The sequence below is a fragment of the Podarcis raffonei genome, chromosome 2, assembly GCF_027172205.1.
Source record: "Podarcis raffonei isolate rPodRaf1 chromosome 2, rPodRaf1.pri, whole genome shotgun sequence".
Classification (NCBI taxonomy): Eukaryota; Metazoa; Chordata; class Lepidosauria; order Squamata; family Lacertidae; genus Podarcis; species Podarcis raffonei.
The window spans coordinates 40,852,621-40,924,709 of NC_070603.1; the positions used below are offsets into that span (position 1 = coordinate 40,852,621).

At 45.0% G+C, this 72,089-nt stretch overlaps 2 protein-coding genes across 3 annotated transcripts in view; both read right to left on the reverse strand.

The window, feature by feature from the left end:
* Positions 1-13,922: 13,922 nt before the first annotated feature.
* On the reverse strand, positions 13,923-44,954 carry PMP22 (peripheral myelin protein 22). 2 transcript variants are annotated; one of them, XM_053376136.1, is made up of 5 exons: positions 44,733-44,954; positions 41,226-41,326; positions 39,847-39,946; positions 21,703-21,843; positions 13,923-15,660 (listed from the first exon to the last, which is right to left on the reverse strand). In XM_053376136.1, exons 2-5 carry the CDS (start codon positions 41,301-41,303, stop codon positions 15,494-15,496), a joined length of 486 nt encoding a protein of 161 aa, XP_053232111.1. In that variant the 5' UTR covers positions 41,304-41,326; positions 44,733-44,954; the 3' UTR covers positions 13,923-15,493. The 2 variants fall into 2 exon arrangements, with proteins under 2 accessions (XP_053232111.1, XP_053232109.1); XM_053376134.1 differs by lacking the exon at positions 44,733-44,954 and adding an exon at positions 43,118-43,256.
* Positions 44,955-71,536: 26,582 nt separating this feature from the next.
* Positions 71,537-72,089, reverse strand: part of TEKT3 (tektin 3) — a 17,942-nt gene continuing 17,389 nt past the window's right edge. Inside the window, exon 8 of the mRNA XM_053376137.1 lies at positions 71,537-71,918. Within this exon, the coding sequence (XP_053232112.1) occupies positions 71,702-71,918 (217 nt within the window). The 3' untranslated portion in view covers positions 71,537-71,701. The remainder of the gene's footprint in view (positions 71,919-72,089) is intronic.

A 72,089-nucleotide genomic window follows, 5' to 3' on the forward strand; every position in this document is an offset into this window, starting at 1 on the left:
CCCAGCAGAGAATGTGGCCCTTGGGTTGGAAAGGGCTCCCCACTGCTGTCTTAGGAGCCGTTGTATCGTGAGTCAAATCATTGATCCATGTAGCTCATGTAACTGTCAACACTGACTCGCCAGCTCCAAGCAGGTGTCTTTCCCAACACTTTTGGCTTGGAATATCCATCAAAACTGATACCCTTGCAGGGTATTGTTTCCAATAAAGAACAAAAGAAGTTCACCCCCCCCCGAAATGCCTCTTTTGAGATTTCTGATGAAAAATGGGGATATGCATGCAAACAGAGAGCGATAAACTTAATTAGCGTGAACCTCAAAGGAGATGTTTATAAAATAATATATAGCAGGTATTATAGTCCAGATAAATGAAAGTGTATGGAACGGTATCAGATATTTGCTGCAGATGTAGGAAGGTTAGTTAAAGGTACTTTCCTCCCCCCCCCCCATATATGATGGGATGGTTGCTTAATTAAGTATTCTGTGGGGGTGGATTGAAGAAACAACTGGCTGTCAACCACAGCTGAACCCGGTAACAATGTTTTGGGATATCTAAAACTTCAAGGACAGAGTAACGTCTTTTGATTAGTCACATAACAGTGATGCATATTGATTGCATGGGAAATGGATAGGATACCTTCAATAAAGCAACGGAAGAAGAAAATCTGGGACATGATGTGAAACAAAAAACTATGGGTGGATGCTGTGTTACTGAGTCCTGGTCCTTCCTTGCAGGAGACAGTCTGCTAATTCGTAAGCAGCAGGCTGTACACCTTTTATCCCAGGGCTGCGGCTGCTGCACCATTTGCTCCAAACATTATGCATTTCTCTATGACATTGCAAAAGATTCTGGGGTGCACCTTCTAGATCATGTACTTCTTCATTGGTACCATGGGCGTGGCCAGGATTTTTGTCAAGGGAGGCAGGCTTTTGTTAGGGGGGGGGAGCAGAACATCAGATTTGTATTGATTTTGATTGATTGGGGGGCAGCTGCCCCCCTGCCCTCCCTTGGCTACGCCCATGATTGGCACCCCTAAGCAGTATCGTTGCTCTTCCCCACCACCCCACCCCAAAAGACTGCTTTAGTTTTTTGTTCACCTGGACCAGACTTGGATAAGTTTCTCTGGATTCTCTGCAGTACAAATATTTTAAAAACAATGTCAATGGACATCCCTTTGCAATTTTGAGAATCAAGACAGGCGTCTGAATTAGGGTGATCGATTACACTCCTAGAAAAGCAACCCCAATTCAACTCTTTTCATCACCTAGAATAGATTCTGCTGAAAGCAGCTGAGATATTTCTGATTTTTTAAAAAAATGGTTTCCTAAACACAACAGTTTTTGATGGGAGAGTTAAAGAAGCAAACAGCACACCACTAGCAGCAACTGGGGATGTTGTGTTTTGGGGTGGTCCAAAATCCTATTAAGCTCCCTGAGTTTGTCCTCCCTCCCTTTCTCTTTTAACACTGTTTCTAAAGATGAAAAGTGTTCTTTGATGGATGAAGCTGTGAAAATGAGTGAATTTCAAACAGAGGCCATTGGAGGGTTGGGAGGTGGGGAGTGGCAGGCAGGGCCTATATGCAACCGAGTTTTCTTCAGATATTATATACCCATGGGATGCTGTAATTAAGCCATCTTTAGGGGCAGGGATTGTCTCCTTTCTTCCACCTGGCCTCCACTCAGCCACTTCTCTGAAATACTGGAATCAGGTCTTTATAGATAAGGTGGGGGGAATGGAAAAGGGAAAGGGCAAAGGCAGTTATAGATAGCAAGTGACATTGATGGATGCAAAATGGGAAGCAGAGATCAAAACCAAGAGGGCTGTATGACCTCCTGCTGGTGGGATGCAACAGCTAATGCAGTGTGGCCTGAGCTCCCTCCCTCCCTCCCTAAGCGATGGCATCCAATCAAATCTCTCTTCATCAACACTGCAAGCAGAGCTTGTATGGATACCCTGAGCTCCAGCACTTTGGGCTAGACTCAGGGTAGGACACACAACCCCTTTCTTTCCCCCACAGTGCATATAGGATATGTGCTGCTCAAAATTTGTTCCCCCCATTATTATAGCAAGAATGGCTTCTTCCAAGTCCCCTGCTATAATAAATATTAGTGCAGGTCACACAGCACCATGGCCAACCACCTACTAACTAACTTTGCTATCAGCATGTATCGGGCATCTGGGCTGGGATTGATGGGTTTCATCTTGCCATCAGCTTTGAAGTGCTGCAATTCCCATGCAGATCAGTGACCAAGAAAATTGTAGGAGCATGAGCACTAAAGGCAGAAGAGTTAAGGAAATCTGGGTGGGAAAATCCTGACTTGCTGATGACTGTTTTTCTGGCAGCAAGCCACATGATACATGGCTTTTATAACCCAACATTACTACAGGGGAACCTTGGTTCTCAAATGCCTTGGCTCCTGAACAAATTGGCTCCCGAACGCCGCAAACCTGGAAGTAAGTGTTCTGGTTTGCAAACGTTTTTCGGAAGCCAAACGTCCGACACAGCTTCTGCTTGAGTGCAGGAGGCTCCTGCAGCCAATTGGAAGCTGCGCCTTGGTTTTTGAATGGTTTCAGGAGTTAAAGCGACTCCCAGAATGGATTAGGTTCGAGAACCAAGGTGCCACTGTATTGTCTTTTTCACCTGCTGTCATTGCTCCCAGTTTCCGTTCTCCTATTAATTGCTTTTATTGTTTTGCTTTCCTGTGTTTGATGAACGGTGTAAGCCACCTTGCTTGATTCTTATCAGACAGTGAGGGGTAGACACTATATGAATTCATGCATACATACACATATAACCATTGCTTTCAAAGCAATTTCAGTGCCATCATTCCCACTCCACCTCCCAAACACTGGAAATTGTAGTTTGATATCATGCAGAAAATCAAAACCAGATTTAGAGGCCAGTGATTCAATGAGTTTGCTGGCTTGTTTCTTGTACTTGTTAGACCCCCCCCTTCCTTTCTCCTACTGGTGCTCAGGGTAGCTAGCAGAAGGGCATCTTCACTGGCAGCATTGACCTGCCTGACCAGTGTTACCTTAACAGTCATGGTTTTATTTAAATGTGAGAAAAATGTGTGCAACAGCAGTGCTGCTTCAACAAACTGTGTGCACATGAGTGTTTGTGATCAGGTCTACGTGTGTGCAGATTTATTGTTTTATATGACAGGAGTAAACCATGGCATGCAAATCATGTATCAGTGTTGTGAAATTGGTTTCAAATGGTACTTGAAAAAGAAAGCTGAAACAAAATGGCAGAGGGTGCAAAAGATACTCCTCATATGGGACACCAAATAGTCTAAGGCTGGACCCACTGAGAATTATTTTGCACATCCTGATCCCAACTGCCAGAACTACAGTTCACATGATTATCTAATGAGAGGGAATGATGGTGAAGTCTTAAGGCTACTGTGTAGATTTTACTTTAGGCATCCTCTAGGAAGAGGATGCTAGCCAGTCAGGGCCTGGGGAAAAACACCATTAAAGGTATTAAGGAAAGATGTAAAAGCTCTGCTGTTTGGGGGAGCACATTAACAGGCACCTACCTCTGGTGCCCTGGGGTGTGATATTGCAAAACAAGGGTGCTTGGGGAACTTTTTATGAAAACTGAATGCATTCAGCCATTCCATTCCCCCATTTCCCTTTAATTGTCTTTCCTTTATTGATCCTTCATGTAGCTGTTTATTTTTATTATTATTATTATTATTTTGAGAAGCCACTTAGATCAAGCCATTGGCCAGAGAAGCAAAATGTTTTCTTACCGAAGGAACACTATGCTTCCTGCATCGTGGTTGATTTTCAGTGGCAATAAACCCTATTGGTGAAAGTGCCACCATAAAATTTTATGCCACATGAAACAACAAGGGTGAGAAAAACATCCTGCTAAAAGATAGCGATAAAAGCGTGTGTTGTTGTAAGCTCATTTTATTTGCCTAATAAAAACTTGAGTAAGCTTTAACCAACGGAGTCAAGAAAATGCACTGAGTGGGATGCAAGGTGCCGGTGTGGAAAGTGGGGCACTTCGTCTCTCCTGATTTTGTTTGGCTGATTAATTACGTGTGGCTAACAAACTTCGTTGCTTTGCTAATTGAATGCAATAAATCTTGTGCAGTGACTCCTTGGCAGCATAAGCTGTGGCAAGGTGTATGCAGAGGACTTTGGATGGTGTGCAGAGCAGCCATTGCTGGAGGTGTTTGTCAGGAGTAATGGGGAAATGGCGGCAAGGGCTCCTGAGTCTCAGGCAAGTCAAGCTGAATGTGATCAAGGGTCTGGAAATCAAGCCTTATGTGAAATGGTTGGATGAAGTAGGGTTTGTTTAGCCTGGGGAAGATAAGATTGAGAGGTCATATGATCACCATCTTTAAATATCCCAAAGGATGTCATGATCAGGTAGAAGATGGATCAAGCTTGTTTTCTGCTGCTCCGGGGGGTAGGACTCAAACCAATGGCTTCCAGGTACAAGAAAAGGAGATCCTGGCTAAACATTAGGATGAATGTTCTGGTGATAAAAGCTGTTTGTCACTGGAATGGACTACCTCAAAAGGTGGTGGACTCTGCTCTGAAAACAGAGACAATGTATGTACTTTTGTAACCCTAGAAAATCTTTAATGAAAGCAATTTTTAAAAACCAGAGGTTGGATAGCTATCTTTCAGGGATTCAGCTGTGATTCCTGCATTGCGGGACATTGGACAAGATTACCCTTGGGGACCGTTCCAACTCTACAGTTCTGTGATCTTATGAAGAACCTTGTCCAAGGAACTGAAAAATGTCCATAGGACTGGGATAGGGTGCAAGGGGCGAACTCATGAACATTGTTATTTATTTATTGTTTTATGGATTCGTTCTGACTCCGAAAAACAATAAAAGACTTCCTACCAAAGATTTAACAGTGTGTGTATAGTATTGATAATGAAAACAAGAAATGATTTTCGTCTTCAGTTTGAGGACCTATCTTTCACAGGAGTGTCAGGTTTGGGAAGTGGGCTGCCAGTTTTCTGCACTAAGCCTCCCTCTTCCTCTGCCCCACCAAGATATCAGGAAAAAACTATCCAAGGAAGGAGGACTTTCAATGGAATGAGGCCGTCTGAGTGTAAGACAGGTGGGATCCTAGAGTTGAGAGGAAGAAAAATGGAAAGGTGACTGCGCAGATGACAAATTATACTATGCCTAGAAATCAAGGTGCCTTGGCATGTTTGTCAGTGGTTCTCTATGTCAGATTTGGGAAGCGGCTATAATCAAATTCAGCTTGCACAAAAGCTTTCTTGTAATGGTCCTCCACAATGGACAATGCTTGATCTGCTCACCCAACTTCCTTCTTTGTTCTCAATTGCATGGAGAGCCTCTTTATGTACCGGTACATCTGAGCAATAGGCACACACCTCACTTCTCTGTGCACTGTGAGAGGTCCCAGGAGATGTCCCTGTGTTGGTGTGTGATGTCCCCCCCCCCCAAGCACCCTCTCAAGCTGGTGCCTCTGATCCCTGGAATCTCCAGGTAAGGCTGGAAACAGCTGCTGTCTGGAATTCTAGAAGGCCACTGCCAGTCAAGGTAGCCAATGATGAACTGGATGAACCAATCATTTGATTCACTACAAGGCAGCTTCCTCTGTTCCTATCCAATGAAATGATGGGCAACAGAAAGGAGGTGGGGCCACACAAGAAAACCAACAAGAATAACCCAAGGGGAATGCTGGAGCTTCAGTGTACTGCTGAAAAGTTGTCCATATAACTCACCTGATACATTTTGGAAATACTGTGGTGTACACCAGTTGTCAGAGAGACAGACTCAGACCAGAGTTCATATCCCTCTTCAGCCATGAAACTCATTGGGTAACCTTGGACCTGTCACTGTATCTCCTCCTAACTTACCTCACAACGTATGAGGATAAAAGGGTCTATGTGATAGACAGAGTTGTGTAACCCGTCCTGAACTTCCTGAAAGAAGACAGGGATACAAAGGCAATAAATTATACAGCTGATGTTCAGCCACCTTCCTCGGGGACAGTGCAAATGAATAACGTATATGAAATAGGCATTAAAATGAAAGCAACATCTTAAAGCAAATCAATGAATGTCCAACTTCAAAAGGAAGATAAATACAAATGTGGTGTGTCGTGTCATATATGTATATTTCACATGTGTTGTTCATTTATACTGTCCCATAGGAAGACGGTTACTGAACGCTTTGGACAATTAACATGCAACAATAAATTACTGCTTTTGAGCACAAGTTTGAGGTTTCACTTCTCCTCATGTGCTTTTTTGTTTTCTAGCACCACACAGTCTTTTCTTACCCAAGGTGGATGTTGGGGAGGAGGTGGCAAATCGGACTGCATAAAAGGAAGTTAAACAGGTTACCTACCACTGGAATACTGTTGCACAAAATGGGTTCTGAGAGATCTTCAAACACATAAGGTACAAGCAATTGTGAGTTTTGATTTTAAAATGCTATTTTATGTAAATGGGTTTACATATCTAATGATATTCATTACCAAGACTTCTAAGGCAACTCATGGGACTTGTGGCGCCTTAAAGACTAAGAAATCAGAAAGTGGACTCTCCTTCCTTGGAGGTTTTTAAACAGATGTTGGATGGCCAGATGGTCTGGGAAATAGCATGTTTTTACATGAGTAAAATGCACCACTGGGTTATTTGTGGGGCCTGCCTGGTGTTTTTACATGAGTAGAATGTGTGCTTTTATTTAAAATGCATCTCTGGGTTATTTGTGGGGCATAGGAATTTGTTCATTTTTATCTTATTTTATTTTTTCAAAATTTAGTCTGGCCCTCCACAAGGTCTGAGGGACAGTGGATCGGACAGTGCTGAAATAGTTTGCTGACCCCTGGTCTAGATAACCCTTGGGGCTCCTTCCAACTGTGCAGTTCTATGTTTCTGTGAAATGTATTGTGGCATAAAACATCCATGGACTCAAACCCATGACACCAGATGCGTGAAGGGAAATTGTAGTTGGCAAGCGCATAATGGAGAAAATAGTACGGTGGGAGTTGAATGGCAGTGAGGGGGGGGGGAAATGCAGCCAGTAATTATTAGAGCTGAATGTTACGTTAAACAAGCCACATGTTAGTATCTTACAATAGTGGATCGGTGATCATTTCTGAGATGATTGTATTAATACCTGGGAGCAGCCAGCATGGTGCGATGGAGTGGGGGTCATCTTTGGTAATATGGTAATATGAGTGAGGCCAACATTTGGCACCCCCAAATGGATCTTCTCAATTGTGTGCTCCTTCTGCAGGGGAACCTCCTGCTGCACCACCCTAAATCTGGCACTGCCCTCCTACCAGAGAGGGTGCACTGGCAGAGCCAATATAGTGATACCTTGGGTTAAGAACTTAATTCGTTCCGGAGGTCTGTTCTTTACCTGAAACTGTTCTTAACCTGAGGTACCACTTTAGCTAATGGGGCCTCCCATTGCTGCCACGTGATTTCTGCTCTCATCCTGAAGCAAAGTTCTTAACCTGAGGTACTATTTCTGGGTTAGCGGAGTCTGTAACCTGAAGCATCTGTAACCCGAGGTACCACTTTACAGGTTTCCTGTTAGGGTGCCTGTGTAACCCCAGCCTTATGACTACCCTGCTCTGCTCTCCCACCATCCTCATAAGCAATGCTATTGTTGGCATGGCAGTTCCACAGCAGGAGCCCACTGCTCCTGTTTATACCTGTAGTGGAGCAGGGAATTAGTCATGAGAAACATAGTTGGAATCATGGAGTTGGAAGGGACCTGAAAGAGTCATCTACTCCAATGCACACGCGTGCGCACACCCACCCACCAGCAATGCAGAAATCTCAACTAAAGTACCCATGACAGATGGCCACCCAAACTCTGCTTGAAAACATCCAATGAAGGAGAGTCCACAACCTCCAGAAGGAGTCTGTTCCACTGTCAAACAGCTCCTACTGTCAGAAAGTTCTTCCTGATATTTAGTCAGAATCTCCTTTCTTGTAACCTGAAGCTGTCGGTTCAGGTCCTACCCTCCAGAGCAGGAGAAAACAAGCTTGTTCCCTCTTCCATGTGACAGCCCTTGAGATATTTGAAGATGGCCATCATATCTCCTCTCAGTCTCCTCTTTTCCAGGCTAAACATACCCACTGAGTTAGATTGGTCAATGGTTCTACTCTATATAAGGCTTTTCCCATGTTAAGAACATAAGAACAAAGCCTGATAGCGGGGAACATCTTATAATCTGAGAACTATTCCTAAACACATTCGCTTCTGGATACACTGCTGACAGAAACAGGCCTTTTGTTGCCTCATTCACGCTTTTGCTCACCTTATTTCTTTGTGACAGTGTAGTGGAAATGTGGAAGACAATTGTATTTCGAGGAGTTAGGTGGCATGTCGCTTTCCCTTTAACATCCCCAGTTTGAGGTCTGCTGGATTCTTGTGTTTCACACACACCTCTCAGGGCTTTATTGGGTTCTTCTGTGTTGCAAGTGCTGGCTGGATGCCGGTTGCAGGTAGTGGGAGACTCTCAGTCACTCTGTATTAATCATGAGTAATGCCAGGTGCACTTGATTACATCAAGGCAGGCTATAAAAGCCATAGGTGGGAGGGGCCCGGGGAGCTTCTGCCCAGATCAAAGGACCTGATGCTGGGAGACCGACGGTCAGGGTCTTTCGCCTGCTGCTCTACCTGGGGCTCTGGGCAGCTGAAGGGGAGATTGGGTAGCCCCTGTCGGGTATGTTTTATTTTATGCTTTGTATGCCTGTGGTTTGTTAATAAAACTGTTTTGGTTCCCCTTCACCTCCTCATTCCTATTGTCCTGATATCCTTGGAAAGAACTGCTGTATTTGGCAGCACAGACAGCAAAAACAACAACACACACACACTACAAAGCATTTGCTGCTGTCACTCCTTTCACATCCACTGGGAAGTCTTCAGAGTCAAAAAAGTAGTAATTCAATTACAGTGCCTTCGATATGTGTCTACACCCAGCTAAATCTTGCCACCATGTGGCCAAACAAGGAAGTACTGTTGTTGAGGTACACATGCAACGAAAATGAAATTAAACAAACACAGATAGAGCATTGCAATTATATGTTGGCATTCACAAGGTGGTAAATGAAAGACAAAGGTATTTGCTCAAAACGTTTTGCAAAAGGGTTTATTGTCGAGTGCAGGAAGGAGTTGTTAAACTAATTACTTTTAGGACGCAGCGTGCATTAAATATTTTCCTCCAATAGGTGCTCTTTCTTCCTCTGTGGATTGTTTCTCAGCATGTTGATGCTGTTTTCCTATCCAGCTGCTTTCCTAGGCAGTTTTGCTATAATTTAGCCATCATGGGAGTGCATTGAGGTTCCTTGGGTTCCAAACGTAGTTGCCTCAGATCTGCCTGCACATGGCAAGATCTGTTCAAGTGTCTGGTGGCCTCACCAGGAAATTAGGGGAAGAAATTGCAGGGACAGTGCAATGTATGTGAAGGTATGTGTGCATATATACATATAATTACCCTTATTTTCAGTCCAGAACTGTAGTCAAAAAGGAGAGTTCAGTTAATCTGCACCTGGTATAAACAGAGCAGCTGTTAACATCTCCACAATCAACTGAATATTCAGAAACCTGGCCACCCTTCTTGCTTACCCAATATTATTCCATATTCATATTTCCTTATTCTGATTAATTCTAGGTTAGTACCAATCAATAGCACCAAATACAATCAAGTACATTAAATGATAGCGTAAATATAATAAAGTGTAATGTAGGCCAAGTTTCTAAATACAATTATTAATCATCATTATAACTCAATACCGTTCCAAGTTAGTTGGAATGTATTATCACAGTTGATATCTAATCCATATCTATTTCCCATAAGGTTTATAAACAATACCCAATTATCATAGAATTTGAGGGTTTTCCCTGCAACTGAATGTACTCTGCAACCTTTCTATGTTATTCCACATTTTAACCAACCACATTTTCACTGTTGGCGTTTCATAAACGCTCCACTTCGTAGCAATCTTTTTCCCCCCAGCCAAAAATAGGAGTGGCATACTTTTTTAAAGTAGTTAGGTGAATATGGGATGTGTGTGGAAATGTGGCCATAAAGACTGAGTACAGTGGTACCTCTGGTTACGTACTTAATTCATTCCGGAGGTCCCTTCTTAACCTGAAACTGTTCTTAACCTGAAGCACCTCTTTAGCTAATGGGGCCTCCTGCTGCCGCCGCGCCGCAGCCACACAATTTCTGTTCTCATCCTGAAGCAAAGTTCTTAACCCAAGGTACTATTTCTGGGTTAGCGGAGTCTGTAACCTGACGCGTATGTGACCCAAGGTACCACTGTACACTTGAGTGGACAGCCCTAATGGGGCTTTTCAGTTTGGAGAAAAGGTAATTAAAGAGGGGAGCAGGATAGATGTGCATGCATGATGTGGATAAAGCAGATAGTATCCCGTGAACCCCAGTCTCCAAGGGGTGAGAGATTTAAGGGGTGTGAGCACATACCTTGGATTGGGCTTTCTCAGAATGAAGCCCATCGGAGACTGTGGTGTCTTTTGGATATATAGCTTTATTTACACAGGCTGAGCATAAGACCGAAGTGTCTGCAGTTTTATTGCTCCAACAGATCTTGCTCCCCTATTTGGTTTCCAGCCCTCCCTCCCGCTTGCAAAGCCATAGCTTTGCTTGCAGCACAAATGCAAGTTGGGCCTCTCTGTGTCTTCCCAGCTCCAAAGGAGATCAGAGTTTGAATCCTGCTCAGTCTGACGGTGCATCCCTGTCCCTTGCTAGGAACAGGGGCACACAGCCAACACAGGGTTTAACCCCACTCTGCTGCCCAGCAGATGATGACATGAGAGATACAAATCAATGTATACGTGAAGTTAAGGTTGTTACATCTTACATCATGAAGACAGGAGCTAAAAGAATTCATAAAACTGCTCTGCAATCTTCTTATCCTTCCATAGCACACCTTTAACTCTCTTGTCCAATCACCTCCCCAGCTGGTTTCCTTTCTCATATGTTTAAATATATTTATATGGTTGGTCTAAATGTTTTCGGAGATACGCTGCTCATATTATTTTCACGTCCCTCGGCATCCGCTTGCTTTTCTTGTGCCAACATTGTGTTCCTTGTTGTTGCCATTTGGGCAAGAGCTCCATTTTCTGAATGAAGCTTACTTGCCTCTAATAGCTTCCTTGACTCTGCTCATTAATCATGCTGCTGTTTTCTTGGACTTCGTAGGACTGCCCTTGCCCTGCTTCTCTTATTTAAATAGCATGTGAGCTTCCCATGGGCATTTGTTGGCAGAAGGAGATTTAGGGCAGTGCAACTGGTTGTGCCACACTGGGTGCCAAGCCTAGGGAGCACTGCAGGGCATCGCAGCTATGACACATAGTGAACTGAGCAGAACATAAGGCGAGAGGCAGAGGCCCTGAATATTGGTGTTGTGCAGGGCACTGCTGAAATTTGAAAGACCAAAGTCTGTAAAGGAGTGGATTCATATTTCCAGAAAGCTTAGGCCATTTCCCTGTGGTCTTATAGCTCCCCCCCAAAATATGCATTAAAAACAAAACTATTGTAATGTTTAAAAGCTCAAAAGCAAAACCCATAACCTTTCTTCCCATTTCAAATTACATCTGGAAGAGCAATTGCTGGTAGTGCCACCTTTCACCACGAGGTGGCAGAGTTTCACCATCTTTCCCATTGATAAAAAAGACTTAAAGAGTTGCTAAACTGTTGCAGCCAAATCATAAAGGGGTTTGTTTGCTTTTTGCTCAAGCATAAACATGCTTTTTCTCAGAGACACCAAGCACAATTTTCTTCAGTGTAGCAATGTCTGTAATCCAGTCTAGTGCCTGCAAAAGGTGTACTGAATATCAGCCAAGCTTTTCCTCTGTGGAAATTCACAGATCAAACATTTCTGAAAAGGGAGCATTTGAAAAGCTTCCCTCAAATGCATGAGGCTCTATAATTTCCAGGACTGTGCATGTAGGGCAGAGATTATGAGGAAGAAAGATAGTTTCAGGAATTCCAAGTTCAGCCAAGATTTAAAGAGCAATTTGAGTGCATTGTGGGAAAATCATTCTTTGCCCAATCCATTATCAGATGTTTCAAAACCCAATAACATATTGAATCTCCAGTATTTGACTCATAACTTGCCAGGGGCTGACAGGAGTTATAGTTCGGTAATATCTGGAAGGCCAAATGTTCCTCATACAACCTGTTAACCTTATTTCTGCCCTTGTGATGTTGAGTACACGCTTACTTTTTCTGACTGCCTTATAATATTGTAATGCCAACCAGCCACTTGGAACGTCAAAGCTGAAATCCAGCTTTCCCCAACCAATTAACTCCAGATATGTTGAGCTCCCATCAGCCCCAGCCAGTAATGCCAATGTTAAAGGCTGATGGGTGTTGTAGTCCAACATATCCGGAGGGAACTAGGTTTCAGCAAGGCTTACCAAATCCCTTAGTGTTAACCACTGTGAGGGCAAGAGAAAGGCCAAAGGCCAAATCAAGACTGTTCGTCTAGCACCCCCCCAAAAAAAATCCATCTTAAAGTGTTCCATGCCACCTGTACCACAGCAGATTGTAAGAGAGTCTGAGTGGGGAAAGTGCTGGTGTTTTGGTGGGGCAAGGTTCTTTCCATTTTGGCCTCTTAAGTCAGCTGCCCCAATTTAAGCACAAAAACAGTGAGTGGAGCATGACCAGTTTTATTGACCAAACTCCACCCAGGCAGCCTGGTTCACAAAGATGTAGGAGCCCAACCAACCCCATGTGGGATTTAAGTCATGACCTCTTGGCCCCCAACACCCCCCCCCCCAAGAGAGGTAGCCTGCATCAGCGGCCATATCAATTTCCCACTAAGATCCAGCATCACAAAGCAAAAAGACTACAGTCTTCTTTAGGCCTCTGATGAAGGCTATGACTCAGAACACAAAGGGTTACAGCAGGGGTCAGCAAACTTTTTCAGCACCGGGCTGGTTCACTGTCCCTCAGACCTTGTGGGGGGCTGGACTATATTTTGAAAATAAAAATAAAAATGAACGAATTCCTATGCCCCACAAATAACCCAGAGATGCACATTCTACTCATGTAAAAACACGCTGATTCCCGGACCATCCGCGGGCTGGCTTTAGAAGGCAACTCGGCTGGATCCAGCCTCCAGGCCTTAGTCTGCCTACCCATGGACAAGAGAATCATCCCATAGGGAAGGAAAAGAGGTCATACTATAAACAGCCCTGAAATGTCTACCTTGTGTATCTCTTCTACCTGGCTTGTTTATTGCTTGTCTTCAGTGTTGGGGAATGCAATGGGTTAGAGAGTTAGAGAGAGAGAGATTTTCTTACGGAATGATTCATTGCAGGCAGCTAGTGGATATGCTAGCCCCAAACGGGGGTAACCAACAGGTGCCCTTCTGATTTTGCTAGATGCCCATTTTCATCATTCCTGATGATTGACCATGGGATTTCTAGGTCATCGTTTGGAGGGTACATTGGTTAAAGGTAAAGGTACCCCTGCCCGTACGGGCCAGTCTTGACAGACTCTAGGGTTGTGCGCCCATCTCACTTAAGAGGCCAGGGGCCAGCGCTGTCCAGAGACACTTCCGGGTCACGTGGCCAGCGTGACATCACTGCTCTGGCGAGCCAGAGCTGCACACGGAAACGCCGTTTACCTTCCCGCTAGTAAGTGGTCCCTATTTATCTACTTGCACCCGGGAGTGCTTTCGAACTGCTAGGTTGGCAGGCGCTGGGACCGAACAACGGGAGCGCACCCCGCCGCAGGGATTCGAACCGCCAACCTTTCGATCGGCAAGCCCTAGGCGCAGAGGCTTTTACCCACAGCGCCACCCGCATCCCTACCACATTGGTTACCCCTGCCTTAAATAAATACATACAGCATCTTATTGTTCTAACCACATATACTTGCGTCCTCCCCAAAGATATACAACCAAAGGCCAAAGCATGTGAGTTATTCTGACTTTTATTTTGTTGCTTCTTAGTCCACACAAGTTGGTATAAAATCAGAAAAGCAAAGCAAAATAATCATATAATAATGTCTGGAGTCTTAGCATCAAAAGGCACCGCTTACACATCTACACACGGCTGCCAATACAGTTCATTGCCAGACACACTTTTGGGGGGCAGGAAAAACAGAAAAGGGTTACAGAGGAGCTGGAAGGAGGGAGGGATCCTCAAGGGGCTAGAAGGTTCACTTACTTCCCTCCCGACCATGAAGTAAAAGGAGTGGGGGAAGAGAAATACCTTGGTTATAAATGCTTTATTAAAAAATAATAATAGTAATAATAATGATGATAGCAATTTTCCTAAGTACAAAAGCAGTTACAGGCTGTATATATTACACAAGAATTATTTATCATTCCTATTTCTTGGTTTATCTCAAAATCGTTATCTGACTTTCCAGTGAGTAAGGTTAAATGGCTTAGCGATATAAGGAATGGTAAATAGATAGCACCATTTCACAGATTTGGTATTCAATTTTGTAAAAGGGGTTATGGAGAGGGGTGGGGTGGGGGTCTGGAACTTAGAAGGGTTCCTTGCTTTCCCCTACTTTAGCTTATTCTTTCTGCCCATTGTCCCACAACGGGCAAGGTTGGGGGGGCGACACACCCATGGCTAGTTACAAACCAACATGACGGACTTCTTTTCCGTCCCGTGTCTCCTCCAATGTTTCTTCTTCTTAGCATCGGTGCTCATCTTGGCCATCTCAAAGTACGGAGAAACGGACCTGATTTAACATATGGAAAGGAGCACTAGCTCTAGAGACCTCCTTTTCCAAGAGGGATTTATGAAGGACTGGCGACATTTCTGTGCTCCCAGGAGCTCCAGTTGTCATACGAAGAGGGGGGTGGGGAAGGTGGTGATATTATGCAGCTTCTGGTTGCATTGGTGGGACTATACTTCACATACGACACCACATCTTGACTAGCATCCCAAGGGGTTCCAAAGCTGGGCTCGCCCAGCCATGCCTTCCTCATCATTGACATTCCCCTCCCCTCCCTGCCCTCTATGTGGCCATTGCAACCCATCTTTTAGTTAATGTGAGCATATGAGGGGCATAAGCAAACATCAGTGCAGTGGGCGGCATATGACACCTGTCTGTGGGCCAAGTTTATGTCATGTGGCTTGGGGATTGGAAGTGGAGAGCTATGGAGGAGGGATCCATTTGCTTCCACAGCAAGAGGGGAGGAGGAACGGCACTCTGATTATGCTGTTAGGAGTTAAAGAGTCCTTAGGCACTTTCTTTAGGCTTTAAACATGGCGGCAGGTCAAACAAACAAAAGCAAACAGTACTATGTACATATATGTAAAAAGTGTTATAAATAGGTTTTTTTAAACCATAGATACTATATACATCTTCAATGAACACAGTAACCCTTCTTTCAGTTTGGTTTTGTTTCTTTTCCTTGTTGATATTGTTTTGGTTAACTTCCTTTTTATTTGTTTGTTTCCATTTCCTAACTCATCAAGGCCCCCTTGTCCTGAGTGCTGTAGTCTCAGCGGCCGCCCTCGACACATCATTCGCGCTTCCTCAGGATGACGTAGATCACCCCACTAATGACGGCCAGCGGGAAGGCCACCCAGGCCAGGATGTACGAGAAGCCAAAGGAGAGGCTGTCTACAGGGGGATGCCAATCTGTATGTCTCGCTGTGAAGATGGTGGCCCCGGACATCACGCATAGACCTGTGAAAGAGAAGTCAGCAAAGAATGTAAGCAAGCCAATCCAGGTCCAACATGGAAGATCAAGCTGGGGTGTGTCTGTTATAATGAACATCTCTCCTTCCCCACCTAACTCCTTCTGGACTTTCCTACTACAATATTTAACAAGAGCCATCAGCTTGGGGGCCTTTAAACAAATTCATGGAGGACAAGGCTCTCAATGTCTGCTCACCACAGACCTTGACAAGATACGCCTCCGAATGCCAGTGGCTGGGGAAAGTTCTGTTGTGCTCATACCCTGCTTAGGAGCACCTCAAGACACCTGGTTTGCTACTGTGAGAATAGGATACCAGACTAGGCAGGCCTTTGGCCCAATACAGCACAGTTACTCTTATGTCAATAAATTTCAGGCTGCAAGCAGGTGTGAGCAGCCTTTTTGCCCCCAAGGGCCAACTGGGCGAGTGCTTGAGCATGTGTCCATGTGCACACATGCTCTTCCGGTTTTCAACGTATCTCCCTGTTGAGGAAGAGAAACCCAATAGGGAAAGAGACTTTGAGAGCAGGATCACACAGGTGTCTGCCAAGAAGAGCCTCACTTTCAAAGGTTCTGCAAACTCCAAGGCACCACTATCTTTTGCAATTTTGTATTCTTCAATAGAAAGAACCTTAGCTTTGTTTGTTTTTAATACGCTTTGAGAAAAGAATTAAATTCATGCAGGATCAGCCTATCCTTCTATCTCCAGAAACACCACATCTTGGATTTACTGTGGTATACAGTACCTAAGTTTTCCTATTACACTGAGCTAGTAACTGCCACCTTAAAAGTTCCTCTTAACTGAAAAAAAAAATGGCCACCAATCCTCTTTTTTGAGCTGGGAGGAGTCTGCAATGCCCAATCAAGGAAACTGGATCAGCCCTCTCTTCCTACGAAGGACTGCTCCATTGCATTTCAACAGGTATGCTGGTCTGGCTGAGGCCCTACCCTATAATGTACTAGGGAATAATTAATCCTGCCTTGCTGCTAATAATTAAAAGCAGAAGTCTTCTTTTTTTCCACTCTGCTGCCTCCAGTGCCCTAAGCCCCTGTGATCAAAGCGTGAGCAGGTCAGACCAGGCCCCCTTCCTGCACTAATGCCTCTAAGTTCAGCATCTTTGTATTGCCACCTCAGCAATACCAGCTCTAGAACTATTTCCTCCCTCCTACTGAAAAGCTCAGCACCAGCGACTGCCAGGATCGCACAATGGCTCTTCTATTCAGTGCCCAGAACAAGGCCTTTTCATTGATCCCAGCAATTCCACAACCTGCTCAATGTGCCACCAGAGTAGTCTCTGTTCCAAAGCCCTGTGACCTCAGGACCACCTACACCTAACCACAGTGATATTTGAGCTGTTCTTTCCCTCCACACTGCCCCCTTTGTTTGCACAAAAGTGCAGGAGTGGGAATGTGTTGAATTCAGAAGCTGCTGATGCAGCTCCCATTCTCTGGGCCATCAAGAGGACACCCACAGCCACAGCCACCAGCCCATGGACTGGGAGCATAAGCAATTGTCTCTCACTTTGGGTGGGATGGGGTGGGAAAAAAGAGCAGAGCAGTCGTGCCACAAATCACCTACTGGCACTAGACAAGAGAGTGTGGATTGTGCATGGGAAGAGCTGGGAAGGAGAAGGGGGAGATGGTGATTTTGTTTCTGCTTGAAGTAACCAAATTTTTTCACTGGACCTCCAACAAGTGTGGAGGGTGGGTGGAGAATGAAGGCACTTAAAGGGGTAGGGAATTAATACAAATGTCTTCTGTTCCCATCTTGCAAAGAAAATGGAAAGTCAGTTCCTAGAGACAGTATCTGATGCAATCTCCATGAGAGAACACCCACTGGTGGAGCAAAGGCCACTGGGTTCATCTCTGAACCAGAATAGAGTTGAAATTCCAGTGCTCATTTGCATCTCTAGCAAAAGGAGGGCACACGCATAAGAAGTTGGAAGCACTATCCTATAGGATAGGAGAGAAGATGGCACCAGTCAATTGATTTGGGCCTAACATAAAATTTAGCTGTCCCAAATAATTCACCCGCCCTCTAACTTTGAGCATTGGAAGAAACTTCAAAGCAACATATTTGAGCCACTGGAAACACCAGGATAAGTTTTGTATGACTGAAACCTGGTTCTATGGAACGTTTGCATTCAAAGTCTAGAACTGGGAACCCAAACACTAGTGTTCTTTTGAAAGTCAGTATCTGCCATGCACACAAATTGATCTTGTAATCTGATCTACTTCTGCATGTCTCTGCAGGAAAAAAAAACCCCTTCAGATTTGATACAGATTCATAACATGCTGTATTCAAATGCTAATGGCATCAATCAGTCATTGTAAAAAAAAAAAAAATCTGCATGAAAGTTACTGAATTTGGCATGATAAGCCTATTATGAAAGCATATACTCAAAACTCAGATTTTGTTTTCTAGTTACAATACTGTGTAACCATCATGTACTCTGAGACTGAGTTCAGTTTTAACTGCATTTCCTGGATAGTTCACTTGGTTAGAGCATGGTGTTTATAATGCCAAGGTTGCAAGTTTGATCCCCTTATGGAGCAGCTGCATATTCCTCCTGCATTGCAGGAGGGTGGACTAGATGAACCTCAGGGTCCCTCTCGCTGAAAGACCCACACAAAGAACAGAAGTACACCTAATATTACCCAGACAGTTCCCTGTGATCAGCACCCTGCTCCTTCCAAAGATGCTGGAAAGTTACACATTAAAACCAGGCATATGTAAACTGCAGTTTATAAGCAGCACAGGGCTGAGTCACAGGAAGGAAGGTTGCCTTGGGGGCAAGATCATCTGCAAAGAAAGTGATTGACGGCTTGGAAAATGCTTTCTCATGGACTGGAGAGCAGGGCCGGCTTCCAAATGCTCCACCCAACAGAAAGAGAGGTTCCAATTGCACAGGAGCTATCTTTATGCTGGCTGCTGAGGCTCCTAAATCTTCACAGCTACCAGCAACGGTATATACAAGGTATGGATTAATGTCCATAAAGCCCCAGGAATGTTATGAGGAAATGCAACCCTGACTTTGAAAAAGCAAACCTTTTTGGAGGAATGCAAATTAATCTGAGCACAAGCCAAAACAGCTCCCACTCTGGAGGCTCTTAAACAGACTCTCTCTCTCTCTCTCTCTCTCTCTCTCTCTCTCTCTCTCTCTCTCTCTCTGTGTGTGTGTCTGTCTTTAGGAGCCAGGGTGTGGAATGCTCACCCAATGCTAGGCTGAAGTGCAGTGAGATGAGGGACAGGAGAAGAAGCTGCTGACACAAGAACTATTCAGAAGCACACAGCAGCCCCCTTTCAAGCCTGGCGCTACAGCAGTCAGAACTGTGGACTGAGTGGGTGAATGGCGGTTGATGGTACTTCGGCCCTGGGAAAGTGGTTGGCAAGCGTGCCACAAAACAAGTCCAAGAGATGGTGCTATTGCAGAAGGCAGTACGTAAGGCAGTCCTGATTATCTTAGAACAGTGATGGCCAGACGTGGCCCTCCAGCTGTTTGGGGACTATTGAAGAGCATTCTTCTCTTCAAGGATCTGTGCCGGCTGGGATTGTGATTGTTGTTTCAGGCTGTCAATTTCTAAATGATACCTCTTCAGAAGGGCACCCTCATCCATAACTTCATTTATTATTGGGTGATTTTTCATATTTTTTGCTGTACTCGCAAACTGGAGGGTTCTAAGAGTTTCTTCGACGGATGTCAGAGTGACTGTGCAGATTTCCACCCAGTGATTTATGGAGAATCCACGTCAACGTACTGTCTCTGTAGTTAATGTTGTTAGAAGGGTTTTTTCCTCTGGTGGCAGATGACAGAAACTTACGACACCACGAGACCGGTGTAAAACAAATTAAATAACGGCTTTATTACAAAAACAACAAACAACAAAGCTTGTGGGTGTTTTCTCCCTGCAGGCAAGTTCAAAGTGCAACTTTTCCTCCTTTTGTAGTCATGACCAGCTGTACCCAATCTGCCCAGAGCTCATAGAAACAGTTCTTAAAGGTACAAACATTTTTACTGTTTCTTTGCAGAATGATTCCCAACAAATGTAGGCTCCAGTCTGATCTTCACAAAGATTATTGATAACTTGGCTCAAGATGGAGAGGCTCCGGTTTACAGGTGAAACTCGAAAAATTAGAGTATCGTGGAAAAGTTCATTTACTTCAGTAATTCAATTTAAAAGGTGAAACTAATACATGAGATAGACTCATGACATGCAAAGTGAGATATGTCAAGCCTTTATTTGTTATAATTTTGATGATTATGGCATACAGCTGATGAAAACCCCAAATTAACAATCTCAGAAAATTAGAATATTAAATGAAATCAGCAAAACAAGGATTGCAAATAGAGTAATATTGGACCTCTGAGAAGTAGAAGCATGCATGTGTAGTTGGTTTGGGCCCCCTTTGCATCAATTACTGTCTCAATGGGGCGTGGCATGGATGCTATCAGCCTGTGGCACTGCTGAGATATTATGGAAGACCAAGATGCTTCAATAGCGGTCTTCAGCTCTTCTGCATTGCCCAGTCTCATGTCTCTCCTCTTTCTCTTGCAATGCCCCAAAGATTCTCTATGGGGTTCAGGTCAGGTGAGTTTGCTGGCCAATCAAGCATAGTAATCCCATGGGATTGAACCAGGTTTTGGTACTTTTGGCAGTGTGGGTAGGTGCCAAGTCCTGCTGGAAAATGAAGTCAGCCTCCCCATAAAGCTTGTCTGTGGAAGGAAGCATGAAGTGCTCCAAAATCTCTTGGTGGACAGCTGCATTGACCCTGGACTTAATGAAGCACAGTGGACGAACACCAGCTGATGACATGGCTCCCCAAATCAACACAGACTGTGGAAACTTCACACTGGACTTCAAGCATCTGGCATTGTGTGCCTCCCCATTCTTCCTCCAGACTCTGGGTCCTTGGTTTCCAAATGAGATGTAAAAGTTGCTCTCATCAGAAAAGAGGCTTGGGACCACTGAGCAAGAGACCAGTTCTTTTTTTCTTTAGCCCAGTTAAGACACTTCTGACCTTGTTTCTTGTTCAGGAGTGGCTTGACAAAAGGAATACGACATTTGAAGCCCATCTCCAGGATCCGTCTGTGTGTGGTGGCTCTTGATGCGCTAACTCCAGCCTCAGTCCACTCCTTGTGAAAGTCCCCAACATGTTTGAATGGTGTTTTCCTGATAAGCCTCTACAGGCTGCGGTCATCCCTGCTGCTTGTGCACCTTTTTCTTCCACACTTTCCCCTTCCGCATAACTTTCCATTAATGTGCTTCAATACAGCAATTTGGGAACATTCAACTTCTTCTGCAATTACCTTTTGAGGCTTTCCCCTCCTTATGGAGGGTCTCAATGATGGCTTTCTGCACAACTGTCAGGTCAGCAGTCTTCCCCATGATTGTGCTTCCTACTGAACCAGACTGAGAGACCATTTAAAGGCTCAGGAACCCATTGCAGGTGTTATGGATTGAATAGCTACTGCATCTTTTCACAATATTCTAATTTTCTGAGATTGTTTTTTCCTGACAATGTTCCCTTTCTCAGCAAGATCTGCATTCTCTCTGGCAGGGAGCAGGTGCACCCGCACGCAGACAGTTATGGCGCCTTCCTCACACCATGCATAATGTTGTTCAATACAATCAGAGAATTCTTGTTGCTTACAATAGTAACCAGCCTTTTTCAATAGTAAGCATAATTATTAATAATTTAAATTATTAAAATTCAATTGCTATATGTGCTGTGCTGTCATCTAAATGATTTTTTAAAAATATTAAATATCCTATATTCTTTTAAGTTGTCTTGCCCTTTCTTTCTTTCTTTCTTTCTTTCTTTCTTTCTTTTTTTAGAATGTTGTGTAAGAAATTTAAGAATAATCCTATATACATGCAGAGCACATGACAGGTTAGAAACACTCATGTTCTGCATCTTAACTTTGCTATTCTGGAGTCTCCCTTGCTTTCCATCATTAACCAATGCTCCATCTTGGACAATTTCCCGTGGCAATGTTCCAGGATATGCAATTCCACTCCCCTTTACTTACCAGCAAGGATCTGGAAAATGCCAGTAAGGTAGAACCGTCCGCCCTTAGTGAGAGTGAAGAGCTGGCAGAAGAACAGGAACAAAGACAATACGCTGAAGATGATGGAAAGGATCATCAGAGCTTGGACACCCTGCAGCCATTCTGTAAAAAAAAATGAAGACACACACACACAAAAACCATTAGGGCAATGCAGACCAGAGGTAGAGGTTCTACAAATTTATCTGTGCAAGGGCAGAAAATTCCCTTCTCTGGCTGCTGAACATGAGATAGCAAAGCAGTAAAAAAAAAAGATCCAGTGATTCTCTTTGTATGAAAGCTACAGTACAAATCTATTGACTATCATAAACATATATATCAATCGTAGCCAACATGGTGCCTCCAGAGACTGTTGGACTACAGCTCCTCAAATCCCTCACCATTGGCCATGTTGGATAGGGATAATGGGAGTCCAAAAAACATTTAGAGGGCATCAGGATAGTTACCCCTGCTATGTGTTAATAGAAGTCAAGCACTTTCAGACTCAGCTGTTGGGACACATGTTTCTTCCTGGGAAGGTAACCAAGCAGTTCCAGAATTAAGGCACCAATAGAGTCTCTTGCAAATCTCATTCAAGCATACAAGGAGGAAATTCAAGGGTGTTTTATAAATACTGCTTCTGGGGTGAGCAGGAACTGAGCAATTTTTCTGGCCATTTGTGCCATCTCCAACCAAATCTTCAGTGCTTTTTATCCAATTTCCAGAGGGTAAACACGGAAAGTACGACAAGGAGACCACAATTTACTCACTGGCTCACAACTCTCCCAGAACCTAATAATGAAGCAGCTGTTCATAGCCCCCTTTCTATCATTTCCAGAGCTAGCTTGCCTGCAGCTCTTGATATTTTACCTATTTGGCGAGGTTGGAAGGTCCTGGCTGAGTCAAACAGAACTAATTGCCACGATTGCCCTTTTGGGATGCAAAGCAGGGCCAGCTAGAGACAGCTAGAGGACCAGATTCAGCCTGCAGTCCAGAGGTTCCCCACCCCAATTTTGTTACATTCCACAGTCATTTGCTAGGCACTATGCCCATGACCGACGCAGGTGGCGCTGTGGGTTAAACCACAGAGCCTAGGACTTGCTGATCAGAAGGTCGGCGGTTCGAATCCCCACGTTGCTCGGTCCCTGCTCCTGCCAACCTAGCAGTTCGAAAGCACGTCAAGGTGCAAGTAGATAAATAGGTATCACCCTGGTGGGAAGGTAAGCGGCGTTTCCGTGTGCTGCTTTAGTTTGCCTTAGTCATGCTGGCCACATGACCTGGAAGCCGTACGCCGGCTCCCTCGGCCAATAAAGCAAGATGAGCGTCGCAACCCCAGAGTCGGTCACGACTGGACCTAATGGTCAGCGGTCCCTTTACCTTTACCTTTATGCCCATGACCCAGATTGCTAACCACAGCACTTCATCTGAATGACCTGCAGTTGCTGGGAGAAGAATTGCAGTTTCCAAACCACTGATCTTATCAGTGGCTTGAGGAACTGAACACTTGCAATTTCTCCATGGCAGCAGTGCTTGCAGCAATACGCTGGCAAGAGGGTTTAGAGAAGCAGCTGTGTAATCTCCAGAGGGGGTAAAACAGCAGCTATTTAGACATGGCTGCTGCTTTGACCGGGGTGCTAAGAAAGCTGCAAAAGTCTGAAATAACCAAGCATCATTAAGTGACAGTCCTGTCCCCATTTGGAACCTTAGGCAAGGCACTTGCAGCCCAGCTGTCAAAAGTCAGGAGACTTACAACATGAGCTCAGTCAAAAGGCCATCCTTGATGTCTGAGTCAGAGCTGAACTATTTGCATGCCTTGAGGGTGGGTAAGTGTCCTTGCAAAACAAACACTACAATGAGCACTCCTAATACCACAACAGTGCACTGCTTCACCCCAGGAACCTTTAAGTTTCTCTATAACACAGTTTACTCCTGCAGGCATAAAAGGGAGACAGCAGGGTTGGCTTAACCCAGTGGAACAGCTCCACCTATTTATAGCCCCCAGAAAGTTAGCAGACCAAGCAAAAAGATTGCTCAACTTGCACATGCAACAGACGGCCTTTCAATGACTAGGGCTCTTACTACTGCTGTTATGTCTAGGAGGCATAGAAACCTGCAAACTGGTGGTCTGGCTATTCTAAGACAGGCTCTGAGAATTTCATCAGAGCCCTAGCTTTGCATATTTTGGAAGGAAGAGGGGCTTCAATGGAGCATCCTTTAGATGAGAGGCTTGTGTGTTGTCAAGTCTGTACCATCTGCTGTTTCTGTTTATGGTACCCAGGTCCTCTCTGCCTTAAAAGAGTTCCATCTTGACCCACAATGTATCCCATCTTCCTTAGGAAAACATGAAAGATTTGGGCATTGGGAATCTGGGTACATATTTTATCTAATATTGCCATAGTTCTTTTGAAATTACAGCTTTTAAAAGAGGTTTTGGCCATAGCACTTGATTTCTTAAGCAGAAATTTACGATATCCTGATTATTCCCATGCAAACACCATATTACCTTTAGTTTTAATTTACTGTAATCATCTCTCTCTTCCAGTCCCCATTTCAGCTACAACATAAGCTTCTGCAAACAGAAGTCCTGAATATCCCCAAAGCTCAGGTTTTTTAAATTCTTTTCAATAAATGCATTGTTTATTAAGAAGGAACATAGTAATATTTACTCAGTATATTTAGGCCATAATCCCAAGAGCATTTACTTGGAGGCAAATTCCAGTGTTTCAGCATTGAAACTTTTGTATGTTTTCAAGAAGGCTTGTAATTTTTTCTTGATTTTACTGTTTTATTATTTGGGAACTGCTTTGAGGGTTTTTGTTTTTTTACAATCAAGCAGTGTATAAATTTTATGAACTAAATCCATAAATATTTCCATTTCACCACTAGAGATACTGCTGTGGAAAGAAGTTAGCCGGCAGCTCAGAAGACAGACTTCAGTTAGGTAGCAGTGGGAAAAGTAGGTAAGTCCAGATAAAAATGGTGAATATTGGGCATTCACTGTTCTTGGTGAGTCACTAACGTTCCCATCCTATGCACTCTTATTCGGTTTCAATGAGTCTTATTTCCAACCTAAGTGTGCTTAGGTTTTTGCCCCAATCATGTTAGATATTTTACAGACGCAAGGGCCAGCTGTCATTCCAGTATCCCAAATAAATCTCAACTCCCACACGTACATCCTGCTCCCTTAGAACTTTGTCTGGGGTCATTCATCCAAGCAGACTGTCTATCACAGGAGAACGGCCCACACCAAAATTAATGGAAGCCAATTCAAACACTACCGAGGACAAATATAATTTCCTCTTCCAACAATACCCACTTTTCAAAAAATGTGTACAAACCACAGGGATATTTCCTATGAGTTTTTTCACATATGATAGTATATTCAGTGTTTCCCAACCTTGGGTCTCCAGCTGTTTTTGGACTACAACTCCCATCATACTTAGCGAGCAAGACCAGTGGTCAGGGATGATGGGAAGTGTAGTCCAAAAACAGCTAGAGACCAAAGGTTGGGAAACACTGGTATATCTGAGGCTTCTCTTGAAGCTATTTCACCATAAAATAGAGGATAGAAATATATGAAGTAGTTTCATACTGAGCAAGCACATTGGTCCATTAAGCTCAGCTTTGTCTAGACTTAGTGTCAGTGGCTTCCAAGGACTGAACCTGGGACCTTCAGCACACAAGGCATGTGATCTACCACTGAGCTGCATCCCTTCTCCCAAAAGATGTGACACAACGTTACCTCTGATGGAATCCCAAGTCTTCCCACGGGCTCCCTATTTATTGAACAGGAGCAGTCACTCTGCTGCTATTGCCCAGCCAAATGCTGGCGGGTGGGTGCCTCTGCTGGTGAAAGAGAAGTTCTGGAAGGATTACAAAGTGTTGAAATGCAGAGTTTCCAGAAGGGATTGTGACTCGCTTCACGCACACCAGTGTAGAAGCCACTTTTCCATGATGTGATGGGGCAGGGGGAGTGTGAGAGAATGATGCAACAGGGTGGGTGGAGTGGATTGTGTGGGGCTTTCCTACAACTTTGATGCCTGAAGGTGGGGTACCCATTTATGAGCAAGTCCAACATGATGTGCCCCACCCACAAGTTGCAACTGAACTCCACAGCAGTGACGGGGAGAGCTTTTACTCTTCACACACAGACACACACACACCCTTTGAATAAAACTATCCGAGAGGAAGATAACATTTTGGAGATCATTTAGGTGGTCTAATGAGAAACCCACATGAAGGGTTTTGAATGCCTACTTATTACTTTATTTCTTTTAGATTAAAAAGAAAGAAAAAGGAGGAGGAATGATATGCACTGTGCAGGTTCTTTCAAGCCCTTTATCATTGTAGGAGCTTTCAAGAATGTAGCCCCAGGCAGATAAGAGCTATTACAAGTGTCACTAGTGTAAGCAACTAATAAATAAATGCAGCTGTCTCCAGATTGCAGGCTCTCAGAGGAAGAGCGCTGCAGTTGGAGGACTTTACAAGTGGCCCAGTTCATTTACTGACATGGTGTGCTTATTTCCCCCCAGGCACCAAGGGTCAAACACAGAGCAGAGCAGCAGCAATAGCCTAGTGGGAGCCAGTGTGGTGTAGTGCTTAGAGCTGGGGTCAGCAACCTTTTACAGCCATGGGCTAGTCCACTGTCCCTCAGACCATGTGGTGGGCAGGACTAAAAAAATTTTTGGAGGGGGAAGGGGGAATGAACGAATTCCTATGCCCCACAAATAACCCAGAGATGCATTTTAAATAAAAGCACACATTCTACTCATGTAAAAACACGCTGATTCCTGGACCGTCCATGGGCCAGACTGAGAATGCGACTGGGCCACATCCGGCTCCTGGGCCTTAGGTTGCCTACCCCTGGGTTCGAGTGTGATCTTGGTCCAGTCACTGCCTCTCAGCCTAACCTCCTTTGCAGGGTTATTGTGAGGAATAACTGGAGAGGGGGAGAAATGTGTATGCCACCTTGAGCTCCTTGGACAAAAAGGTGGGGTGTAAATGCAAGAACTGAACTAAATGCTTTGAAAGCATGAATGCACATGAAAGATAGACTCATCCCTTTTGTACCCAATTGATCACTGAACTCTGCAAGTGGGGGAGGGGGGTTGCTCCTGCGGGCACCATCTTATCAGGAGGCCCATTCCTGATTCATCACTGTAGGAATCTGGCCTTTAGCATGGCCACACCTACCCTATGTAATTCCCCCCCCTTTGAACAGTAGATAGTTGCCGACCGTGTTGCCTTTTCACAGCCCCGGCTGAAGACCTTTCTCTTCCAAGAAGCCTCTTAAATAGAGATATTCCCCAGTCTGGATCTGTATGGAATTGTTTTTCTAAAATATGGGTAGGCATACTAAGGCCCAGGGGTTGGATCCAGCCCAATAGCCTTCTAAATCCGGCCCACGGATGGTCCGGGAATCAGCGTCTTTTCACATGGGTAGAATGTGTCCTTTTATTTAAAATGCATCTCTGGGTTATTTGTGGGGCATAGGAATTCATTCATCCCCCCCCAAAAAAATATATAGTCCAGCCCCCCACAAGATCTGAGGGACAGTGGACCGGCTCCCTGCTGAAAAAGTTTGCTGACCCCTGGTCTAAAAGATGTTTTTTTTTCCTGGTTTTATCGCTTGTTGCTTGCTACCCTGGGCTCCCTTTTGGAGGAAGGGCAGAATGTAAGTCAAATAAATGAAGTATAATGGTATTCCCTAGCAAATCTGATCCAAGCAAGACCTGAAGTGGGAGTAGGTCTGGGGGAAAACCTCTGCCGGAGATCTCAGAAAGTCTCAGCTAACTAAAGTCAACAATACTGAAACGGTAAAGGGCAGCTAATTCAGAGCATGACCTGCAGAGCGAGCAGCTTCAGTTGATGTACACCAGTGTGCCAGCTGACTGCAGAACATGACAGTGAAAGAAAAACTCCTTTAAATCTTCAAGGGGCAGAATAATAAGACTGTCAGAGCAAAAGAACTGGCCTCGGAAGATATAAGAGGCATGTTGATAAGATAAACACAGTACAGCAGTGAGGCGACGGTAGGTGGAAAGAATGTGGCATGCTTGGACTGATGGGGATGTCAGAGCAGCCCACTAACAATGGAGAGAATCTTACATATGAATGGAAAATACATAGTAAAAATTGGCATAGACTACATCTGGTAGCCCAAACAGGCTTTTTGGGGGAGGGGGTAATATTAAAATAAATGTAACAATATGCAGAAAAGAAGTAAACACAATTCCACAGCTAAGCTATTCAGAATGAGATAAGGATGCAGTGAATTCTCTCCAGGGATGGATGATCTGACAGGGTTTGGGACATTACCCTGCCTGAGCATCTAAGCCATCACAAGAGGGCTTCAAGAGGAGTTATGAAAGGAGACCATTTTGATGTTGTATGGTCTCCATTTATATGCTTTGTAAATAAAAATTGTGCACTGCACAGGCCCCTAACAACACGTGTCTCTGTGCGGTGTGGTTACCTTATTGATATGTAGCTCTGACTTCAAAAATGTCACTTTGTGGAATCCATTTTATTATTATGCTTGCAAAACCATACCGAACATTTGGTTTGTTTTATTCTAACTGCAATATTGTTCTCCACACCATCATTGGTCTTTGTTTCTTTAGTGTTTGTATGTTGTTTTTGAAAACATAATGAATACAGTTTATCTTGGGTTTAACTACTTAATTTGTTTCAGAGGTGCGATCTTAACCTGAAACTGTTCTTAACCTGAAGCACCACTTTAGCTAATGGGGCCTCCCACTGCTGCCGTGCCGCCGGAGCACGATTTCTGTTCTCATCCTGAAGCAAAGTTCTTAACCCGAGGTAATATTTCTGGGTTAGCGGAGTCTGTAACCTGAAGCGTACGCAACCCAAGGTACCACTGTATATTTAAAAAGAAAAGAAAGACAGACCGATAGACAGAAAGCTTGCAGTCAAGATTTTCCTCACCAAACCTAGCCTTTGCATTAAGAGGACTGCTTTTTCACCACTGTTTTAACCACACATTGTTAAGGTTGCTAGTCCTGTACACCTTTCCCCCATTCGTGGAACACTGAGAGAAGGGCCACAGCTCAGCAGCATGTTTTGCATACAAGGTACCAGGTTCACTCCCCGGCATCTCCAATTAAGACTGGCCAGAAAACCTTGGAGAGCAGCTACCAGGCAGCATCAACCAAACTGGGATAGAGGGAGCTTTGGTTTGGCAGCCTTGCATGTTCTTGACTGAACTTGCAGCCTTGCGGAAGCAAATGAAAATGCACCGTTTGATGAGTGGGCTCATATGTGTTATTTGCCCCCCAGCAATCCAGTTCTGAGATTAGCACTTTCAAGATTGCCAAGCAAAAAGATCACACACACAGCCCATATTCACAATGTAACATGTACTGTAATGACGCTAAGTACATGTGTTAACTGAAATAATATTTTCCTGTTCTCTAGGGGTGTGTAGCAGCTTCAAATGAATCCCAAGCCAAACCCAAAGTCTTTGGTGGAATTCTGGGCTTGGCAAACAAAGATAAGGTGCCTCAAGTTGAAGTAGGAACCCCACCCCTAAAGCACCTTGTGATGAGCCAGTAACTTGGGCACCAGCATCACCCAAAAAATAGAACTAGCCACATTAAGGAAATGGCAGGGAGAGAAGAGGGAGGAGACAGAGTTCTGTTGTCAAGCAAGGAATAATCCAAGGAAACAATTTTACCCAGACCCTCCAATCCCAGGATTTTGGCGGAGGAAACCAAATCCATTTTAGTTTTCCTCAAATCAATTTTAAAGATGGAGCACAAAAACCAGTGGGCTAATTTGTCGGCAATTTGGCAGCTTTCTTATTTAGGGGCACCCTCTCTCCTGCCTGTTCTTTTCAGACCAACTGTCCACAAAACACTAGAGAAGCAATTTAGACCAAGGCAGGTTGTTTTCCAAAGCAGCACATTAGTGCTCCAGTTCCCTCGCTTGTCTCCCCTGCATTATAAGGCCACTGGACAAAACCTGGCTCTCTTGCACTTGCAAAACAAAAGAAAATGGCAAGTTGCAGGAATCTGTCATAACTAACTGGTGTGGTCTAACCTTGTGGATTTGTGTAATCCAATCTCACAATGGTGCCACTGAGCTAATCTGGTACAGGGCAGCATCTGACTATAGTTGGGCGGCTGGATGGGGGTGAGATGAATTGAGAGGAGGCTGCAACAATAATAGCTGGGAGGCCTTTTGCCATGGAGGGACCAAGTCACTGACAGGGGTCCCATTTTTCCTGGACTGTGCCATTTTGACAGCAGGTAGGGCTTCACATATTTCAGGGGTGGGGAAGCTTTGGGCCTCCATATGTTGCTGAACTACAATTCCCATCAGTTCTAACAAGCATGGCCAATGGCCAGAAATGATGGGAGTTGCATCATGTGTTCTTTTATATTCTGTTGGAAGCTGCCCAGAGTGACTGGGGCAACCCAGTCAAATGGGCAGGATACAAGTAATAAATTGCTGTTGTTGTTCAGCAACATTTGGGGAACCAAAACTTTCCCCCACCTGAATATTTGAATGCCTCCACCAGTATAAATCCCACCCAAAGAGTGTCTGCATGCTGAGGAAGAGGACCCATGGTCGGAGCTTTAACTTAAAGCACTACATTACCAGGATCATATCATGCCCTCACAATGCACCACTGTATCCACTGCAGTCTCCCAATGATGCCTTCATGCCCCTAAATACCATCAGCAAGAGGCTGGTCTCTAGCTCAGACTCCCATCTAGGTATATTCCAAGACTGATGTAAGACTTTTGCTATCTAAGCGGGCGGAGAGAATTAGATGTGGGAGGCCTTTCAGTTGCCTGTTTTGATCTGTAATTTTAGCAGCGTTTTATTTTTCCTAGATGTATTTATATATTACGGTCATGAGGTCCAAGCCAAAAGGGCAACCATGCCATTTAAAAAGAAAGAAAAATAAGGGCGCTATCTTTTTGTTCTGTTTGCTATCTTGCAGTACCAGGCTCTCAAGCAGATTTCACTGAGAACTGAAATTAACAGACTAGAATTCTTTACGAGTGAGGAGGGGGCAGAGAAGCCATAAATTGAGATTCTTCTAACGAAAGAATGACAAGAATGCACTTGGGCCCTCTTCATGCAGAGGCTGCTTGCATCTGCAAATACACAAGATTTCTAGTCGATTGCAAAGCTTTTTGAATTTTTTTTGAGGGGAGAGGTGCCTTCGCCTGCAGGTCTATATGACTCACTTACGTGCTTCCTGCCTGGTGGCCTCTCCAGCAAGCAAGGTAAGCATTTCCAAAGAGGAGAACATCCCAAGGAGATGTTTGGCATGCCTTACATTTTTCTCCTGCCTAATTCTAATGCCCCTTGGGCTCCGTTGCAATGCTTCAGGCCATTTGCAGAATACTTCATGGTACTCCTAGGAGACACAATAATCCTTGGCTGAGAAAGCATCCCACCCTAAATATCACCACACCCTAATTTATAGTGCTGCCACTGACTTTTCCTTACCGGGCCGGACATGCAGCCAATGTTTTGCCTGAAACAGGGATAATGTGATGGGAGAATCTGCAAACAAAGTAGGGCTGCTAAAACCCCATGCGTGTGAGAAACCTGTGGCCCTCCAGATATTCCTAAACCACAACTCCCATCCATCCCAGAAAGCACAGCCAATGGCCAGGAATTGTGCGAGTTGTAGTTCAGCAACACCTGGTGGGCCAAAGGTTCATCAACTCTGGTTCAAGAGCTCCAGGGAACTAGGCAACAGGGCACTGATAGGTCAAGCAGAAGAATCCCGCTTCCCAAAGCGGCCAACCAATGCTTCTGGGGAAACCGCAAACAGGACATGAAGGCAATAACCAGCTCTGAGATGCTGAATACATCCCTCCTGCAACTAATAGCCATTGACAAGACTGTTCCTCCATGCATTTGCCTGGTCTTCCGTGAAAGTCATCTAAGCTAGTGATTGGCACCCAATCTTGTGGTATCAAACTCCATAAATTCATCATACATCGTGTAAAGAGGTGTCTCCATCTGCTTGTTTGTATTAAGCACTGAAGCAGTCAGCTGTTTCCTTATATTCCACTCTCAATTCCGTGATGTGTAGGACTCCAGTTCTGCACAGCAGCAGAGTGGCTAGATTACCAGGGCCGTATGCTTGCCAAATTTGTGGCAGTGCTCCTCTGCCTTTAAATAGCTACAGAACAAACAGAGATTCAACAGGTGCTGTTTCACCATCCCCACATTGGGGGGGGGGCACAAGAACCCTGTCAGGAAAAATATGATCATCCTATGCACCAGTAGAAGCTAGCCTAATCCTGTCCTGTTTGCATCCAGAGTACAAACTAAAGCAGATTCGGGAGCTGAGATATTTCTATATAGGGCTATGTACCATCATCACAACAAATTCCATTCTAAACAGGTTCTGAATTCACAGCAACAGACTGTCATGAAGAAATTCAAATAGATGCAATGACCTGCAATGAAATTGCACCTGATAGATTTCTGCTTGTTATGCAAACTATTAAAGGCATAGCATGTTTATCAGGGGGGAAATATGGCAAAAAGCTTCATTCAGTCCTGTGCTCAAAGTGCAGAAACAGGGTTAATGAGAAGAGGTAGCACACCTAGCTCCATGGTCTTGTCAAGGCTTTGAAGACCTCAACAATCCCAAGACTCTGGATTCTGCAACCATGCTGGGAAAGTAAGAACATTGAGAAGAGAAGGGTGTGTGTGTGTGTCCCTAGAAATGTAATTTGAAAAATGCTATATGGGCTTTATCGAGAGGCTATACTTCACCAACTGCAGCGGCATCACTTCAACAGAGAATCTGACAGATATTCATTTTGGTACGAGTGGGATTCAGTCTTGAATTCCTTAGATAAGTCCGCACGAGGAATGTCTGGCAGAACAAACTAAACTGTGACCAGAACATTTGAACATGCAATGACCGCATACTGATCAGCTAATTGAGGAGTTATCCTTACTGGGGGAGATGTGCTCAGATCAAACAAGCTTGTCCCATGCATGGAAGGCTAAGGAAGGAGGGCATTCTGCTTAATTCTGCAACTCCCCCTTCCCAGTGTAGAATTCAGTCTTCTGGCAATGTTCTGCCAGAAGCAAAGATACCAATTGTGTTAAATGAGGAAAGGCAGGTGTAGATTTTTGAAAGACCATGGTCAGCAACTATTTCTTGACCTGGGACTTTTGCATTGCCACCGCAGTCCTGCTGGGTGTTGGCAACTGCCTCAGTTTCCCCCTCTTATAGCATAAGTACAATGCTGCCACTGGTGATGTTTTGTGGGGAAGGGTGGTTTCAAAAAAAGAAAGAAAGAAAGAAAAGATGTGTGAATGAAAAGCACAACTGGTAAAATCCATTACCTATAGGGCTCAATAGCAAAAAAAATCCTACAGGCCACAAAACCGGAGACAAGAAGGCGATATTATTATTAATGCACACTCACAAACTACTCATGGCACATTTGTGGTTGACAAGGGAAACCAAGACGGCTTCCCGATAGTAGATCTGCAGATAAATCACTTGAAATAGTTCCAGGTTCACAGCAGCTTCTTGAAAAGGGGTCTCTTGATTCCCTCAGGAGCTTACCAGAACATATATGGATCCCACAATTGCCCCTGGGAATTCTGCCAGCTTTGCATTGGGGAATGGGCTGTGGTGTCGTCAATACCAGATCTATATCAGCTGACACCACATATGAGCTGGCAAAGGGTACAGGTACTTTGCACAGAATGAACTGCAATCCTACCCCCTTAGTGTTGGCCATGAACTGAGGATACTAAAGCACACCTAACCATTCCTCAAGGCCTTTCTGCACCACATCTATAAGCATCTAGAGACCTGCTCTTCTCCAAGCCTCCAAATGAGAGGCTATGCTTGGTAAGCATGGAACCACATCCCAGGACATGAGGACTGACTGGTCACTGATACCCCTTAAGTGAAGTAGGGGTGATCACCTCCCTCTGTGGTCCGTGCAATATGTACACACACACACACACACACACACACACAAAATGGCTGGATGCACTGCCATGTGTCCCGCATGCATTGGGAAGGAGATGCTATATGTCTCGGCAGCAACCAGCTCTCAGGGTGAAGGTGGAGTTTGGGTTTATTACAGGGCGGAGCAGAAAACACGCAGCGTTCTGAGGGACTTGTGGCATTCTAGCCTTCGATTGCAGCCTTAGAATCAGTGCAAGATTGTGAGCCTCCTTGTTGCAGCTGAGAGCGTAATGGTGTCAAAGTGAAGACGACGAAGTAACAGAAGTAAGGAGGCAGAGAAAAGGAATCCAAGTTTTGTTACGGGCCATCCTCCTGTTCTCACGAATTACTTATCCAAAACAAAAGCCAAGTGATAGCTCAGTCAGTAGGGCATGAGACTCTTCATCGCAGAGTTGTGGGTTCGAACCCCATGTTGGGCAAAAGATTCCTGCATTGCAGTGAACTAGTTGACCCTCATGGCCCAACTCTATAATTCTTTATTATTTAATTGTGGTTATCCTTTGGGATAAGAAATGTACCTCGGGTTAAGTAGTTAATTCATTCCGGAGGTCCGTACTTAACCTGAAACTGTTCTTAACCTGAAGCACCACTTTAGCTAATGGGGCCTCCTGCTGCTGCTGTGCCGCGGGAGCACGGTTTCTGTTCTCATCCTGAAGCAGTTATTAACCTGAGGTACTATTTCTGGGCTAGCGGAGTCTGTAACCTGAAGCGTATGAAACCTGAAGCATATGTAACCCGAGGTACCACTGTACTTCTTTCCCATAAATTAGTAAAATCTGGAACACCCACCAGTATAAATTTAGATGGCTAATAATAGTTTAGCCTTTTCCCTGCTGTGCTAACAGGCACCCCCAATTTGCAGGACATAATTAAGAAGGACATCTTTTATTGGAAACACAAACACAGCCAAATTCCGCCATGCATGAGCGACTCTGAAACAGCTTGCCTACCCTGCACATATAGCTATGCTGAAACTAATGCCACCGAATGCTGATTAAGGATATCGCTGCAGCTGTGTAAATCTGCCACATTGTTACACAGATGTACCCAGGCGCTTGCATATGGAGCTGGCACCACTAGGGGCCAGCAGAGAGGCACAAAAGAGCACCATCCACACACACCCATTTTGCAGAGTTTTCTCTTCTGGGGGAAAGAGCAGCCATGGGCCTTGAAGCTTACATTCCACGCTGAGCTCCCACAACAGCTACTGGGCACCTAGGGATCTTTTAAACCTAGGGTATCACAGAGCTGCAGCATGAAATATACTGCAGCGATTTAGAAGGTCACACCAGTTCCTTCGTAAACTTTCCACAGAGCAAAAGCAGCTCATTGTTTGCAACACACAACATGCTCCCATTCACTGGAGTCAAGGATTCTAGAGAGAAAATGCTGCCAGAAGTATGTTCATATGGACATGCCACACGTGTGAGAGAAGAATAAAGGTCCATATTTAAAAACAAAAACGAAAAACAAGCAACCAGTCACTGTCCCAAACTATGCAAGTAGGCAACCATGTCTCACCTTCCCAAGCCTCAGGTCTCCAACTCATCTTGTACGTCAGGTATGGGAGACTCTGACGCCCTCCAGACATTGCGGGACCCCAGCTCCCATCAGGCCCAGTGAACATGTCAAATGGTCAGGGATGATAGGAGTCAGAATTCAACTACACCTGGTGGTCCATAAGTTGTATGGAAATACCAACCAGTTTTTAAATTCTGCTTCTATCCTTTCCCCCCTTATTCTTCATATTTTATATACCAGTTAATACTGTCATTTCCAATACAAGAGGGATACATGAAGGATACAACCTAAAAGCAATTAAAAATCGGGAGGGATCTCACTTAAAATGAAGTCTTCAATAAGTGCCAGAAGTTGACATCAAACAGGCACCTTCCTTGTTCAACTGGCAGGGAGTTCCACAGAATTGAACCCACAATACTGAACACTCCTGGTGGAAGTGAGCTATGCATCTGAACCATGGAGAATCACTAACACTGACTCCCCTGAAAACCTCAATAATCACACTGGATATAAGGTACTGAGCAGTCATCAAGGTATTCTGGACCAAGTTGTTAAGGAACTTCTAAATGAATACAAGAAGTGTGACCTTCCACAATAGTGCCACATCACAATTACTATTTAATTCCCTGAACGCCTACCTGGGTGTTGTGTGGAGTGACTGCACTCCAGTTCCTATTAGGCATCAATTCCTAGATTTGCTTCACCGTTAATGTTGACTGGCCAGTCCCACTGATTGTCACAAAGCTCTCCTTCAACCCATGAGATTTCCAGCTCCCATGGAAACACCAACTATCATCCTACTGGAGCGAGCTGTTCTAAACTAAGAACAAAAATGATGGCCCATTGCACAACCACAATTTTAATATTAACTCTTAATTATTACCTAAATAAATGCCCAATTTCAAGGCACTGATTTGAGAACATTTCAACTCTATTCAGCTTTTGAAAAAATGTGCCTGGAGGGGATACAGAAGTGGAGCAATTCACATTGCATGACTATGCCTAAAGAAATGCTTTGGGATTCAACTCCTAGTGTCTCATTGAGAAGATACTCAAAGTGGCCAAGTTATGACTAGAGGAAATCTGCTCTTCAGTAACTATGATGGAATAAGGAACATCTGTAATCACTAAGTGCCCTCAAAGCCACATGACCTTAGGAGACAGTGTGATGTAGGAGGCAACAACAACTATGATATGGATTTTCCTTAGGGCATCCTCAGAACAGAAGCAAACCACAAGCAGAATGGTGGTTGATAGCAGAGGCACAGTGTCTTAGGAAACGCCATCTTTGCCACACCCTAAAAACAAACTGGAGAGGTCACTGGAATTTTGAAACACTATCAGCAACTAAGGCCCAGCGTCAAACAGCCCAATCCTACGCATGTCTACTCAGATTAGTTCTCAGATTAGGGTGTATAGGACTGCAGCCCACAGCTGCTAAGAAATTCCAGGACTTGAGCTGGGTAGAAGAACAATCTTAGGAGAGTGATTATTTACAAACTGAAATGGAAAAGGGCCCAGTTTGGGTCATAACTCCAAAACGGTTTCTCCCTCTCCACCTTCTTCCATGAGCAAAATTCAGCTTCTGCTTACACCATCTAGGTTTAAGATTTTAACTCTGGAGAATGGGAGGAGATGCTTTGCTCCCACACAGTGCAGCTGCAAATCTACAAGTACGTAAGGATAATCTTGCTGCATCATACCAAACATTCATCTACTCCAGTGGCCAACAAAAGCTTTTAGAGGCCTTATAAGCAAGGCATGATTATGATCCCAATGGGAGAGCTCTCCCCCACTGATTGTTCCAAGCACTTAATATTCCTCCAGTGAACTCAGAGGTTCCATTTTTAGCTACCATGTCTAACATAATAGCAAACTCAGGTGGTTGTGTGCCACTGCCTATTGCTTAAGGGGTGCAACAAATGTAAGGGAGTGGCTTCTACATACTCAGAGGACTCCCCAGATATTCAGAAGGTTGTGAATCAAAGTTTAATAGTCAATTAATTCATTTAATAGAAAGCAAGTTACACTCCCTCCATGCCTTCCTTAAGGGAGAAGAGCCCTGTTGGATCAGACTAAAGCAGTGGTGGCCAAACTCGGCCCTTCAGCTGTTTTGGGACTACATTTCCACTGGTCCTGTTAGCTAGGGATGATGGGAGTTGTAGTCCCAAAACAGCTGGAGGGTCAACTTTAGCCACCATGGGACTAAAGGATTCCTAGTCCAGCATCTGTGGTGGCTGGTGCCCATTGGGACTGGTGTGGCGGAAGGCAGAGAGTCCAACAGTAGATGGAGCCAGAGCCAATGAGAGGCAGAGCCGACTAGTTCTGCCCCCATCCTCCTCCCCACTGTGTTCTACAATGGCAACATTGAAACTAAGGAAGAGGAAACTGACAGCCAATGCCATCCTCTGGGCTGGGTGTAAGAAAGAAGGCAAAGAGGAGGGAGCTGGCTGAAGGGAGGTGAAAGTTGATGGGGTAACACCCCACTTGATAGACCATCCTCCACTGTTGAGCATTCTGTAGGTCATCAGTGGGCCTGACTACTCACAAGTAGGGAAGCTCACAAGTAGAGAAGGAGCAAAACAGAACTTTCCTGCTCATGAGCAACTGGTATTCAGAGGAATATTCATACTCATATTCAAAACAATTGACTGCAGCCATTATTAGTTTTATCCTCCATTAACTGGTCTAATCCCCTTTTAAAGCCATCCAAGTTGGTGACCATCTTTTGCCCCACCCTCAAATTCTTAAACATTTATTCATATGAAAAGATTGTCCATCCCCTCATCATTTTAATTGTGGAGGTTCTTGTTGTACCCTTCCTAGCTACATAATTTATTTATTTTTTTTTAAAAAAAAATATGGAGTGAAGAAAACAGTGATACAAACTTGCTCCAAAATCTAAGCTGCCATCTTTTCGTCCTGTCAACTGGATTTAAAAGAGTCTTTGCTACCTGCATGGTATTTTGCTGTCATAAATTTGAGTAGATCATCAGTAGGCCTGACTACTTCCTTGTTTGCCTCTAGTTCCAGACAATTCATGAAACAAGTATAATAGCTATAGCTATGGTGTCAATATATCTGTTGCACCCATCTGTCCATTGAGAAAACTTGATATTTATGCATGTTCCCAGACTCCTGCCTTAACTAGTTACTGGCCTCTTAGCAAAGGATTCCTTTTTGTAGGAAGAATAAAATGCTGCAAAAGAATCATGGTTGCCTTACAATAAGCCTTTCTCCATAGCATTCACATCTAATGAGTTAATAATAATGTCAGTGGTTTAAATTGTCTTGAGTCCAGAAGATTTATGATTCACCAACTTCTGAATTATCCAACTCCTGAGTTGTGGAAACAAGATACCTCTAGCCATTAAGCCATGGAAGTATTTTGCTACAAGCCAACGTGAGATGTGTGAACAAGCTGTATGCAGTGATAGTAACAAATACAAATCAACTGCAAGCAAAAAAGTAAGCAGAAATGTTTGGATACTTAGAGATGAAACAAAAACCAGCAGCAACTCTGTGGCAAGTTAGGAAAGTTGCCAACTTACATTTCCACTGCGACTTTCTTGAACATGAATCCTCGTTTTACCTGCTATTAACAGCTTCTACAGCTTAATCCAATGCATGTTCACTGACTAGTTAAGACCTACTGTGTACAATAGGGCTTCCTCAAAGGTTAAGTGTGCACAGGACTGCAGCCTTAATGTGCCAAGTATATTACAGTTCTTTCTAGCTTATCTTCAAAACACAACTGTGATCCAGCCTGTAGAATATTCCAACCCACAGAGCTGTCCATTGTGCCACTAAGAGTGTGCCACCTATACAGGTTTTATTCACAACCAAGACTCAAAACACAGCAAGTGAGGCTAGATTTTAAATGTTGACATAAGCTTATGTCAAGTAGTGAGCAGGTGAGTAGGCAGAAGTGGGTGGGTAGGTAGCCAGAGTACATCATACACAAGGTTATGTTTTAAGCAGCCATCTCTGTATTAACTATTCATGGATAATAATATTTTCTTCTCTATCAGAAAGCCAGGCAACAGAAGGGGAAGAGCCATAGCTCAGTGGTTGACCACATAATTTGCATTTAAAAGATCTTGGGTTCAACCCCCTGGCATCTCCAGGTAGAGCAGAATCCATGAAGCCCTGAAGATGTGCTCCAAGGGTAGACAATACCAAGCCAGATGGGCCAATAGACAGACTCAGTATAAGGCAGTTTCACACATTCCTGTAAGTTCACATGATCTTAAGAATGGTGGGCCAATTCTTTCTTTCTCTTTTAAAATGTTACAGATTGGCCTCTAGGTTTTCTGAAAGGTCTGGCTAGAAGTCAGAAGATGTAGGTCCTTAGAATCATAGAGCTGGAAGAGATCCCATGGGTCATCCATCTCAGCAAAAGCATCCATGGTAGCTGGCCATCCCTTGAGTGACATGGGCTAAACAGTGAGGAGAACATTGCAAGGCAGACACACACACACTGATGGGACTAGGGTGCAGGATTTCACCCCAACTGCACTCAGAGCAGGCCCTGAGGACTAGCTCATTGTCAAATCTATTTCTAAAAAGGTATCATAGGAGGCAAAGTGAAGAAAAGGTGACAGAATCCTTACCATCTGCGGACGTTTTGGCGCATTGAAACGAACTCAGGGACCCCTGGAGGGTGCAGTTCTGCCAAAGGGCTGATGTGTGCCCATCCCAAATGAGCCATTGCTGAAAGAGAAGGACAGAACACAGTGAGAGGAGGGGAAGATTAAAACGAACAGGGCCACATACAAACTAAGCACTGAGAGAAACCATGTACTAAAAGTGATCCATCTCCTGGTGCAAGTTCATCTGCATGTCTGTTCTTGCTTTGTCCTTAAGAACTGAAATGAATCCCTCAGCAGTAAAGAGGCACTTTAAGCTTTCTTTAAAAAACAAAACAAAAAAACAACCCTTTCTGCATAACTAAAAGCTTATTTCGGGGGGGGGGGGAGGCACACAAAAACAAACACAATCCTATTTAAATTGACTGAAATAAAGAAAAAGTGCTTTGTACTTTCGTTCTTTGCATCCATGGCAAAAGGAGAGAGAGAGAGAGAGTTCAAAGAAAAAGCAAACACCTCTCTCTTTAAGCTTTTGCCAAATCGACAGGGAAAGGGAAATCCAGTTCCCCAAGCCTCACCTCCCACTCCCAACACATCCATTGGCTGTTTATTCTTTTCTTTTTTTGTAAGACCTTATTGAAAAGCATGCAAATGAAACAAGCTGCTCACCCAATTGATTACAACCAGGCATTCATTGACACACCTCTGCCTAAGGTAACAGATTAGCTAACAGATAAATATGGAAATGTGAATGCATCCAGCAGCATAGTAATTCTTCTCCTGAATGCTGAATATGTAGTGGCTGACTGTATAGGCAAGTCACTTAGTGGAGAGGGAAATGTGCTCTGTAGATTTTCAGGCACTCTCTCTTCCCTAGAACTTAAAACCAGTTCTGGGACAGAGTCCTGGCTCAGATTTAACAAAGCGTTGTGGCTCTCCTAGTTTGGCTTTTCTTTTTAACTAGCAAAGACTAACATTATTTATAAAGGTTTCATATGCTTCAAGATGCTCACACACTCCAGAAACCTGATCTCCGAAAAAACAAACGGTTCTTCAGCTATTCTTGCGATGCAAACAATTAAGTCATTTGGGAGCCATTTTGGCTGCAACAGCTTCCTTTTTCCATGAGAAGCTATTGGATCTCCATTGTGATCAGTTCCATAAAGCAGCATTGGGGTTGCAAACAAAAACAGCCTAACCCTAACATGTTTGCTCGGACCTTTCACTGAGTTCAATGGAGAAAGTGCAGTTTCAAATGCAAAGTAAACTTCTACAGATTCCAATGGAATCACATCTACAGGCAGAGAGCATTAGGACCAGAGTTCAAAAGCTCTGGTTCACCCTCCTGCCCTTTAGCAGCTTGGAAGGGAATTGGGAAACAAATGAGGAGTGTTTGTACTTACACTGACAATTGTTGAGACGAAGAGAAGGACAAGCACTGAAACATGGAGCACAATGATTCCCAACAACAAAAGGAGCATTTTGGCAAAAGTGTTGGATAGATCTGGAAGGGAAAAAGAAAACACACACACACATTTAAGTAAAGGGAGAACGGTTACCAGTGAACAGCCTTCTACATAATACTGGGATGATGAGGCAAGTCTAATTATGAGACACGAACAGCAGAGGGTGCCTCTGAGACAGAAAATATACACCATATGGTTTGACGAAGCTAAATAAATGCATGAAAACATAATATGCATCATATATATGTGTGTGTGTGTGTATGTATATATATATATATGGAGGGGGGGCAGAGAATGTGCACTGAAGGTGGAGGCAGATGGGAAGTTTTCAAACTTCTTGACTAGGAGATCTAGCCAATAGGGGCAGGGCAGGGAGTAATTAATCTTGCATGTCTGAAGAAATCCAACCAATTTGGCAGGTTTGGAAAGTAAAGGGTGAGATTTGAAATAAACCAGACCCAGAGCCCGATGCAGTGAACATACCCATCAAAAGGCAAACAGAGCTGAAGGGGTCAGAATAAATGATCTGAAACTCCCCTCCAACCTCTCCGTAAAATATCACATATTTTAGATTATTTCCCTTTTCAGGGCTGGATTCCTTCCCCTCCCTGCCCCCACCCCACCCCCAAGATTTGGAAAACTTATGGTGACTATTGGCATATGGAAAAACTCAAACGACATCACATTCCTCAAAGTTTCCATTTTATTGCAGGGGGGGGGTGCACTCTGCTCCCAAACAGCCAGCAGATGATGAGGTGATATATACATATATCAAGTATCTGTTTTCTAAATGAGTGCTTAAGAAAGAGCTCCAAAGCAGAAAAGAAAAGAGTCTAAAATAAAGGAGGAAAACAGCCACCCCACTTGGACTAGACCTCCACTGGCTCAGGAGGCGGGAAATGGAAACCGTTATGCCACAAAGCCACCATTCTCCCTTGAATAATCAACATTTGGAGCCCATTAAACCACCAGCCCCACAAACTCAGCCGGCCAGCTATCTCCCCCACAGCTTCTAAATAGAATGTGGAAACTGTACAAAAATACAGATATTGCATGAAATTCACACAAAAAAACCCCATGGGTTTCTCTCTTTTTTGGGTGTATGGGGGGCCGAGATTCCTAGGCGGCCAGTTGTGGGAGAGATGGAATTTGGGGAGCAGGTACAACGATCAAGTCCTGAGGATTCGGAGGGACCAGGCGATCAGTTATTTGAAATACTGTTGTAAAAAGTTTTTTAGGGGGGATCTTTAGAATCAAATGGGAGAAATCTCTCTAGGCAAGTTTTCTTTCACAGAAGAGCGCCATGCACTCTCTCGCGCTCCCCTTTACGCACACTTCAAAATCTGCCAAGCGACTGTTATGAGGAGTGGAATTCTTCCAGGGCCGGCGGGGGGGGGGAGAGGAGGGGGAAAGATCTACGTGCTAAAATGTTTCAACCCGTTTCTAATTATATCAGCCCCAGCCTGGAGTAGCGGACTTTCTCAGCGGCGCGAAGCCTTGGGGAGAGCTCTCCACCCCACTCTCACCGCTAGACACAATAGTCCTACAAAGTGGGGTTCAATGCAACAGGCATCAACACGCAGCGAGCCCCCGATAAACTTTCTGGGGAGCTGGGTCGAGTAGGGTCCCGCATCCAGGGGTCGAAGGCTGGGTGGGGCTGCTGCTGACGTTATAATCCAAATCTAGAGTGCGCGCACGGACCGTAGAGGGGCCATGGGGCCGGTTGCGAAGAGAGGTCCCAGGGGGCGCTTCAGTGGAAAAATCTCTTGCTCCCCTCCACCCCAAATATCTGTAAAAGAATGCGCTGGGAAGACTGGCGAGTTACTTACTGGTCTGCAAAAAATTAAAATAAAAGCTCGCGCTCCCTCTGGCAGGCGACCTGGCCACTCGCTCTCTCCGACGAAGACTGCGCGCCGAGTGCGGGCGCCCGCGTGCCTCCCCGTCCGAAGATCGAGTGAGCCCGCGAATGGGCGGGACCCCAAGAACAACGCCCAATGGTGGCCGGGCGCCAAGCAGGGCGGGTCCAGGGCGCCGGCGTAAACCGACGGGCAGGAGGAACGGGCGGGCGTCTATAAATACTTTCCCGGACGGGAAAGGAAAAGGGAGAGCGCGCGGACGATCGCTTTACCAACGGAGCGGCCGCCTTGGCTCGTGGGCCCCAGAAATCCAAGCCCGGATAGCTACAGTTCCTCTTCTGGGCTTTTCTTTCCTTCCTTCCTTCCTTCCTTCTTTCTCATTCCCAGTGGAAATGCGGAATGCAGGGGTGCCAACTTGAATAAAATATTGGGGGCCCCAGATAATTGATTACAAAATGAGGGGCACCCACACCATAGGAATAGCAATGCCCACCAACTCAAATATTCTAGGGGGGGCAAAGGCCCCTACGAGTTGGCTGCTATGGCGGAGGGCATGGGAAAGATCGTGGCCCCGCGGTACAAGTACTCTCCCCTCTCCGGTCCTGGGAAAGCGATGTTCCTTGCTGAAACGCAAGGCGGGTCAAAGGCTGCGGCGGTGGAGATCTTCGCGTCCGGTCGTCCTCGGATGGCTGCGGATGCAAATCCCTCGAAGAGAGGGGCGCAGGACGGGGGCGCGATGGCCAGGTAGGCGCAGCTACGATAGAGCCGCTGGTGGGCTCCGGGGATCCAGAGGAAGAAGAGGCCGACGGCCTGACGTGCCTAGGGAGCTCAGCTAGGCACGACGGATTCAACACAGTCCATCCACGCCAAAGTCCATTAAGCGCCTCCTTTTCCACACTGGGCTCGTCTCACTGGGGTGGGATGCGGTGCGTGGCACACAACACACGCGCAAGGCGTTCCATCGGTAACCCCGAGAAGAGACCGCTACCCTACACTCTCCTTATAGCTGCTCTTGATTCGATTTCTGGCGTGTTCCCGGTGGGTTTTTTAACCGCTCTGTGCCCCCCCCCCCAGCTGATGCGTGCAAGAGCAAGCTGCGTCCGATCGCTCCTGGGCCAGAAGGCTCAGGTTTGTCCCGGCTGCCCTTACCCCCAAACCTGTTGTTGCCTATGTTGCGCGCTCGCTCTCAAGCCGATCACATCCGTTCCTCTCTCGATTTCATTTCTCCATTTGTGTACTGCTCACCTGACACCCAGAGAGGAATCCGACGGCGAGGGTAGCATACCTCACCCTTTAAATTGATTGTATTGCTAGAATTTCACATTGACAGACGTCTGCCACCTGTCTTCCTACCACCACCACCTCCCGCCCATAGTAACCGGAGCAGTGGAAATCTAACATCAGTTCTAGAGTGTTGTATCGGTGGCAATCCGAATTAAGAGAACAGCCACCGCGTTTCTTGAAGTTGTGCTCCGCGTGAATCTTTGGCACCCCCAAGCCTGTAAGAGGAAAGGCTGTCCCAATACTAATGTCTGCTAGATCTGAGCGTTTATTAATTAATAAATAATAAAAATAATAAACAACTTACCAAGGCCAAAGAGCTTGCTCTTTTTTTCCAAGCAGTATTCCCTAGAAAGCGAGAGCCAGGTGGGATTAAACTCCAGTTGCTGGATCTCGGACAGAAGCAGATCTGTCTCTAAACTCCTGTGCGCGCCGAGTGAGCCCTCGCTGGTTGCAAACCCTTTACTGCATCCGCAGGTCTCGTGCTCGCCCCGTTTATTCAGCCCCCGTTCCAACGCCCAGATATGTCATGGTGGCCTGAGAGAGAACACCCTTTACTATTTAAAGGGGCAGCGCCTCTCTATCTTTATCCTCCGGCAGGGAACATCGCCAGCACGCAGGGCCTATTTAGGGTGAGCAAAGGATTACTCCGCCGCGAGGGAGTGGCCGGCTTGACATCTCTGTGGCAGGAAGGCTGGGTCAATCATTCCGTTGGCAGCTGTCGTTCAAAGACCGAAGCAAAAGGAGAGCGGACAAGGTGTCCTGGGACTCAGTGCTAAAGGTGATGGAACCAGCGGCTCTGATTTTTCCCGGGCCATACAATAAGTGGCTTCACTGAATAGATTTGCAACATCAGTTTAGCTCACCTGGTTGTAAGAATGGGAGATGATTAGCCTTTAGGGACTTTCCCCGCTTTGCATTTCGATCGCACAAGGGTTTCTCCTCCAATCCACAGAGCCATCATCCCTGAAGACTGGTTATGTCCTTGGTGGAGGTGGGGCAGATGTATGTTCCTTGGGTACTCATCCTTAACACCTGTAAGTTTAGTTACAGGAGATGCCTTCAGTCAAACAGGAGAGAAGAGGGGAAAGTCACATTTACAGGGACCCTCATTCTCCCCCTCCTCCAAAGAACCATCAAAATGCAGGCCATGCCTGCTGCCATGTGAAAATCACAGATCTATCCCTGCCATGGAACATCATGTATCCTCTGGATTTGATAATGGAACTTGCAGATTCTGTTTAAAAGCCATCAAGTTTGGAGGGTGTTAATTCGGAATTTGTTAATTCCACTCTGCTGACTGCATCACGTTTATTTATCCTAGGAACAACTTATTGAAGGAGGCTTATTTCTTCGCTGCTGAGGAAGATGGACAGAATATATCCAACGCTTCCAAGGCTAGGATCTGAACCCAGGTCCCAGGCCACTGTTCAGTCCATTCGTGACCAATTTAAGGTCTGCTACTGAAAAGTCCTTTTAGATAACTAGCTTGTTCACTTAACTCCAGAAGATGAAATCTGGTTTGGTTCATCTGTCACTACCTGCATCTTTTACACGCATCTTTTACAAGGGAGGTTTGTTTTGCTAAATGTGTTTTCTGTCCAGCTTATAGGCAAGGGGAACTTTTTATTTTTAATACTGCTCTTTTGCGCAAATGCATTTCTGTCTAAAAGAGCTGTTTTAATTGTAAAAATAGAAATACCATAAATTGTCCCTTCAGCGCCTGGTTGTGGGAAAAGGCAGACTGCAGCCTTTACTTTGGGCGGATGCAAACAAAATGGAAGTAGAGGGCATGGAGGGAGCCAGCATCCAGCAAAATATCACCATGGGCAAGGCTTTTTTTCAGCCGGAACTCACAGAACCGCAGTTCCGGCACCTCTCAGGTGGGCACCAATGCCATTCTAAGAGAACAAGGAAGGTGTTTGTGTTGATTTCCGGCACATCTTTTTCTAGAAAAATAGCACTGACCACAGGTATATATATTTAAAAAGCCCATCAGCAACAAACAGGCAGTATCCCAATCAACCCCACCCCCAAACACCACATTTCACAACATAGGACTACTGTGAGTAGGCGCTGGGCACACGACATTGGAGATCCCATAAGGGCAAACTCATCCTTTCTTTCCACACTGTGGCTCCAATCCAAATCGCTGGCCTGGCCAGAACGGCTTTCATTTTATACCTTCTGAGCTTGATGAGGCATGTGAGCCTCACCTGTCCTGAGCCTACTCTAGCTGAGGAATCACATACCTTCTCCCCAAACTAGCGAGCCCCACTTGGGCTGACAGCTGTAATTTCTGGAATCCTGAGGTACATCCCATTTTGAGGCAAAACAAGAAGTGCCACCCAGCTCTGCTGCACCACCACCCATGGGACGCTCACCACCACTGCGCCACCTGTCGGTGGCACTGCAGCTGTGCCACTAGCTGAGTCACCTCCGCTGCTTGTTGAGAAGCAGTGCTGGCACGGGTGCCGATTCCGCGAAAGAGCTTTCAATATCTCACCCAAATCTCATGAGATCATTTGCTCTTCTTGACATCTTGCAAGACTTTGCAGGAAATCAGCACCTATACTGGCACCGCTTCTCTGGCAGAGGTGGGGGCTTGGCAGGAGGTGCCTATGAGGGTGCTGACTTGGGGGCTTCTAATTCACACCACTTCATGGGTGGGCTGGCCTTCCCTGAGGTCATTATGGGCGTCCACACTGGTATCTGTTTACCTGTAAGCACAAACCTTTCTTTCTTTTTTTTAATACAAGTTTCTCAATCTAGCAGATTTGCGCAAAACATCAGCTCTGTGTGTGGGTGTTGCTCCAAGCCCAGGAAACCTGAGATCCATGGGTATTTGTTTACATTGCACATACACCTTTTGTGATCTACCATGCTTGCAAAAAAGAGCAGTCCAAAAATAAAAATAAGTCATGCCTCACTCCAAACTAGGTAAGGATTTGGAGTTGTTCACATGAAAGGCTTCCTGTCGCTTCATTTCCTCCCCCTTTCCTCCCCATCTCCTGTACCCATGGGTGTAGCCGGGGGGGGGAGGGCAGCAGGATCCACAAATATTATTCAAAAGCATTGAAAGTAAATTATCTGAGGTTGCCCCCCACCCCCTGCAGAAGCCTATCCCGTGCAATGTCCTATTTATGGGGTATTTTTTATCCGTGTTTTCCTAAGAAAAGCTCAGCAACCTTGATTTCCTAAAAAAAAAAAAAAAAAAAGCTCAACAAAGCTCAACAACTGGATTTCCAAAAAACCACAAAACCCCTAACAAAAATCTTGGCTACTCCCATGCTTTTTGTTGCCATCCAGAACATGATGGATAATACAGTACCAGCAAATCATATAAGAGAAGCCAGAAATGGAGAATCATGCTGAACAAATGGTATGGTGGCCTTCACATTTGTTCCAGCTCAGCAATTTTATGATGTTGTGCAATAGTCTGGAAGACTGCAGTGCTATGCATGCTTATGTGGGTGGGAGTAAGTTTCACTGAACTTACTTATAAGTAAGCACCAGCAGAGTTGAATGACATATACTCAGGGATATATACTCATGGGGTATGCCCCAATGCAATGAGTGACACTAGGAAAGCAGGTGTTTTTGGATTTTGCCTCCCCCCCTTACCTTGGAAACCTAACCATTTTTTTGGTCAATGGGAGTCCTCGGTAATATTTTCTTATGTCCTCTCTGATCATACATTTCAGTTCACAATTTGTTAGGATCTTTGGTTTAAGTAAATTGCTAGAGAGACAAATGAGGAGACACCCAAGTGCCGTGGAAAATCCAGCAACCTCAGTGTTGCTTTTAGTGAATTATTATACAAATCAGAGTTTTCTTAGGGTGTGCATTTGAATCATGTGTTCATCAGGGTAGAACCAGGTTCTGATCTGAATTTTTATTATTATTACTACTATTCATATTTATTAAATTTGTATACTGCCCTTCATCCGTAGATCTCAGAGCGGTTCACAACATAAAAATGCAAGATTAATGAATCCAAAAACTCCCCCAAAAGTTTATCAGCACTACTATCTGAGATCTATTTGAATAAGAAGCTGCCTCTCTCCTCCTCCTTTCCCTTCACACACACACACACACACATACACACACACCCTTTCACTTCAAGTATTCCACCCATAAGGCATTCCAAACATGGGCATGTGTTCTCCAGGGGGAAGAACTCAAGCACTCTTAGTTTCTAATGATGTGCAGATAAAGTGAAGTTTGTTTCGAAGACTGAGTAGGCACTTTGTTCCTTATGCACAATGCCCACTTTCTTGGCGTTAGTGTTGTGCAGAGTAATTGGCCTCTAGCTAAGAGTCCTGAGCAGCTGCTTGAAAGAGGGACTGCTGTAGGGCAGCCTCCCCCAACCTGGTGCCCTCCAGCTGTTGCTAGACTACAACTGCCAACAACCCTGTCCCCCTTGACTGCGCTGACTGGGACTTCCAGTAAGATACCAGGCTGCTGCTGCTGCTGTAGGGGAAAATCAGCTGAGATTGTTTCGTATGCAGCATTAAGACATGTGAGGAAGGCATTGCACAGACTTACTAGAATTTAATTCCTGGTTGGATATCAATATTAAATGTTTAAAATAAGCGTGCACACAAACACACCCATACAATGGTACCTCGGGTTAAGAGCTTAATTTGTTCTGGAGGTCTGTTCTTAACCTGAAACTGTTCTTAACCAGAAGCACCACTTTAGCTAATGGGGCCTCCTGCTGCCGCCGGAGCATAATTTCTGTTCTCATCCTGAAGCAAAGTTCTTAACCCGAGGTAATATTTCTGGGTTAGCAGAGTCTGTAACCTGAAGCGTATGTAACCCGAGGTACCACTGTATAGTTATTTAGGGCACAATCCAATCCCCAGGCACTGTCTGATAGGATGTAGTGAAATGCCAGGCTGTCGCTATATTGACAGCCCTGCCACTCACACTGTCCAGGACAGATGGTAGAGAGGCAAGTCAATGTCCTAGCTTGGAGCTGGTGCAGCAATCATGCCCCCCCCCCATTATGATATGATACTTCTGCAGTGTGATTTGCCATTTCTTTATTTGTTGCTTTTGTATAAGGTGCTCAACAACATGCATTTTCTAGAACAGGGGTGTCCAACAGGTCGATTGCAATCTACTGGTTGATTGTGGGGTGTCCCTGGTTGATCCTGGTTAATTGCGGGAACCCAATCGCCCCCATTAAAAAAAAACTCAACAACTTCGGCTGATGCTCCCCCCAAAAAGCTCAACAACTTTGGCTCAGCCTCCCCAAGAAAAGCTCAACAACTTTGATGGGTAGATCACTGCCATTTTTTTTTATAGTGGGAGTAGATCGCAGTCTCATGGAAATTGGATGTGCCTGTTCTAGAATGTGTGTGTGTGTGAATTTTAAAACTAGCAAATGAAAAAAGAGGGTATAGCTATACAACATAACAGACCAAGCATTGATAGATTAGATAACTAGATTGCAAGTTATTTATTGGGTCAGTGTGGCTGGCTGTTAACCAGAAGCTTGGTGGTTCAAGCCTACCCAGGGGCAGCTGTGGGCAGGATTCCTGCATTGCAGGGAGTTGGACTAGATGACCCTGTGGGGTCCCTTCCAACTCCACAATACTATGATTCTTTGAAAAAGGTGAATAAAAAGATCTTTAACTGGCAACGAAACACCATAAAGAAGACGCCAGCTGAGCCTGTCCAAGAGACTCTTCCACGGTCTGGGTGTGTCCTCCTGCCTCTGAAAAGGCCTCCGGCTACTTGGTGGAGACACTTGGAGTCTCTAGGATCACTTCAAGGCTGCATGACTCAGTGACCAGGAAGAACCAATGGCAGGTGTCTATCTATACCTCCAAGTCACTGATCCACCTGAGATATTCTGTCTTGTTTGGATTCAGTCTCAGTCAGTTCACAGAACTGCTCCTTACACCAGGGGTAGCCAACATGGTGATATTGTTGGACTCCATTTCTCACCATCCCTGGCCAGCATGGCCATTGGTTCAGGAGATGGAAGCTGTAGACCAGGTTTGCCATCTGTGGCTTGCAGTCCTTGAGCAAGCATCAGAGTGAAATGATTCCCCCCACCACCACCTGATGTTAAGTTGGTGGTGTCAAAGAGAAGACTCCCTGGAAAAGACCCTGATGTTGGGAAAGATGGAGGGCACAAGGAGAAGGGGACGGCAGAGGACGAGATGGTTGGACAGTGTTCTCGAGGTTACCAGCATGAGTTTGACCAAACTGTAGGAAGCAGTGGAAGACAGGAGTGCCTGGCGTGCTCTGGTCCATGGGGTTACTAAGAGTCGGACACGACTAAACGACTAAACAACAACAAGTTGGTGGTGTCAGCATTATACTGTCCTGTCAGAATCCATATCACTGTATGATTTCAACTTGGAACTTGAAAAAACACTTGGAACAGGAGACAAGGCTAGGTGAGCTCCCTGAAGGACTGAAAATAATTCCCCCATTATTTGGGAGAAATAATGGACAATATTGACTTATTGAATCTAGGCGTAGTTACGAAGACGGGGAAGAGCCAAAACTCAGTGGTTCCAGGTTCAATCCCTGGCATCGCTGCATAGGAGTAGGAACGCCTCTGTCTGAAACCCTGGAGAGCCACTGCCACTCAGCACCAACAATATTGAACTAGATCAGGGTTTCCCAAACTTGGGTCTCCAGCTGTTTTTGGACTACAGTTCCCATCATCCCTGACCATTGGTGGGAGTTGTAGTCCAAAAAGAGCTGAAGACCCAAGTTTGGGAAACCCTGAATTAGATGAACTAATGGTCTAACTTGGCATAAGACAATTTCCTATGTTCCTACGAGGGTGGAAAAAACTTTTTTTTTAATTAAAAAAACCAAACTGCTTCCAGTCTTTAAAAATGATGTGTGTTGCAACAATGTGCTTTGACACACGTTGAGGATTGCCAGCATTTGGTTTCCTTCACCTCCCACTTCATGTACTTCAGGCCTTCCGTGAGGGAGCTGATTCAGCAAGTCGCAGTGGGAAAGCACCCCGCTTACCATGTTTCAATAGCCTTCGATCCCATTTTGCATGTTACCTTTGACCATTTCCCCCCTCTTCCCTCCATTCACAAGAAAAAGCCTATGTACACAAGCTATTTAATCTGTGAGTTGACATCTCACAGCTGCAGCAACTTCTATGGCCAAGCCAATGCTGGCCTCATCATGAGGCAGTCTGAAATCTTCACCTCATCAGGCAGCTAATTTGGGGCACGGTTTAAAGACAGCCAAATTCTGGGCCAAAATATGTTGTTCTTGGCCTAATGCCTAAAACCCTGAGTTCAGCCTTGTTCCAGGGTTATTCCTGGGTTAAGGAAGCTCCAAAATGTAACGCAGATTATTTTTTAGCTGGATAAACTGAGTTGCTAGCTCATATATTACCAGTGTACTTCTGGGCATAGTTATGCAGAGGTGGGCCTCATGTTATTCAGTGGGTAAGTGTGTTTAAGAGGACCTCAGTTTTGTTCCTATGAAGCACCACATTTTGAACTCTGAATACTTGAGTTAAAAACACCAATAAAAACACCAATAATGAATGTCCCAAATTATGAAACATTTAGATCCTAACGGAGGAACTACACATATGGCATGTGTGCTGCAAAGAGAGGCTACGTCTTGTCCTTTATCCAGAAGAAATTGGCCAGGGTGAGCTTCCTTTCTTCCCCTTATGCCAAACACAGCTTTTAAAGTGAGAAATATGCAAAACCTAAACACAAGTTCAGCGTAGCCTGGGGCTAAGGAAAACTCTTCTGGCACAATCTTATAGATTAGGAAATGAGAAGGAAATGCATACATGAGATCCCATCCCACCCACTAGCCTGTCTCAGACAAAAGGTTTCTCTCTTTTTTTCTGTCTTGAAAAGCAAAGTGATCCAAGCAGACTGGGGCCCCTGGACATATTTATTACGCATGTGGTTTCCATTATAGCTCCAGGGATTTTAATACTGTGCTGCCTCCAAATATTTTTAATCATGTGAACAAGCCACAAGGAAAGCTATTCTGCCTGCCTTCAGCAGTGAGAATGCATTAGGGGGCATGGCTGTTCCGATTTTACACTGGCAACAGAGACATGCTTACATACCCAGACACGTGGAAGAACCAATTTCTCTAGAATATGCATGCACTTTTCTAGAGGTTTCCCTTTTCTTTTGCTTTTCATTGTGCCCGCCTAAAGGAATTGGCATCACAATCCCAGCCCATATATGTCGCAGATGGGAGTTTGCTGGGGAAGCAGTCCTGTTCATGCACACAGGTTTTTCACAGGATCCACAAGATATCATTGGCATCTCAATGTCAGTCTGTACTTTCTCTTTACATTTCATCCATGTTTCCCCTCAGTGCGGAAAAATAGCCTGTTACATAGTCACAGTTGCTGCCGGTGCAGAACTTGGTGAAAGGTTGCGTGTGTGTTTTTGGTGGGCAGTATGCCATGTGTATGGTGACGTTTTTAGTGGGTGGCAGATGCACCCACCAGCAGCTAGGCATGGAGGAACTTTCTCCACACAGTCCACCGGAGGGATTATCTCAGAGACTGCAACTGCGGCACATATATTGATCCTTAGGAATAACTAAATGAATATATGCAGAGGCCTAGTACAAAACCGCTTTGTCACTCTTGCAAAGGGACGCGGGTGGCACTGTGGTTTGCGAATCAGAAGGTTGACAGTTTGAATCCCCACGACGGGGTGAACTCCCGTTGCTCCGTCCCAGCTCCTGCCAACCTAGCAGTTTGAAAGCATGCCAGCGCAAGTAGATAAATAGGTACCACTGCGGCAGGAAGGTAAATGGCATTTCCGTGCGCTCTGGTTTCTGTCATGGTTGCACCAGAAGCAGTTTAGTCATGCTGGCCACATGACTCGGAAAGCTGTCTGTCGACAAACGCTGGCTCCCTCAGCCTGAAAGAGAGATGAGCGCCACACCCCATAATCGCCTTTGACTGAACTTAACCATCCAGGAGTCCTTTACCTTTACCTTTTTACATCACTCTTGCACAAACCTTATACTAGTCAGATAAACATCTCCCTTGCACAATACCTCAGTTTATTATTATTTTTTGAAAACGAAATGGAAATAAATATCGCCTCCCTCACACACACACACACACACAAAATCAGAAGCCTCAATTTTGCCCATTGAGAATATGATAGCTATCCAATGAAATTGCCATATAAAGGTTAGTGCAAGGGCTTCCATCTGTGCAATGGGACTTTTGCTCTGTCTCCTCTGCCTGGGTGCCCACTTCCATCTGCTCCAGAAGGTTGGGGAAATCCCCAAAACAGATGTGGGGGACACAGAGAAAAAGGAGACAAAGATGAAATCTCATTGTACAAGTGGAAGTTTTTGCACTAACGGGACAATTTTGTGGGACACAACCCAAGGTTTGTTCTTGTGCTCTTGCACATTTCCTGCATGCCCCTATGACATAGACCCAGTTTCAGAACACCTGAATGACCTGAACTTGTGCAGATCCTTCAAGGATCTATCTCTACAGACAGAATGCAATGGCGGAAGAAGACTTAGCACAGGCCAGGGACTGTCCATATAATCTAAAAGCAGGGTCCTTCCCATCCTACACCCTACCTTCATTAAGAAATATTATGTGTAGGCTGGTTTACCCCATAGGGTTTTCTTTCTGCTTACATGAAGAGTCCTGGCCATCCTTCAGTAAATGCCAAGAAGGAAGAATGCAATGTGGGAAGTGATTACCGATTGCTGCCTCTGTTATTCTAGTTGCTGCTATCCAGGGAATTGCCATAGGCTCTGTAATCTTACCCAGCTCACATGCCATTCTTCTCTGAATGACAGAGCTTGTGCACCAAGAAGGTTGGGGCTTGTATACACTATATAAAGACGGAAACATTATCTCATGAAAACAGCTTGGATGCAAGGAAGGTGCTGGCCGAGGGCTATGGGAACATCCCGCACAGAAGCACTTGCACACATCTTCAAGGTGTGCAGAATGAATGCATCTGACCCCTAAATGTAGCCCAGAGGATTGGGTTTCATGCATTCTGTGGAAAAATAAGTTTTAATGTAACAGCCTTGTTCTGCCACCAGAAACTTTGGAATGGTTTTCTCATTTCCTCTGCTGAGGATTAAAACCATACAAAGCAGGGGAATGGGGAGGGGGGATGGAATGTGCTTGAGGAAGGGGGGAGGGGGGGAGGCAGAAGTCTAGATTGAGGTCAGAAAACATGGAATTCATAAAGAGCTTGGAAAATGGGTGGATGTGAGTGGAGATGGAGAGGCTGCGGAAGTAGCTTTTGTTTAGATAGCTGGACAGGCAGAAATGTATATTGCTGTACTGTGTTTTCGGATGCGAAATCCAAATGTTGATTAGCCTGTACTATGGATTGTTGCAAAGTCTGTTTGGGAACTGGCTCAATATCCCTGTGAGAGCTCCCCTCCCCTCTGAGATGGGATGCCTCCCTCAGTCTCACCAGAGCAGAGGTTAGTCAGTTGCTCAGCACTGAGAGCTTCATAAAGTTTGCATACTGTTATGGAGATTTAGAAACTGTTAACACAAATCACATATTTTTTTGTTATTGAGCAGCATAGAAATGCAGTCTATCAATCAATATGAAAAGAAAAGCAGTCATGGTCCGACTGAGAAACTGTATACTCCCTCCCCCCCCCAAAGAAAAATAGAATCCTACGTTCGGATAATTCACTTCTTATGCAAGCCTCATAAATTAGTACATGTGTTGTTGATTTTACATCTTTGAAATGTAAAGACAACTAAGAAGAACTGCAAAGCTATGGCCATCATTGTCTGCTATCTAGTTGCTGAAAGAAAACTGGAGCTTAAGAAGATGGAAATAAGATCGTATGAGTATTTAAACAAGGATCCCAAAAAGATCCATAAAGTGGGACAGTAAGAAATTCATTTGAAATGGTTTTGATAGCTAAAGGTCTTGGAAAAGCAGTTTCCTCAATAGCTAAGTACAGTGGTACCTCGGGTTACAGATGCTTCAGGTCACAGACGCTTCAGGTTACAGACTCCACTATCCCAGAAATATTACCTCGGGTTAAGAACTTTGCTTCAGGATGAGAACAGAAATCATGCAGTAGTAGCGCGGCGGCAGCAGGAGGCCCCATTAGCTAAAGTGGTGCTTCAGGTTAAGAACAGTTTCAGGTTAAGAATGGACCTCCGGAACGAATTAAGTTCTTAACCCGAGGTACCACTGTAACACAATTACTGAAGAGGAAATTTATTGCAGTCACTGACCTAATCTTAACTAGGTACCCACAGAGTAAGGACAGCTCCAAATGATGTGTCAGGGAACTGCCATCTGAGACGCAGGAGGTGAAAGGGCTCACGGAGGGTGAGAGAGACCATTCAGCTGAGGAGGGGACCAGCAGGGGGAGAAGTGGAGTTCCAAGGGAAAGTGAGTCGGAGGGAGGGCTCAGAGACACTTCCAGCGAAAATAGCGGGGAGGTTTCAGGACCTCCTGTAGGGACACCCACTCCTCGCCGGAAACTGTCACGCCGAGAGTCCAGAAGACGCGTTTCCGTTAAGGAGCTTTTATGCTGGAAGAAGTTCCGCAAACGCCCACTGTCCGATTCAACGAGCGACTGATGGAGCCATGCTTAAGGAGCTCCGTCACAGACAGAGGTTTGTGGACTTAGCCAAACTCTGAGGGACTAGGATTTTACGCACAAGCAGCTCACCATCCCATCACAGCAATCGGACAGTCCCTGAAAGCAGCTTGTGCAGAGAGGCATCATGAGCAACCCAGCCGGAGCCGGGGGAGCAGGAGGAGCTGGAGAGGGTCCAAGCCTGGAAGAAAGGTACAGGGTGTTGGAGCTCCAGCTAGCGCTGCAAACGGCGAGGCTAGAGGAAAGGAGGGCGCAGGATGCAGAAAAGACAAAAGGCGCCCCACTAGCAAGAAAGATGCCAGGATTGGTGCAGAAGTTTGGGGGGGACCCCAGGAACTATCAAGCCTTTAGGACAGAGATGCAGTATGCTCTCGAGCTGCAGTTTAACGACTTTCCCGACGAGGCATCGCGAGTGGCGTTTGTGATTGGCCATCTCGAAGGGGGGGCAAGAGACTGGGTTAGACCCCTGATGGCAGGGAATAGTGAAATGCTGAAGGACACGAGGAAGTTTTTTCGCGCCATGGATTTGATGTTTTCCAGCGAGATTGAACAGGGACTGGTGCGCAGACAATTGATGGCTTGCAAACAGGGGAGCCGATCGGTTCGTGAGTACTGGACTGAGTTTACAATGTTGATACATAAATTGGGATGGGACCTATCGGCGGAACCCATTCAAATGCTCTTTGAAGAAGGGCTTTCTTCGGCGGTGAAAGACGAACTTTCCCGGGCGCCCAGGGCGGAGTCTATGGACCAGCTGACCAAATCAGCGCTGACCATTGGAGCGCGCCAGGAGGCAAGAGCTTTGGAGAAGCGGGAGGGGAAAGGAGAGCGTTGGAGGGATTTCCGCATTCCAGAGATTCCAGAGCCAAGTTTCCCGCCAGGAGAGCCGATGGAAGTTGGAACAGCGCGCGCGCGCGCGCAGTTTCAAATCCCAGTGAAGGGAGGAAGAAGGAGGGAAAGAGCGCCAAGAAATGTTATCTCTGCCAGCAGCCAGGTCACTTTGCCAGAGTCTGCCCGCAAAGAAAGGAATGGCAAGGGATGGTGGGAGCTGTTGGGGGGAAGGAGGAGGGAGTCCAGGAGCCAGTAAAAGCCAACGCCTGGCTGCCACCGTCAGGGCACTGCAGCCAGGCCAAGGAGCAGTAAAAGTGCCCACTCCGGAACCTCCAAGACCAGCCCTAGTAATAGAGGTGTTGCTAGAGCTGGCAAACGGATACCCACTAAAGACAAAGGCGCTGTTGGACTCAGGCAGCTCCTGTAATTTTATGAGTAAGGAGTTTGCAGCTGAACACCAGATACAGACACTCCCTTTAAGCAACCCCCTGCAGGTGACCACGATCGATGGGAGGGAGCTGTTGGGAGGAGAAGTTAGCCTACAGACCGTCCCAATGGTTATGAGGGTGGCCAGGCACACCGAAAGGATAGCGTTCAATGTGGCCACCCTGGGAGGGGCTCCCGTCATTTTGGGAATGAGCTGGCTAGCGTTGCATGACCCGCTAGTGGGCTGGCATCAGAGAGTGGTCTCCTTTGGGTCAGCACATTGCCTGGAACACTGCAGAGAGGGAAAGGTGCCAGAAGGGGCAAAAGCCTTTCTAGCAGGGACGGAAGTGGCAGACAAAGGGAAGGTGCCCAAACAATATGCTGACCTGAGCAAGGTCTTCAGCGAAAGGGAAGCAGATAAACTACCACCGCATAGAGACTTTGACTGCCAAATTAACCTGGTCCCTGGGGCCCAGCTCCCCGTGGGCAAGCTGTACGCCATGTCAGACAGGGAAATGCAGGAGTTAAGGGAGTTTATTGATAAAAACCTGAAGAGGGGCTTCATCAGAGAGTCCAGAGCGGTGGGGGGGAGCCCAGTGTTTTTTGTGGACAAAAAAAAACACGGATAAACCCAGGCTTGTAGTGGACTACCGGCGGCTAAATGCCGTGTCAGAACCAGTGACTTTCCCCATGCCCAGGATTGATGACATTTTGACCAGGGTGAGGAAGGGAAAGATATTCACGAAACTGGACCTGAGAGGGGCATACAACCTGATACGAATAAAGAAAGGGGATGAATGGAAAACCACCATGTTCACCCCTTTGGGGGCTTTTGAATATCTCGTTATGCCATTCGGATTGCAATCAGGCTCCGCCTGTTTTCAATCGCTCATGAACCATGTCCTGGGACCTTTGCTCTACAAGAATTGCGTGGCCTTCCTCGATGACGTGCTGATATATTCAGAGAATGAGGAGCAGCATGTAAAGGATGTCAGGGAAGTGCTGAGCCAGCTGCAAGCAAACCAGCTGTGGGTGAAATTGGAGAAGTGTCAGTTTCACACCAAGGAGGTGGAATTCCTGGGGTACCGCTTATCAGACAAGGGATTAGCCATGGATCCAGGCAAGGTCCAGGCGGTGCTGGAATGGAAGACACCGAAAACGAAAAAGGATGTGCAAAGGTTCTTAGGGTTTGGGAACTTTTACCGTAAATTCATCAAGAACTTTGCCCACTTAACGGCTCCCATCACGGACTGTCTAAGCAGCAAGAAGAAATTCGTTTGGACGGCGGAGGCGGAGCAAGCATTTGAGGAATTGAAAAGGGCGTTCGCTTCGGAAGAACAGCTCCTGCATGTGGATTTACAAAAACCCATGAGAGTGGAAACTGATGCCTCAGACCGGGCGGTGGGGGCGGTGCTGCTTCAGCCAGGGAGCAATAAGTCAGAATGGAGACCGTGTGCCTTCTTTTCGCGTAAGCTGAACAAATCCGAGAGGAACTACACCGTATATGACCGAGAACTACTCGCCATTCACGAAGCGTTCCGGAGATGGAGACACTTACTAATTGGCGCACAGCATAAGGTGCAAGTGTGTACGGACCACAAGAATTTGGAGTATTGGAGAACGGCACGAGTGCTCAACCAACGACAAGTGAGATGGGCCCAGGAGTTCTCCAAATTCCATTTTGAAATCTGCTATGTGCCAGGTCCAGAAAACATCAGAGCGGACGCTCTCTCTCGCAAACCTGAATATTTAGAGGGGGAGGGAGCGCCTGAAGAGAGACATATTATCCCAGAGGACCACTGGGTGTGTGGGGCGGCCTGGGTGGGGCAAAGAGAACTGGTAGAGGGAACGGTAAATGATGAATACGCCCAGGATAAGCTCAGAGGTTTAAGGAGAGAGGGAGAAGACCCCGGAGGTTTTGAAGAAAGAAACGGGGCATTGTATTACAAAGGGGCACTATATATACCCGAAGGGGAATTGAGGGGGAGAGTACTCAAACAGCTGCACGACAATCCCACAGCGGGGCATTTTGGGCAACACAAGACCATGTGGTTGGTGACCAGGGAGTTTTGGTGGCCCAAGGTGAGGGAGGATGTACGGGAGTATGTGAGAAGGTGTGACCAATGCCAGAGAGCCAAAGGAGAAAGGCGGGCACCAGCGGGGTTATTAGAACCGTTACCCACACCAGAACGACCGTGGGAGGCGGTATCGATAGATTTTATGACTGATCTGCCTAAATCCCAGGGGAAAACCGCCATATTAGTCGTAGTTGACCTGTTAACTAAGATGGGTCACTTTGTAGCTTGCTCACATGCAGTCACGGCGGAAGAGACAGCGAAATTGTTTGTAGAACATATTTTTAGGCTGCATGGCGCCCCCTTGAGGGTGGTCTCCGACAGAGGGAAACAGTTCACGTCCAGATTCTGGAGGAAACTTATGAGCTTGTTGCACGTAGAGGTCAACTTTTCGACTGCCAGGCACCCTGAGACCAATGGGCAGGCGGAGAGGGCAAACGGTATCCTCCAACAATACCTGAGGTGTTATGTCAATGACAGAGAGAACGATTGGGTCGAAAAGTTGGCGCTAGCGGAATTTGCTTACAATAATGCAGAGAATGTGTCCACCGGGATGAGCCCCTTTTTGGCTAATTATGGGTGCCACCCCAGGGCGTTTCCAGGGGGAGGAGGGGAGAGATGGAGTGTCCCGGCCGCCGAACATTTTGTAGAAGAAATGGAAGCGATCCATCGTCAACTCCAACTCAACTTAGAAAGGGCCAAAGAAGAATATAAGAGGCAGGCAGACAAGAGCAGAAGGGAAGGTGAAACCATTAGGGTGGGGAGTCAGGTCTGGCTATCAACCCAAGGGTTGCCGTTCAAGGGGGGTTGCAAGAAATTGAGACCCAAAAGATTGGGACCATTTGAGGTCATCCAACAGGTCAACCCAGTGGCTTTCAGACTCCGGTTACCGAACCACATGAAACTGCACCCAGTATTCCACAGGTCATTACTGTCACCATATAGGGGGGAAGGTGAAGGGGTATCCACACGGGGGCCAGCCATAGAAGAAAGGGAAAGCAGCAACCATGTGGTGGAAATCATCGACTCCAGGTGGAAGGGTAATCAGGTGGAGTATTTGGTCGCGTGGGAAGGGGAACCGGAGTCGGAAAACACCTGGGTGACGGCAGAGGAGGTCCGTGACGAGATCTTGATCGAAACGTTCCACCAAAGGTTCCCCAGGAAACCTCAGCCAGTAGCGAGGTTCCGGAGGGAGTACTTTGGCACCACCGACGATGAGGAGGAGCTGGAAGGATTCAGGGAATCGGAGTTGGAAGGAGGAACAGACTCCGATGAGGAGGAGTACTTGGAAACCGGAAACAGCAAGAGGTGGAGGGAAGTGTTCGAAACTTCGGAAGATGAGGGAGGTTCCTTCAGGGGTTTTGCTCCCTCGCCTCCCGCAGAGGAGGGGAGGGAAGGGGGTGAAGGGGGCCCTGGAGGGGAGGTGGATGTCAGGGAACTGCCATCTGAGACGCAGGAGGTGAAAGGGCTCACGGAGGGTGAGAGAGACCATTCAGCTGAGGAGGGGACCAGCAGGGGGAGAAGTGGAGTTCCAAGGGAAAGTGAGTCGGAGGGAGGGCTCAGAGACACTTCCAGCGAAAATAGCGGGGAGGTTTCAGGACCTCCTGTAGGGACACCCACTCCTCGCCGGAAACTGTCACGCCGAGAGTCCAGAAGACGCGTTTCCGTTAAGGAGCTTTTATGCTGGAAGAAGTTCTGCAAACGCCCACTGTCCGATTCAACGAGCGACTGATGGAGCCATGCTTAAGGAGCTCCGTCACAGACAGAGGTTTGTGGACTTAGCCAAACTCTGAGGGACTAGGATTTTACGCACAAGCAGCTCACCATCCCATCACATGATGCTATTTATCGTTTGACTGAAAAGTCTCCCAGGTTCTGCCCTTTCCTTGAAGGGTGAAACCTCTGGTTGGAATCCTAGCTGTTCTCCTCCTCCTCTCTGACAAACCCCTGCAGGCAAGTTGCCAGGCTAACACAGGGATGTGGGTCCCTTGTCAGGTTTTTTTGGGATGGTGCAGGCTCTGAGGGCATGAATTCATGAAGCCCTTATTCTCAGGTCTTTCGTTTAAGAACCCCCAAACTGATGGGCTTGGGCTCAAAGTTTGATCATGATTCTGCGGCTTGGGTAGGTTACCAGTTGCTTTGCCACTGGTACTGTTCTGATTGGCTCCTCTCAGACAGAGCCAGAGCCCAAGCTGCTGCTCAGTTTGGGGTGCCTGAAAACCACCTTGCATGGTATATCTCATGCTTGACCAGCACAAAACTGGTCTGTATTCAGTATTCTGCTGAAACACCATTGAAGTAAACTGGATAGCTCAGTCAGTACATACCCTGCAACATTTTTCTGATGAAAATTGGGATGTCGTATTCCATCATCATCATCATCATCATCATCATCATCATCATTTTCATTACCTTCTCCATCTGACTGAGTTGCCCCAGCCACTCTGTGCAGCTTCCAACTTACATGAAAAGACAATAAAACATTAAACATTAAATCTTCCCTATACAGGGCTGCCTTCAGATGTCTTCTAAAGGTTGTATAGTTACTTATCTCCTTATCTCAGGGGTCACAGAACTCTATACCTCCAACATTTCTCCGATGAAAATAGGGATCTCCTACGGAAATGCAGGACATTCCAGGATCAAATCAGAAAGTGGGATGGCTTCTGCAAATCTGGGACTGTCCCTGGAAAATAGGGACACCTGGAGGTCTGTCAGTAGAGCATGAGAATCTTAATGTCATAGTTGCGGGTTTGAACCCACGTTGGGCAAAAGACCCTCATGATCCCTTCCAATTCTATAATTCTATGATTCTAATGGAGATCACTGGCTTGTTCTCTCCCTCCTCTGACATCTTGGATGCACTGTTTGAGTTTTACAAGTGGTTTGGAATTGTTTGAGTCAAACAGGAAATTCTGTGCAATTTGGAAGGCCATGGAAATATACTGTGGCAAGATTATCTATTGTTGGTATGAAAGTGGGCTGGGTATTTTGGTTGCAGCTAGGATAATGAGGGTGATAATGACTCAGAATAATTTCTAATGTGGGTAGTCTTGCTATATATAGATATGACAGGCTGCTGTACAAAGTGGGATTGCAGCAGCAGGAGTGGATATCCTTCAGTCTTGTGGGTTTTTTAAAAAAAATACCAGATTCAAGGGATGGAGATGGAATTCATTCAGTCTGCTTTCTGCAGCAGACTGTCCCAATCTGTCGCTCTCAGACTCGCTTGGGGATGTAAACACAACCAGGTCACCCGATGCTCTAGATTTTGTGATTTAGAACTTTGAGATTAAAATCATAGAATCATACAATTGTAAAGAGGAAAGGGAACATGAGAGTCATCTAGTCCAGCCTTTTGCAATGCAGGAATCTTTTACCCAACATGGGGCTTGAACTCACAAGCCTGAGGTTAAGAGCCTCTTACTCTACTGACTGAGCTATCTTTTGACTTTGGCATACAGAAAGTGTGCATAAAACTGCACATTTTATAAATGAGAACAGAATGTATATTTTGTTGAAAATAGTGTACTTTATAGAAAAAATGCCTACAAAAATGTGCACAAAATGCATGTCATTTAAAATGCAGCAAAAAAACAAACCCCTGCACAAAACAAGATAGAATGGACCTATGACTGATTGCCATCAAAACTGAAACATGACAGAATCAGGCTGCTCAGTTCATCCCCACCAGAATTGCCCATGGTCCTCTGTTGTGTTTTAAAGTTATAAATACACTGTGATCAACTCCCACCTGGGAACCAATGTCCCCACTGTGGAAGGACGTGTGGGTCCAGAATTGGCCTCCACAGTCACTTACGGACTCATTGTTAAAATCCCTGTTTATGAAACACAATCTTACTCGGCTATGAGTGATCGCCAAAGAAGAAGAAGAAGAAAGTTATAAAGGAAAGTTACAAATCAGGATGATGATGATGATTTTTAAAACCTTCAATTTACAATGGTTTTGTGGCTTTGGGATTCTAGCCTGATTATGCTTATGCACAAGCCTGACAACTTTCAAATAGTTACATTATCACAGGAATTTTCTTTACTCAAGTTACTATAATAACAAAAAAGAAAACAGCACAAGAATATACCCAAATGACAGACAAAATAAGCCAGCAGGAAGGGTGGGGATATGGTTCTGGGATAAAAGGGAATTTCCACAAACTAATTATATCAGCCTGCCTGGCTGTTGAGAAAGTTTGCTGTCCTGGTGGCAATAAAAACAGCCTGGGAATTCCAGGAATTGTGACAAGAAGCAGAACAGGAAAGCTTAAAGAAAGGAATTCTTAATGGAGAGGGAATGCAGAAGATTTGGAAAACTGAGCTAGATGTGCACAAGGATTTTTTTTAAAAGAGTTATTTGGGAACTAATCACAATAAGGAAATGGTGGCCAAAGAAACATGGCAGTAACTACTGAGAGGCTGGCACAGCTGGGCCCCCTGAGTGATAGGCTATAAGATCCCCATCTTTCCCCATTGTCCACTCTTTCTTTATTCATTTATTTCACTTATAGTCCATATTTTCCCTCCAAGGAGCTCAAGGCAGCATACATGATTCTCCCCCTCTTCACTTCATCCCCACAACGTCCTTGGGAGTTAGGCTGCTGTAAGGTAGCTACCACACCTAGACAACTTTATTTTTTCCCCTTTTTATAAAATGAATTAATCACCTGTAATAAACATAATTTAAATTACAATAAACACCAACAATATCAGCTAGTCTGTCATTTCTTGGAAAAAGGCTTTACAACAGCCTAACAACTCTTAATAGTGCAGGGGCCCCTGTCCTTTATTTCAACTTAGCTAACCTACTTTGGCCACCTCATGAGAAGAGAAGACTCCCTGGAAAAGACCCTGATGTTGGGAAAGATTGAGGGCACAAGGAGAAGGGGGCGACAGAGGACAAGATGGCTGGATAGTGTTCTCGAAGCTACCAGCATGAGTTTGACCAAACTGTGGGAGGCAGTGGAAGACAGGAGTGCCTGGTCCATGGGGTCAAGAAGAGTCAGACACGACTAAACGACTAAACAACACAAACCTACAGCATAGATTAATCAAGTTTAGCTGGTTTCTTGGAAAGTGGGCTGCTGTTGCTTACTGAGAGGTAGAGGGGCAAGGTGATAGAGAGGCTGGTGTGGTGCAAACTCACTGGCAGGAGCACTGGATATTTGTTGTGTTCCCAACCTCCATCAGCCCCAGACAGCATGGTCAGTGGTCAGGGATGATGGGAGTTGGAGCTGAGCACTTTCTGGAGAACCCATCCCTGTTTTGCAGCACCATAGCTTTGAGTGGGCAGATGGTTATGTACATATTGACAACAACTTCCCGAGGGGTGGCTATGTTATTATGTTGCAGCAAAAGCAACAAAAGGTCTTAGAATCATATAATCATAGAGTTGTAGAGCTGGAAGGAACTCCACAGTCGTCTAATCCAATCCCCTCCAATGCAGCAAACTCAGCTAAAGCATTCATGACTGACGACTGTCCAACTTCTGCTTAAGAACCTCCCAAGAAGGAGGGCCCACCACCTTCTAAGGGTGTTCGTTCCACTGTTGGACAGCTCTTATCATCAGTAAGTTCTTCCTGATGTTTATTTGGAATCTCCTTTTTTGTAACTTGAATCCATTGGCTCAGGTCCCACCCTCTAGGACAGGAGAAAACAATCTTTCTCCATCTTCCACGTGACCGCCCTTAAGATACTTGAAGATGGCTATCATATCTCCTCTCAGTCTCCTCTTTTCAAGGCTAAACATACTCAACTCCCTCAACCTCTTCTCATAAGGCTTGGCTTCCTTTATCATCTTGGTTGCTGAAATATACTTGAAGTCCTGTAGTGATTTCATGCTCTTTATTGCAGCTTGTAAAACAGTGATTGAATTGCCCCCCAAACCTCAGGCTTTTATTTTTTTTTTAAATAATATTTTTATTAAGGAATTTTTTATAACCACAAAAACATAACATAACAATACAATAAACACAACAAATACATAAACAAACAAAAACACAAACAAAAAACAAGTACAATTTCATTTCTTAATTTCTTTTACCTTACTTCCCTGACTTCCTCATGCCTCCCTTTTCTGTATTCCAGATTCTAATCAATTAATCAGCAAATCTTCCCTTATTTTATTTTAATTTAATCCTCCTTATTCTCCTTGTCTTAACCGTTACTAATAGTAACCGTTTACTTTCTAATCCAACATCATTCTAACTTTCATTAATATTGTAACAAACCTCAGGCTTTTATATACATTATTTACACAAAGAGTCCTGTCTGATTGGCTGATTCTGCTTCCCTCCTGGAGCCTTATTGGTCTTTTCCTGCAAGCTAGTCAGTTGTTGCATTCTAGGATCCTACTTGCCTATTGTTCTAGGATCCAAGCTTAGTACATAACAGTTGCCCTCCTCTGCACATCTTCCAGCTTATCAATATCCTTCTTAAATTGTGGTGCCCAGAACTGGACACAGTCCTTGAGTTTTAGGGACAGAGGCAGGGGACCAGAAGAGTGACCCAGGAGATGGAACCTGTGATTTGTGGGATGCGACAACACCTGCAAAGCAAGAGCCAGAGGGATAGGAAAAGTCAGAGCAGTCTGAGGCATAGGAAGGCATGCAGGACGTGATGGAAGATGAAGGGAAAGTTCAGGCAGGGGAGGAGTTCATAGATTCCCCATTTTGCCCTGCCCCACTGTCTCCTAAACCAGGAGGGGCTTGAAGTGGGAAGTGTATATAAGACGACAGAGGGGTGGGGTCTCCCAGCTGCTGTAACTGTTTCAAAGGGTCTAGACCTGTGGACAGCAGCCTAGAGGCTGTAAGTGTGCATGTGTGCATGTGTGTATCTGGAGCACCATGGAAGCTGCTGTGTTTCTCTTGACTATAGTTAACTATCAGACGTGTGCCTTCCTTATCTGGGATGTGACTGCTGGTGTCAAAAAATGCTAGTGGCTTGGATTCAAAATTCCCATTAGTAGAAAATCCCCACTGAAAACTCAGTTTCCTCCTTCCCCCAGAAGCCTGTTGTGCCCATAAAAAACCTCCTCAGGAGTGTTGTAGGGGAGCCTTCAAAACAATGTGGAAGATATCCCTGGGGGTTGTGGTGGGAGGACTGGCTTAGAAGGCGGCAGAGGACTTTCCATTGGATCCGAATTACTTCCACGAATGGAAGGAGCACTCTTGTTCACAGAAGGTCAACTCAGGAGCCTAGCCTGGAAATCAACTGATCATTCACAATGTGGACTGTAGTCGGTTGCTCCTGCAATCATGCCACTGTTTGGTCACACAACCCACTTGAAACTTTACAGTAATTCAGTAAATGGGCATGACATGTTGAAGCAAGATTGACGCCAGCTTACAGCAAGGTCAGCATGAAGTTTCACTGAAAGTATGAATGCAATGAAAAAGTAAAAACTAGACGGTTATGATTTATTCTTTAAGGGAATGGCTAGTGATAGAGGAAGAGACTCTGGTTGGAAAGAATGTGGAATTCCCCAAGGAATAGGTGGATTTTTATAATGGATGAAGCATCTGCTGGAGAAAGGAGGCAGGGCATACTTTGCTGAAGCATCGGAGAGGTTGCAAAAAAAAGAAAAAAAGAAGCAGAAGTGAATTTGAAAGCAGTTGTTTAAACAAGCACGGTGGACAAATGCTGTCATATTGAAAATGCCAAACAGGCTGACATTCTAAGCTGAGAAAAGGGACAGGGCATTCTGGTAGTAGTACCATCAAATTTTTATCTACCTCTCCATCCTATCCCCATACTACAATCAGTGCTTTTTTTCAGGGGGTACTTGTTATGTACTAAGCTTGGATCCTAGAACACTAGGCTGGTAAGGATCGTAGAATGCAACAACTGATTGGCCTGCAGGAAAAAACCAATCAGGCTCCAGGAGGGAAGCAGAATCAGCCAATCAGATGGGACTCATTGTGTAAATAATTTATATATTAGCCTGAGGTTTGGGGGGCAATTCAATCAGTTTTACAAGCTGCAATAAGGAGCATGAAATCACTACAGGACTCCGAGTATATTTGGGTACTCCAGAGTACACAGCACCGGAACCTCTTTTTCTTTTTGTTAAAAAGCTTTGGCACTTACTGTAACAACTTCATGGTGAGTCCCAGAACCTATTTTTCTAGAAAAAAGCACTGGCTACAATGAATGCCTAGCAGCTCTCCTTCATATTAAACAGGAGTCATACCAAGCTGTACCCAGAGAGTTCAGGGAATGAACCTGGGAACTTCTGCCTTCTGAGCATGTGTCTTACTACTGAGCTATAGCTCTCCCTTGAACATGTTTTCCAGAGAAAGAGATCTTGCTGTTGTTGTGCACCCCCTTTCCAGAGTGCTGGTAAGACTTGTAGGGCCAGTTTCCTTTGAAGATGTAGGGCTTTGCGAAACAAGATGGATCTCCACAGATTTAAAATTGATACAGATAAATTAAGATATGAGAGATTAGGAACCGCTTAGAGTTAGAAGGAAGTCATCAAATAAATCAAGGCAACAAACCAGAAGTCAGTTACAGAAAAGGAAGTGAGAGTACTGAGGATAAAAAAGATAAGAAGACAAAATGAGTTCTTACTGGAAGTAAGTGTTTATAAAATTATCGATGATGGTTTGTATTCCTTAAATAACTGTATGTACTGGACAAGATTGTTCATGTATTTTTCTTTTCTTTTTTCTTTTTTTTCTTTTTTCTTTTCGTTATGGCTTTTCTTTTTTTGGCTCTTTTTTCTTGTATTAAGAACAATGTGGTTTTTTTATGTGTATTCTTCAATTTGCAAATAAATAAATAAATAAATAAATAAATAAATAAATAACTAGTCCCAGAGAAATTCAGCGAAGATCTTCAAATAAAAATGATGGTCTTTTCCATTTGTTTGTGTTTACAGCTGCTCAGTCAGATTGAGCAGCAGTTCTCAGCCCTGACATCCTCCTCTCACCTTGTGAGGAACTGCTTGCTTCTTAAACTGCAATTGTCCTTAGAAATTAGAACAAACTGGGGAACCTTTTGCTTCGTTTCCTTATGGGTAGGTACTGGAGTGGGAGGTATGTTGGATGAAGGCAGGGCCAGAGCCACCTCTCCCTCCCTCTCTCTCTCCTGATTCCTTCCTTCCTTCCTTCCTTCCTTCCTTCCTTCCTTCCTTCCTTCCCTCCCCCCTCTCTCTTTCTCAAATTTCCTTTCTTGTTCTCTCACTCCTCCCCAAGTCTTTAAGATAGCCAGAAGCAAAAGAGGACAAGTTTTCTGTGCCATTTATAGCTGAATAATAACAGCACTTCCAGACTGTCACTGTTTTCAGGTGGGATTCAATCACACACCAGCAAGTTCAGGTTGCACAACTGCAGTTGACTGGGAGGCCTTGGGCAACAAACCTGAATCTCCAAAAGATCAGGCTGTTCTGATAAGGGAATCAATAGAAAGAATGCAGTAGAAAAGTGTGGGACAACACTTGCTTTGACCTAACTTCTGTCTAGCCTCCTTGCCAACTAATCAGAATGAATGCTCATTAAATAGCCAACATCACCCAAACCGTCTGAAATCAAATAGGATGAATACTCAATAAACAAGTCATCTGGAACTGCCCTAAGAGAGAATTTCATCCGATTATACCTGCTGATGTTCCCTCTTCTAAATAATTACAGGAGCCCCATCCTTCTTTTCAGATGGCTTTCTTACATATCTTTCTGCTGCCCACAAGAATGGAAACATTTAGCAACTTGGCCCATGCTAAATTTGGGAGCCCTAGTCCCCAAAGCAGTAGCAATGCCTGAAATTCCTGAGCTTAGGAAATGTCAATTAAAAAAACACATCCCTGCCCAAAACAAACAAACAAAAAGGAACACTGCTTCCATAATAATCAGTTACCAGTTATAAGGAATATTGCTTCCATAATATCAGTTACCAGGAAAGTTAAAGGTCTAAATGGATTAGAGTGGTCTTAGATTTATTTCTGTGTAGGCAAGAGATTCTAAAAGGACAAGCAAAGGCTGAATACACACCATACATTTAAAGCACATCCCTTCAAAAAAAAAACACAAAAAATAATAATTCTGGGTACTGAAGTTTACCTGTCATGGGACCACAATTCCTAGTGCCATTAAACACCACAGTTTCCCAGGATTCATTGTGGGTGAGGGGAGAGAGGTGCACTTTAAATGTGTTTTAAATGTATGGTGTGTGTGTAGACAAAGAGATAGTAGGAAGATCTTAATCCAAAGAAGGACATGGAATATTGGCCAGACAGCCTTAAAGAGAAAAATCTGCCTTCAATATGAACAAGCCCTGAAGTTATGTATAAAACAGAGGGAGGCTATATTTAGTCGACAGGAGATCCAACTGCTGGTGCAAAAGGTCGCCAAGAATAATTACTTCCTGTTTGGACCTGCTGTCCCGATAGGATACTCTGCCAAAATGCAAAAATTGTGGGACAGGATCTTGCCAAGGGCAGTGCTTTGGCATGGCGCCAGAGGGACAACAAGAGGCAATAAACAACAGAGGCGTCTTCAGACTAGACAACTAAATAAACATTTGTGGCTGTTCTAGGGTTTGAGCTTGGTAATCCCATTGAAAAGAAAAACCACCTGAGATTTCAGCCAAGAAGTGGAAAAGCAGAAATGTGTTTACTCAATGCAGTGGACAATGGAAACCCAACTGCTCCATCCTTGGCCCCAAGTCACTTATAGATAGCTAAGACAGATACAGGACTTTTTATTCCAGTCAGAACTCATTGGAACTCAGTTCCAGCACCTCTCAGGTAGTCATCATGGTCATTATAAGAGAACATGGGAGGCATTCATAGTGAGCTCTGGCACCCCTTTTTCTAGAAAAACAACACTAGATAGACATGTTGTTGGACATATTGTGGCAAGTGGTGCTCACAGAATAGAGCCCAGTATATGCAGGTGTAACAAGATGTGAGCTGTTTGAATTGTCTCAGCAAGGAAGAGCTGACTTATTGAGAACCCAAGAGAACCTAGCTACTTTGCATGACAGCAGTCTTCAGAATGCTATACTCATTATAGGCCCATTTGGGAATCGAGGGATTTGTTGGCGATTTCTAATTACAGAGGGTGGATTTATAAGTGGAAGCCTTTAAGTTTCAAATGTATCTATCCAAATCCACCAAAATAACTCTGGCTGCACTCTCCAAACGAGCTGGGCTTGTAAGCTCATATGGAAAGGGCTTACTGTTTTTAAAATAGGACAGGCTAGTCTGTTATATCTTCAGCGCCCTTCTGAGATGCCTCATTGTTTATGCCAACATAGTAAGTGCAAAATGTTTCCATGAGGAACTAAGCTGATGTTTTGCTAAATTTACCTTGGTGCCCGTGCTGATGAGCTGCCAGGTATCATCAGACACTGAAGCACATGCTTCTGCTGTATGGTGGTGCACAGACAGTGTTATAACAATACTACACCAAACATGCAGAAATTTCCTTAGAGTGAGGAAAATGATGAAGATAAACATAGACATAAAAGTCTGATAGCTTAGGACGGTATATATTGGGAAGTTTCTTTATTTGATGCCACATCATTCATGCTTATCGTTCCGTGTACCTAAAAATACAAAATGAATATCAGCACCTAATGACACTAATTGCTAAAAAATTTCAGACAGCTTTGTGCCATCCACCCCATTCAAATAAAACAAAGGAATGTTGCAATTTGAGGTGCCTAAAAATTTAGGCTGAGATGACAAGAATAAGATCTGGCTCTGTGTGGTCCAGGAGCTTGGGCTGCACAAACACAAAAAATAGTCAGATAATCAGTGTTCAGAATCCATCATTTGCTTGGGTGGAGGGAAGGGGGCACATAAGGCTGGATTCAGTCTCCCTTCCTCAGTCCACTCCATGAACAGACAATTGGCAGTCCTGAATACTAACAGACTAGCTTCAGGATCAAGCTCTCAACTCAAGGAAAAAGGCACACAGTTGCCCTTCTGCACACACTTTTCTTTGTATTCGATCAGGGCATTAGACACAATCCTATGCTCACTTACTTAGGAGTAAGCTTCACTGAACTCATTGGGACTTACTTCCAAGTAAAAACATGCATTGGATTGAACTGCATGACATAGGCTGCCCACAATAAACATTGTGTGCATGCAGATCCCATAAAGGAGAGAATATCAGTATAAAAAACAGGGAAGACACATCAAATAGAAGATAGCTAAATTCATGTGCAGAGCATGCTTTAATAAATGAAAATATAGTCATATCTTCAAAAATAAACACCTCAAAATTTCATAAAAGTGCAACAGAGCAAACCTCCCCTAGACATACTTCTTTAGTAATTTCCCATCCCCCCACGCAATGTCTTGAGGGTTAGCTCCAGCCTATGTATATCCCACCAGCCTCAGTGTGTTGGGGAAGGTCTTCCTCATCCCCATGCATTTCTCCTGGTCAATGAAGAGCGTATTTGCTTTGACAGCCAGGTCATGTTCTAGATTGGCTTTGGTGTGAACCAGTGCCTGGAGCGTATCTTCTGCATCTCTTAGCCTCTGCTGAAGGTCCTGGATGGTGTCATCAATTTCATACACTTCGTTCACAAGGCTGCATGGAACATAAGAAAGAATGTTAGCAATTTCTCCGCTTTCCATTTTTCTAGGGAGTCCTCCTTCCATGTTTCTAGCCACACTGGTACCCTCCAGATGTTTTTGAACTCCAAATCCCCAGTTGGCATGGCCAGTGGTCAGGGATGATGGGAGCTGTAATTCAACAACC

Excerpts from the sequence above, each read along its gene's own strand:
- PMP22 (XM_053376136.1), bottom strand. The coding sequence starts at position 41,303 with ATGCTCCTTTTGTTGTTGGGAATCATTGTGCTCCATGTTTCAGTGCTT. Across the intron at positions 39,947-41,225 it reads TCGTCTCAACAATTGTCAGT|CAATGGCTCATTTGGGATGG; the intron begins GTAAGTACAAAC and ends CTTCTCTTTCAG. Across the intron at positions 15,661-21,702 it reads CATTTTCCAGATCCTTGCTG|GTCTATGCGTGATGTCCGGG; the intron begins GTAAGTAAAGGG and ends TCTCTTTCACAG.